Source organism: Telopea speciosissima, chromosome 5 (assembly GCF_018873765.1).
Source record: "Telopea speciosissima isolate NSW1024214 ecotype Mountain lineage chromosome 5, Tspe_v1, whole genome shotgun sequence".
NCBI classification, from domain to species: domain Eukaryota; kingdom Viridiplantae; phylum Streptophyta; class Magnoliopsida; order Proteales; family Proteaceae; genus Telopea; species Telopea speciosissima.
Genome location: NC_057920.1, coordinates 1483360 through 1547673, shown reverse-complemented (window position 1 = coordinate 1547673; position 64314 = coordinate 1483360). Strand labels below are relative to the sequence as shown.

At 38.4% G+C, this 64314-nt stretch overlaps 7 protein-coding genes across 8 annotated transcripts in view; 4 read left to right on the top strand and 3 right to left on the bottom strand.

The window, feature by feature from the left end:
• LOC122662402 (GTPase ERA-like, chloroplastic) overlaps positions 1 to 9791 on the top strand; it is an 11753-nt gene extending 1962 nt beyond the window's left edge. The window contains exons 3-9 of the mRNA XM_043858025.1: positions 847 to 987; positions 1059 to 1172; positions 1666 to 1791; positions 3391 to 3489; positions 3623 to 3724; positions 4961 to 5041; positions 9641 to 9791. Of these exons, the coding sequence (XP_043713960.1) occupies positions 847 to 987; positions 1059 to 1172; positions 1666 to 1791; positions 3391 to 3489; positions 3623 to 3724; positions 4961 to 5041; positions 9641 to 9736 (759 nt within the window). The 3' untranslated portion in view covers positions 9737 to 9791. The remainder of the gene's footprint in view (positions 1 to 846; positions 988 to 1058; positions 1173 to 1665; positions 1792 to 3390; positions 3490 to 3622; positions 3725 to 4960; positions 5042 to 9640) is intronic.
• A 5252-nt stretch (positions 9792 to 15043) lies between these two features.
• LOC122662399 (mannan endo-1,4-beta-mannosidase 7) lies at positions 15044 to 17957 on the top strand. Its single transcript, XM_043858023.1, has 5 exons — positions 15044 to 15405; positions 15538 to 15732; positions 15861 to 15983; positions 16945 to 17147; positions 17379 to 17957. Exons 1-5 carry the CDS (start codon positions 15082 to 15084, stop codon positions 17833 to 17835), a joined length of 1302 nt encoding a protein of 433 aa, XP_043713958.1. The 5' UTR covers positions 15044 to 15081; the 3' UTR covers positions 17836 to 17957.
• Positions 17958 to 18907: 950 nt separating this feature from the next.
• LOC122662121 (glucose-1-phosphate adenylyltransferase large subunit 1-like) lies at positions 18908 to 24468 on the bottom strand. Of its 2 annotated transcripts, none has more exons than XM_043857684.1 (14): positions 24133 to 24468; positions 23817 to 23945; positions 23400 to 23573; positions 23019 to 23111; positions 22818 to 22901; positions 22688 to 22743; positions 22179 to 22272; positions 21548 to 21733; positions 21148 to 21228; positions 20864 to 20950; positions 20682 to 20786; positions 20245 to 20351; positions 19821 to 19881; positions 18908 to 19148 (listed from the first exon to the last, which is right to left on the bottom strand). In XM_043857684.1, exons 1-14 carry the CDS (start codon positions 24364 to 24366, stop codon positions 19047 to 19049), a joined length of 1593 nt encoding a protein of 530 aa, XP_043713619.1. In that variant the 5' UTR covers positions 24367 to 24468; the 3' UTR covers positions 18908 to 19046. The 2 variants fall into 2 exon arrangements, with proteins under 2 accessions (XP_043713619.1, XP_043713620.1); XM_043857685.1 differs by having other exon boundaries at positions 23817 to 23939; positions 24133 to 24467.
• A 9014-nt stretch (positions 24469 to 33482) lies between these two features.
• Positions 33483 to 36606, bottom strand: LOC122661092 (40S ribosomal protein S25-2). The gene is made up of 4 exons (XM_043856408.1): positions 36548 to 36606; positions 36366 to 36440; positions 35963 to 36097; positions 33483 to 33611 (listed from the first exon to the last, which is right to left on the bottom strand). Exons 1-4 carry the CDS (start codon positions 36548 to 36550, stop codon positions 33498 to 33500), a joined length of 327 nt encoding a protein of 108 aa, XP_043712343.1. The 5' UTR covers positions 36551 to 36606; the 3' UTR covers positions 33483 to 33497.
• Positions 36607 to 43285: 6679 nt separating this feature from the next.
• LOC122662170 (probable methyltransferase TCM_000336) lies at positions 43286 to 47064 on the top strand. The gene is made up of 4 exons (XM_043857739.1): positions 43286 to 43459; positions 43635 to 44084; positions 45851 to 46123; positions 46670 to 47064. Exons 1-4 carry the CDS (start codon positions 43385 to 43387, stop codon positions 47021 to 47023), a joined length of 1152 nt encoding a protein of 383 aa, XP_043713674.1. The 5' UTR covers positions 43286 to 43384; the 3' UTR covers positions 47024 to 47064.
• A 3536-nt stretch (positions 47065 to 50600) lies between these two features.
• Positions 50601 to 56115, top strand: LOC122661731 (abscisic acid 8'-hydroxylase 2). The gene is made up of 10 exons (XM_043857229.1): positions 50601 to 50814; positions 50915 to 51245; positions 52974 to 53123; positions 53391 to 53574; positions 53670 to 53749; positions 54072 to 54158; positions 54448 to 54526; positions 54640 to 54746; positions 54870 to 54988; positions 56010 to 56115. Exons 1-10 carry the CDS (start codon positions 50624 to 50626, stop codon positions 56113 to 56115), a joined length of 1434 nt encoding a protein of 477 aa, XP_043713164.1. The 5' UTR covers positions 50601 to 50623.
• A 6194-nt stretch (positions 56116 to 62309) lies between these two features.
• LOC122661730 lies at positions 62310 to 63131 on the bottom strand. Its single transcript, XM_043857228.1, has one exon. It carries the CDS (start codon positions 63129 to 63131, stop codon positions 62310 to 62312), a length of 822 nt encoding a protein of 273 aa, XP_043713163.1.
• Positions 63132 to 64314: the final 1183 nt, after the last annotated feature.

Genomic DNA, 64314 nt, shown 5'->3' with positions numbered 1-64314 from the left:
TTCACTTGTATAATTGTGAACTAGGTAAGATGCACATACCATATACCCATGAAAGGAAGAGGAAAAACAAAGTAGAAGGGGAATAGAATCCATGTGTATATATTATTGGCTTGTTATGATAAATAAAAGAAAGTTAAGAGTGACTTGGTGACTGGTAGACTGTACAGGCCTAGAGACAGAAGATGGCACTGAAACTATACAATAAAGCTCAGAACAAACAGTGACTTGGTGACTATGGGACTGTATTAGTTCACTTGGGCCACCTGGAAACAGGACTTGAAATACATTTCAGATGGTATTGTTCCTTTCCTGCCAAATGCTCAAGGTTGCGGCCACTAAAATCTTAAGAATCTTCAATCCCCTTCTTACCACCTTTCAAACAGCTTGGTATGTCAATTAGCACTAGTTTCACTGGCAATACTGTGAGGAGGAAGAGTGGGGGGGGGGGGGAGGGGGGAGGTGGCTAGCGTGACTTGTCTTTGACAAAATCTTGTTTTACCATTTTGAGAACAATTGTAAGTGCTAAAGCTGGTAATTTGTATGTGGAAAATCATGGAATGAATGTCTTATTCCAACTATGTGGTGTCAAGTGTATAGATTCTGTTCTATTTCTAAAATTATATGAATGTCATGTGTAATTTGCTAAATTTTAATATATTACAAAGAAGAATCTCTTGTGCTGTAATTTTAATTTTTATCATATCAATGATTCTAATTCATTCCTGTATTAGAAGTTCTTTTACTAGGAACCAGTGCTTCTGTTTCATGAAACTATGTTAAGCGAACCTCTGGCTGTAGTGGGGTTTGTAAAATTTTTATTCATCTGAGTTATGGGTTAGCTTGCAGATGATACTCTACGACACACCCGGTGTTCTAGAAAAGAAGATGCACAAGTTGGACAATCTGATGATGAGCAATGTTCGCAGTGCAGCTATTAATGCAGACTGTGTACTTGTTGTCGTTGATGCATGTAAAATGCCTCAAAAGGTATGCATCTTGGGTTGAGTTATTTTTGGAACTCTATTTGCCTTTTCTAAATTGTTCTCATTAATTTCTAGATTGACGAGGTATTGGAAGAAGGGGTTGGAAGTATCCAAGATAAGGTACCTACTTTGTTGGTGTTGAATAAAAAGGACCTAATTAAGCCAGGTGAGATTGCAAAGAAACTAGAGGTTAGTACCTGATGAAAATATTCTCATTATTTTGACACTGGGAGTGGGACCCTCATACGTTTTCTAGAATGCAAACAGAGTTGAAGATTTTTTTTTGCATTCTTCTTGTTTTTTTTTTAATCAAGAACTTTAAGGTATGCATCTCTATATCCACAACAGAGCAGTCAATTTGACACCCAAATGCAGGTGAGAACCATCAAAATTGGGTCATCCTAGATGTCTTCTTCACCAAATAGTTGATCATCATCTATAACAATCTGAAAAATGAAATTTACTTGGACAGGCATTAAAAATGTTTATGTTTTAGATTGTTAAAGTTACGGATTGGGTGAAGTCAGCTTTTGGTGAAGGGCTTTTGAGGAACCATTGGCTGGTGGGTTCTGAGCCTATACATGTATCCCACTGTTGCTAAACGGCTGCAAGAATCAGCCTAGTTGTTAAATTTCATCTTTTGCTTACAAGAAATGGAAAAATAGTAACACAATGACTACAGTGGTATGAGAAATCCACCAATGTTGATGAGGTCATACCTGTGAGCGCCAAATATGGTCACGGTGTGGATGATGTAAAGGAATGGATACTATCAAAACTCCCTGCTGGGCCAGCTTACTATCCAAAGGTATGTTTAAGGCTACTCTTCTTGTTTGTGTGCAAAGCCATGTGTAATTTGTCTACGTTCTCTTAAAATTTTTGTCCTCATGGGATGTTTAAGCATGGAAGTATAATTACAAGATCTTATTCATAAACTCAAACAAGAATGAGGGCACTTAAAAGAGTGGTGTGTCAATATTGAAGGCCAATAATCAATATCCTCTATTGATTGCTTGTGTGGCTACTTGAACACCACAAATTTAGATGCAGGCATTGAAGGAAATGGGCCAAATTTAATTGCAATTCAATTAACGTGTAATAATAAGAAAATTCTGTGGAAAATGTCTGCAATATATGTGCATAATATATGCAATAAGATCTCTTTCTTTATTCGTCCTAATCTTTTCCTTTTACTATAAAGGAAATGGGCCAAGTTTAATTGCAATTCAATTATTGGAACAAAGAGTAATTACCAGATTTCAAAGTACCCAAGGCGCACAGAGTCATATCTATAACAAGGTTTGGCAAGTATGCGGGGAGGGCTGTGGGTGGGGTTTCCATTGTGGAGGTCGAATATTGATAGTTGCTCAACCCATAAGAGTCTAAGTTGGAGTCTTTTTGTGAGATCTATCTCATAGGGTTTGAAGCCACAAAGTGGATGGTTGAAAATTACTCTTTCCCCTCCATTCCATTCCATTGAATACATTTTTTTTTCCATTGCCTAAATCCTTCTAAAACCCTGGTTTCATTTTTCCCTATTTGAATGTAAAATATAATCCCAATCGTACAATAAACCCAAGATTGGAGATCCAACAATAGGGCATACCCAGTGCATGAGGCTCCCGCCACTGCGGGGTCTAGGGACGGTCATAATGTACGCAGCCTTACTCCGCTTCGCAGAGAGACTGTTTCCTGACTCGAACCAACGACCACTAGGTCGCAATGGAGCAACCTTACCGTGGCATCGAGGCCCGCCCTCATTGGAGATCCAACAATATCCTCAATTAATCTCACCAAAAAGATAAACTGTAACCCTTTTCCACCACCCATTTTTAGTAGTTTAACCAGATAGTAAAATTGTGATTTACTAATACTGTTAACCACAATTTAAAATAAAAAAGGGAAGAAAAGTGACAGAAATATCAAAATCAACATAAATATCTAGACATCCTAAAAGAAATACCAATTTACAGCCAATAAGGTAAAATACCTAACTTAAATCTTGAATTAGAAGGTTTGGGATTATGTGGACTCTTAACAATGAGTAAGACTCATATAAAAAATAACCCTAGTTTAATAGAAGTGATGGACTGATATAGTTGAGCTACTCATTCTGAATCTGAAATGATGAATGGCTAAGATCTGAATAACACATGCTTTACCTTGGTTATTAAAGTATGACACAAACATATTTTACCTTTGTTCTTAACTGGAGTTGATTTCTTTAGTTTATCTTCTAATCCTCTGTATCTTGGTTTTTTTATGAACGAACTATTTTTCTTCCTTGCATCTATGACATTTTGCCTTTATTTGAATTGTCGGGTTAACATGCTTCCCGCTTGAACTAATAGTTTATTTCTGAACAGTTTGTAGGAACACTTATCCTGTTGTTCCATTGAGTTTACAGGACATTGCAAGTGAGCACCCAGAAAGATTCTTCTTAGCTGAAATTGTTAGAGAGAAAATATTTATGCAATATCATAAAGAAGTTCCATATGCCTGCCAGGTATATTCAATCTGACTAGAAGCCGTGATTTATTTGCAATATACTTTTACTATCCTTAGACTGCCTTTTCAATTAGCTGCTTCCACAGCTAGATATGCTTATAAATTGGGTCTGTGTTTATTGCATTCTACAGGTCAATGTAGTAAACTACAAAACTAGACCAACTTCAAAAGACTTTATTCAAGTTGAGATAGTAGTTGAGAAGAACTCCCAAAAGATCATTCTCATTGGGAAAGTAAGTGTCCAGGTCATAGTATATCTGTGGTACCTGGCTCATTCTCATGAGATCTGTTCATTATTTTGGCTGGACTTATCATTGTTCACAGTTTTACTTTTCTTTCTTTTCCCCTTTTTTTTTTTTAATTTATTTTTAAAATCATCTGGTTCCTTGTCATCAAAATCTTCTTCTGTGCTTTCTTTTCTCCCATTTTCTTAAAACTATTTATTAGATTTCAAATGGGTTATGCACACATATATATGTTTTTGCATGCTGTCCTCATGTGGGAAAATCAGTGTAAAATAAAGTAATAAAGAAAGAATTTTTTTTTTTTGTTATTGATTTGAAAATGCAAGATGAATTCTCTCTTCCTTTGATTGCAAAAGGGTTGGACCCTTTGGTAGGTTTTTCTAGATGCTCTTTGAGCCACTGACCATCAAATTAAAATTTTATGAACATTAAATCTAAATAATTCCCAAGATGAATAACTTCTTCAGGCTAGATTTCTCTTTTATTTATGTCATAGTTTAATTTTTGAATTCTTTCTTTTTTCTCCCCTTATCTTTGCCCCATCCATTTGTATTCATGGTCATGCATGATCTATGTCTGTCAAGTTTTACATAGGTCATGCAGTTTTATTTGGTTCATTGCAATGCATGGAACATGATTTTGTATTACTCCTTATTGTGCTTCTTTTAGCAATGATTAAATGAAGATTGAACTGCATGACACTTATCTGGTGCATTAGGATGTAGTTGAGCTTGATTAAATGTTATCGTTGAGGGTGTATGTCTTGTATTCTGTGGACTGGGTTGTGGGCTGCCTCCGAAGAGCTGAAAATTTTTAGGGTTTACATGGAAGTAATTATGAAAATTTGTATCCCTTTGTTTCCTTATAAATTGTTGCAATGGGGGTTATTAGTTACGGGGAATTCTTTGTAAACACAGAGGGTGCGTGGGGAAGAGAGTGTAAAACCTTTTCTCCATTTTTAGTGAAAACTGCTCTCATCACTCCCTGAAATAGGCATCTTGCCAAACCACGTAAATCCTTGCATTGTGGTTGTTTCTTCTTTCTGTTTTCGTTTTGCTTTCTGAATCATGTATCAGATTTCAGTTCTACTGTCCCATTTTTGTCTGCTTACCTATGATATCATCAATGCACTTAGATATATTTGACTGCATAAGCCACCCAATGTATCACATAACTGATTGGATATGGTTTTCTGTTGCCTCTTTTCCCCCCATACGAATGCAGGAAGGGAGTGCTCTAAAAGTATTAGCTACATCTGCCAGGCTAGATATTGAAGATTTCTTGCAGAAGAAAGTGTACCTAGAGGTGTGCAATTTAATAAAGTTCCCTTATCAGAATTCATCGAAAGATCTACTATATGAAGAGATGCTGGTTTTTTTTACTTTTGGTTCAAATCTGCCCCTTCCCTTTGGGTTTATTTTAGGGGGTTGACATGCACTTTGGTGAAGCTTTTTGATGCAGCTCCAAGAAGGAAGAAGAAGAAGAAAAAACCCTGAAGGAAGAAGAAAAGCAGCCTTGACTAGGCTGAATTTTGTTGGAGCCTTTTAGAGTTTTTTTAGTTTTTTTAGGAAGGGCAAAACAGTCTTTTTATTATGTTTTATTTCTCTTAGTTCCCCTCCACGATTTTAGAGGGATAGGTATTTTAATTGTTTGTTGTTTTAACTTATGCTCCCATTCAGAGTATAAGTCTATTTCTGTTTTATGCTTTATTATTAGGACTCAGATTAGGACTGCCCACTCCTAGTCTGACTAGGACTTGCTTTAGATTGATTATTTGTAAGGCCTTTGGCCCCCCTTTATTATTATAAATAGTAGAATCGTGGGAGGCTCCCCGACAACAGATTTGAATTTAAAAAAAGAGATTTTCGTGGCTGCTTGCTGCTCCTTGCTCTCTAAGAGTGTGTGCATCCTTGTGGGCTTATCAAGGTGGAAGGGTGGGTGGAATCCTGCGACTCCTTACGCCGTGACGGCTGGGAGGCTCTTTGTGAAGGTGGTTCTATCCGTCAATGCTAGATTTACTGCCGTGGATATCTGTTGTAAGTCTACCTATTAATTTCTGTTTTATCCTTCTTTCCCCTTCCCCATTCGATCCTCTTTTTATTTCTATTTGTATTTCATAAACCCTAGCCAGTCTTAACTCTGCCCAGACCTGTTCCCTCATTAGATTACCATCAAAATCAGGCTACAGCCCCCTTCCTATGTCCCCTCCACTCGATCCCGCTTTGGATCCCATCCATCCATCACAAACTCTAAATTCTTCTTCCCCATTAAAACCCTAATTGGCCTAAATTTTGTCTAGACTTTCTCAGCCGACATATTACCTTCATAATTGGATCGAACCTTCCCCCAAGTCCCCCTGACACTCGACCTAAACCCCAGCCCCTGAATCCTACTGTTAACCCTAGTTCTAGTTGTTTTTCTTGATTACAAAACCCTTACCCTTACCCTAATTTCTGCAGGAAATTAAAACTGATCCAAATTCAGATATTTTTATACCATAATGACCCTCTAAACCTGCAGATTAAAACCCTATAAACCCCATTCCCATCCTAAACCCTAATTTTTCCCTAAAACAGCCCCTAATCAGCCCTAAACAGCAGGCTTAACCAGAGCTTGATTCTACCTGGTTCCTAGTAGGATTATTTCCTATTCTAGGACTACATTAACTTGGTATCAGAGCCATGGATGAACATGGCAATCCGGTGCTGCCACAACCAGCCGACCCTATGGCAGCCATGCTAGAGATGTTCAGAAAATTTACTGCAGACCAGAAGACCTTGTTTGAAGACCTTAGGGTTGAACAGAGAGCTATGGCTGAAAGGCTGCAAGTAATTAAACATAGGTACCTTACAGCTAATGGGGACAGCAATGTACCCATAGAAGAGGACAGGTACCAACCCCATTCAGTGGTACAGAGACTGCCTAATAGAGATGGGAGCCCTAGAGATGACTACAGGGGTTATAGAGATGGACATATAGTCACAGGGACAGATTCAGGACTGATCGAGATGACAGAGATGATAGAGATTATTATAGAGATCGTCGGGACAGACCTCGATATGCCCGTGAACCTTCTCGGGAACACAGAGATCACCATCGGGACAGAGACAAAGGTCGGCAGCCTACGTTTGAAGAGTATATGAGGTCCTACTTCACTGGAGACCAAGGTACTAATCGACGACATACAGGCAACCAAAAGGTGAAGCTTGAGCTGAAAGAATTCGATGGTAACCCTGACCCCCAGGTATTTTATGATTGGCTTGCTGCAATAGAAGACTATTTCGATTGGTATGATCTCTCTGAAGAAGGGAAAATGAAGTTAATCTGTGCTAAGCTTGTCGGAGCTGCACGTGAGTGGTGGAGAACTGCTGAAAGAGAGATGGACTTCAATGGTACTGCACCCCGCACTTGGGAAGACATGAAATATGACCTGAGCAAGCAATACTTACCAAGGCACTTCAGGTCTCAGATGTAGGATAAATTCAACTCCCTTCGCCAAGGAACCATGACTGTAACTGAGTACATGAGGCAATTCAATGCTCTTTCTTCTCGCATTGGCATTAGGGAGGAGGGCATCCAAATGCTTTCCAGGTTCAGATTGGGACTATCAAGTGAGATCAACAGGACAATTGGAGTGGTTGATGTTGTAGATGTTCCAGATTGTTTTGAGAAGGCCTTGAAAGCAGAGGAGCTATTAACTTCATGTAAACAGCCGGGTTCTACTTCCAAGCCGGCCTACATCAACACTAGCACCTCAAAACAAGGTTCCTCTATAGGCAACACTTCTCGTCCTGCTGTTCCCCCACATGTGGATGACAAGGGCAAGACTCCTATGGGCCAAAATGACCCCTTTACTTGCTATTACTGTCAAGACAAGGGACATATTGCTAGGGACTGCTCACATAAGAAGAAGCCTCTCAACGTGGCTGAAAAAGAAGAAGTTCAAGGTGAAGATGAAGACCAAGGCGGCATTCACATTCATGTACTTCCCCCTGACGATGATGAACATTATTTTGATGATGAAGATTTACAAGGTGTTCATGTAATTCGTCAAGAGGCTGCTGTCCAGCCAGCACTGCACTCTTCTTCATCCTCCAAAGAGCCACTGTCCGCATACAACATTGCACCATCCGCTGAAGATGAACTCAAGCAACTTGACCCTGATTTGGAAGACCATTCTGTGATCTCCAACCATTCATTGGGGATGAATGCTTTCAAGACGGTGAGAGTTGATGCAGCTCCAAGAAGGAAGAAGAAGAAGAAGAAACCCTGAATGAAGAAGAGCAGCCTTGACTAGGCTGAATTTCGTAGGAGCCTTTTATAGTTTTTTTAGTTTTTTTAGGAAGGGCAAAACAGTCTTTTTATTATTTTTTATTTCTCTTAGTTCCCCTTCACGATTTTAGAGGGATAGGTATTTTAATTGTTTGTTGTTTTTACTTATACTCCCATTCAGAGTATAAGTCTATTTCTGTTTTATGCTTTATTATTAGGACTCAGATTAGGACTGCCTACTCCTAGTCTGACTAGGACTTGCTTTAGATTGATTATTTGTAAGGCCTTTGGCCCCCCTTTATTATTATAAATAGTAGAATCGTGGGAGGCTCCCCGACAACAGATTTGAATTTAAAAAAAGAGATTTTTGTGGCTGCTTGCTGCTTCTTGCTCTCCAAGAGTGTGTGCATCCTTGTGGGCTTATCAAGGTGGAAGGGTGGGTGGAATCCTGTGACTCCTTACGCCGTGACGGCTGGGAGACTCTTTGTAAAGGTGGTTCTATCCTTCAATGCTAGATTTACTGCCGTGGATATCTGCTGTAGGTCTACCTATTAATTTCTGTTTTATCCTTCTTTCCCCTTCCCCATTCGATCCTCTTTTTATTTCTATTTGTATTCCATAAACCCTAGCCAGTCTTAACTCTGCCCAGACCTGTTCCCTCATTAGATTACCATCAAAATCAGGCTACAGCCCCCTTCCTATGTCCCCTCCACTCGATCCCGCTTTGGATCCCATCCATCCATCACAAACCCTAAATTCTTCTTCCCCATTAAAACCCTAATTGGCCCAAATTCTGTCTAGACTGTCTCAGCCGACAGATTACCTTCATAATTGGATCGAACCTTCCCCCAAGTCCCCCTAACACTCGACCTAAACCCCAGCCCCTGAATCCTACTGTTAACCCTAGTTCTAGTTGTTTTTCTTGATTACAAAACCCGAAACCCTAACCCTAATTTCTGCAAGAAATTAAAACTGATCCAAATTCGGATATTTTTATACCATAATGACCCTCTAAACCTGCAGATTAAAACCCTATAAACCCCATTCCCAAATTCCCATCCTAAACCCTGATTTTGCCCTAAAACAGCCCCTAATCAGCCCTAAACAGCAAGCTTAACCAGAGCTTGATTCTACCTGGCTCCTAGTAGGATTATTTCCTATTCTAGGACTACATTACTTTTTTTCCCCCCTTTTTCTTTAATTCTATTCTTTAAGATTTTAGGATATGTTACTTCTACAATTATCCTTTAGATTGTTGAATAGAATACCTCCACTTTTAATGCTTTTCTTCTTTCTTCTTCTCCCCCCCTCCCCCTCTTCCCCCTTTTCTTTAAGATGAGAAATATCTTCACTTTGCTTACAATATATCTTCACTTTGGCTTCTTTCACAATATAGCTTCACTTTAGTTGGATATGTTACTTTTTACTTTGATTTTTTGGCATGGCAAGAAGGGGCTAGAAGAAGGGGGAGAGAGAATCCTTTAATTCATTCATTCCACTAATCTTTTGTTTTCTGGTTGATTAGTTAAAATGCGTTTTGAGATCTGCATTATCAGTACGAACACTAGCTTGATGCCTGTGTATATTGACTTATGCAATTGAATAACATGGATGAGTCTTCTAATTGAACAGGTTGAAGTGAAGGTGAAAGAGAACTGGAGGCAAGATGAAAGCCTGCTGAAGTATTATGGCTACGGGGGCCAAATTCGAGTTTTACAATCCGACTGAAATTGCCAAATCAAATGCATTATATCAATCTCCTAACTATGCCAAGGCCCAAGTCTCTTGTGTTTTTTTTTGGTAAGGAGGAATTACAGATGTCTGCTATAGGTGCGAAGAAATGATACTGTTCCTCATCTTCTAACTATCAATTTTTTTTCAAGAGATTACTAAAAACTACGAAAAGAGATTAGAGTTATAATTGTCAGCAAACCTCCCCTTGAGCTTTCCTGTTCTTGCTTTCATAGTCAGATGATGGGCTACTAACACTACCATCTGCCTTTTTTAAGTAATATTACATACCTAATAGTGTTAATTAAACCATTCACATCATACATAATGAAAGTAACTCCCATGGTCATCCAGATTCTGGTGGAGCCAATCAGCTAACTCTTTGTAATCTATTCACCCCTCTAATTCTTTCTATCCTACCTCAAATACACCTTGCTTTCTTTGTTGCAACCCCTTGATTTCTTCTTTCTGAGCACATCTTGTAATACCATAACTGAAGCCCACCCTGCCATCACTAAAGAAATAGAATTATACCAATAACATAAACTTTGGTAATCCTTTTAGAGAAAGCAATTTGGGGTTGGAAATCTCATGTAAAAATGCAGTAGGCTTAAGTCGATCATAGATATATTTTTAAAAGAAACTGTGCATAAACTAATAGGATAAAATCAGAGACATACCTAGCATAATCTGATTTTTTTTTTTTTTTTTTTGGAATTAAAAACAGTTATAAGTGTAATTACAACCAAACTATCAAGTCTTTTTTTTTGAATGACCGTTCTAACTATCAAGTTTTTCTTCATGGGACCTGTAACTCTGATTTTAGTTTGATTGTGAAATGTGAATTATGAAAAGTGAATTTTTTTTGGATCACAGTGAAGAGATTCTCTCATAATCGAGTTTTATAATTATGTCCCTTATAGTATGAAGTCTGAAATGCTCTTAACTTGTCCAAGACTTTCATGCAATTGCAATAAAAGTAATGGGTGAGGAGATTCTCGGTTCACCTTGGGATCGAAAAAATCGATCCTTTTTTGAACAGGGTAAGTCAAAATTTTCAATGGATTTTTTTTTTTTTTTTCTGGTTTAGAAGTTACCGAATTCTGTAGATGAAAATGTCATTTTCAGGTGGAACCATTGTTGGTTACAAACCAAAGCTACCACATGCAAGTGTCCCCCTCTTTCCTTAATCATATATTTTTACATGGATTGCAGCCCAGACTAGTAAATCTCAATGCTCAATCTAAGGTATACATGCATTAAGTCTAACAAGTAACCAATTTCTTGCCTTCCATGATTGGGGGGAGGCTAGACCTGTTAGAGGGAATGTGTGACCGACTCAAAGTTCCAGTTGGTCCATAATATAAGAAGAATATCAGCCACCTGCCTAATTGGGCTGCAAATTTTGGGAAGCAGCTGGTTGAGACACTTTTCTAAACCACAAAAAAAAAAGAAAAGAAAAGAAAAGGAGTTATCTGCTCAGCTAATCCTTTTTCCTCTCTTCATAAGTCGGTCTCTTCACCTTGGATGATGGAAACCTTAATCCTTGTAGGATATAAAATAAAAGAAACTTTCACTATGAAAGTAGGTAGTAAGTAGGTTGGGCCATAATGGCGTGGAGGAAGCCCAAGTCTTCTCCCAAATTGATGGGAGTGGGGAGTCCTAATTTTCCTCTTCCTCTTAACTTCCGTTCCATGTTTATGGGTTTGCTGGCAGGGCCTTGGCATCACAATTTCACATGGGCAAGTGTCTCATGAAGGTAAGACACAATGAGTCAATGAATTATGAATGGTGTGAGCCGAGAGGACACATGAGGCCATGAATTATGACTACGAGTGAGCTGAGGGCCCACCATTGACATTGACCATACTACCTACCATTCCATGTGAAGATTGGTTAATTAGGGCTGCTTGTCTTAGATTTAACATGAGAAGCAAATATATATATATATATATATATCTGGAGAGAAGCAGAAAGAGATAAAATTGCGGAAAATCCCAATCACTCCCGCACTCAACGGTCTCATAAAGTCCTACACTGAACATGTTCCCACTCCCTACCTAGTCCTTAGGTATAAATCACTCACCAATCAACACAGTGCCAAGGTTTTCGCATAAATCACGGAGATATATTTCTTAAATCCTTCCCTCCCTGGTCACTGGTCAGTGGTCAGTGGTCAGTGGTCACCCTCCTCTTCCCTTCCCTTTTTAATGTTTTAAAGTTGGAAGGTTTTACTTTGCTCCAATTAATTAACATGGTCTCTATTGCTTTTAGAAAGGAAAAACCCATGTATCGGGGGTTGCCACAATTGCCGCCCAGTTCATGGAGACTCGACTCAAAATTTCCCTCTCAAGTTTCAATTTATGATAATTTCTTGTGGTAATAGATAGTCTAAAACTCGCTCTCTCTCTCTCTCTCTCTCTCTCTCTCGTTATTCTCTGCGCTTTCTTTCTTGATGTTTTCAGACCTCAATCCATCATCCTGATTCCTTCCTAGATCCTGTAAACATAAAAAGCTAAAAAAGAAACATGACTGGCACAGTGGCACCTGCACAGGCTTCTACTTACATTTTTCGCACTCTCTCTCTCTCTCTCTGTCTCTCATTCTGTTCCAAAGTGTTACCAATTGCTGAGAAGTAAACATCCACATTATGTAAATATCCCACTCTATCCCATGGTAGAAGTCAGAAGAAGCTTGCCCAAAAGAAAAAACAAAAAGTCAGAAGAAGGTGGCCTCTTTTAACCTTACTTAGTAAGTTCGCGCGTATTACATGCGTATCCGAACGTTTAATTAAAAAAAAACATATTTTACCTTATATTTTCATATATATGATAAAATACTCATTTTTTAAGTGCACTCGTATTATACACGTATTAAACATGAATTAAATGTATTTAATACTTGTTATTTAAGTTTAGTTTTGTTAAAAAAAAAAATTCAAAACTTAAAGATAAAAACACAAAACGCAAAACAAAACCCTCGCATAATACGATTTTGGTCTTCTTCTCTTTGCACCCTAGCCGTCGACTATCCTCATTTCATTCATCTTCTTCATCTCAGTTCTCATTTCAGTTCAAATGGCCGGTTAATTGTAGCTAGGTAAATTGGTGATTGCTGAGGCAAATAAACTACCATTGGTGATGTTAGTTCATCTTAGAGATGAGTTCATTGATGTGAGCTTATCTTAGAGATGAGCTCGAGAACACATTATGTCTTTGTTTTTTTTTCTTATGTCGGATGAGATATTTTTATTGATATTTTGATTTGTTAAATGATAATCTTATGAGATATAATAGGGGATATTATATTGTGTTTATTTTAGTTGTGAGGTTTTTTTTTGATAAAATCATTGTCTATATGTTATTATTTTGTTTATTAGGTGGTGCATGTCTATTACATAGTGAATATATACTTGTATTTTTACTTATAGAGCGGCCATATTAAATACCTATCATATTAATACCGTATGCATTTTATTGCATCGGATTTTTGAAAATTATTATTATCGTCTAGTCCATTTAATTGTCGAACGTATCCATTCCCGTTCAATTGCCGTTCCGAATTTACTAACTAAGCTTTTAACCATCACCCCAAACAAAAACAAAAACTAAAAAAAAGGTCAAGATGGTGTCGGTGGAGACTAAAGATGGTGATGAACAACAATGAAAGTTTAGATTACAATTGAGAAAGGACAGTTCACGTGTATCTCTTCTGTTTGTTACTTAATTGGGCCATTAATGATATGACACAAAAGTAAGAAAACAATGGGCCCCAACAAGGAATTTTTCTCCTCTCAGGTTTTTGTACGATCAGGTTTGTAGGTTCCTCTCACTCATAGGGAGGCGGAAATGAAGACCTCATCTCACCCGGGTAATTTGTTCAGACAAGGGGTGAGGTCGTCATTTCCGATCCCCTATGAGAGGAACTTACGAATCTGATTGGGCAGTCAGGAACATGAGAGGAGTTAAGTCCCCCAACAAGAGGGAAAGTAAAAGATGTGGAGACGGGGGAGGAGGGATGGTGGGGTTGGGGTTCTATAACACCCTCACTCACATCCAAACCTTCCCCCTCGTCTTGTTCCTGTGGGTAAGTGGAAGGACAAGGGCTAATTTTAGTACGCGACGTGTGACTGTGCATGTGCGGAGCACAGACAGAAGCACGAGAAATGGTGACCGCGACTGCGCGACACCACCACCATCCTTCTCCTCCTCATTTGCAATTCACATGCCTAGTTTGATGGGCTCTTCAAGCACTACCACCACTCTTTAGTGAGAGTCACGTGTTTGGGTAGCTGATGATGGGATGGCTTTAGTGTTCCACTTTTATTGCTTCTTCTTTCCAATTGAATTAACACCACCCGTTACCCGTATGTATATTGCCAATTACAACTACCATCAGCAGTGCCAACGCTACTAACCAACCCCGCAAATGCCCATTATGAATGGATCAATACCACCCGTATCTCAGCTCACTTCTTTTATCAGTATCTTTTCTCTTTGATAAGTAGAATGAAGCAGAATTTTCTAAACACAATTCACACCCAAATCCCAGTTTTATCTTATCCGAGGAGAGAAAGAAAGTTTGGATAGGAAGGAAGTTAAATTAACTTGTTATTCAAATTTAAGGGCAAAAAGATCCAATCTTAATTTAACTTCATTTCCAAATTTAAGGACAAAATGATCCAACCTTGTCCGATATATGATCCATCATTCTCAATATACCATGATTTAAATCCCTGCCGACGACCCAACAAATATATTTACTAATATCAGGTCTGAAGTGAGTTTACCCTCTACAATATATATTGCCCATCTTGATTTCTTTACCTTTTTTTCGTTTTGTTTGGTACCCAGCCATCTTGATTTCACCCTCTCGTAAGAAATAAGAAAGATAAGAGAGGGAACATACCAAAAAGTTGTGGGGAACAAAGAAAAAGACAGAATTTCAAGATTTGGAATTTGATCATTCCCCCACATTGAGTAAGCTAAGTATCTTTCATTAATTAACCTTACCTGTATGCGTCTCCTTTCTTCTCCCTCTCTAATGTATATCTTTATCTTTGTCTGATTCTTTCTTTACTTTTTGGAAAAATGTTACAAGTTTCAGATTTCAGTTGGAATGGTCCCAGTGTTCGTTTCCAAGTCCATAGACCTCAACTGAAAGCCACTACTTTGGGATCTTTTATAGTGGGAACTGATAGAATTACCTATAATACATTGCATAACCACCTAATCCTTTAAACCAAGGAAACAAGGCGAGGCAGTCACCACTTTTTATCTTTATCTCTTCTTCTCTGAGGCTTCATTGCGTTAGTGTGCGTGAGCAGAGAGCAAGAGAGAGATATGAAGCATTGGGGTGTGGTTTTCTTGGTTGTGCTGTTGATCCATCAACAGGGTACCCTTCTCCAAGTTAAAGCAGGGGATGGTTTCATCAGAACCAGAGGAGTGAATTTTGTACTGAATGGGAGTCCTTACTATGCTAATGGCTTCAATGCTTACTGGTTGATGTATATGGCCTCCGATCCATCACAGAGAAGCAAAGTCTCCTCAGCCTTTCAGCAAGCTTCAGCTCATGGCCTTTCTGTTGCAAGAACCTGGGCTTTCAGTGATGGTGGTTACAAACCTCTGCAATACTCTCCTGGATACTACGATGAGCAAATGTTCAAAGTCTCTGTTTCCTATAATGCTCCTTCTCTCCCCTGTTCTTTTTCTTTTCTGTGAACCTTTTTTATGGACTGTTTTTAAACCCGTTTTACTATTCAGTTTTTCCTAACCCCCTCTCTACCATTTCTGTTGCAGGGATTGGATTTTGTTATCTCCGAGGCTAGAAGATACGGCATTAAGCTTATAGTGAGCTTCGTGAATAACTATGAAAACTTAGGAGGAAAGAAACAGTATGTAGACTGGGCTAGAAGTCAGGGTCAGTACTTGACATCCGATGATGATTTCTTCAGAAACCCTGTAGTCAAAGGGTACTACAAGAATCATGTCAAGGTAAGGGATAATGTTTTCATTTTTTTTTTTCCTTTTTTCTGTCTGATCCCAGATGAACTTATTTCTTTTTCTTATTCTTCATTCCCTCTCTGTGTTAACATTTTTTTGTTTCTTTTTCTGTGTAATAGACTGTTCTTACAAGACATAACAGCATTACTGGACTTGCTTACAAGGATGATCCCACAATCATGGCCTGGGAGCTTATGAATGAACCTAGATGCACATCAGATTTGTCAGGAAGAACCATTCAGGTAAAGAGATCTCCTTTTGTGGTTTCATTGTTAATTGTCTTCTAAAATTTTGCGTATGTATTTTTCATTTGGTTATGACATACCTTGAACTAGTATGAACCTGCAGACCTCATCATCCTAGTTCTCCTATATATTATTTTCCTATCTACTTTTTCTGCCATTTATTCCCCAGTTATATTCCTCCCCCACCCCCCAAAAAAATTCACCAAATCTTAAAATGGAGCATAAGGGTCCTATACACCTTGCTCTGCAATTTCCCCAGAGTAAGTACGAAAATATATGGTTGCCTTAGTTCTTAGCTTGATGAAAATACATACCTAGTCATTATAAATGCTTAATTTTCAATTTGTTTTTTTAATAGTATAGTGTAAAAAACTGTATTTGTCTTTGAAGTTGAGGAACTTCATGTCTTCAAGGCATGATAGTAAAACAACATACTAATGAGCACTAAAACCAGTGTTTTAAAAATTGGATTTGGATTGGGCGAATCGGCCTTTCCGGAGCAGCTAATCCACACTGGCCTTCTGGGGTTCAGGTGGAATCTGCCTGATACCTGCCTATTCTGATTCTGGATTATCCAAAACGGAGGAATCAGATTGGAGTCGGCTGGACCCAATTCAAATACCGATTCCTTGTTTTTTAACCCTGACTAAAACCCTTTGCCTCCTGAAGATTTGTGCTTCTAGGTTGATTCAACATGATGTCGACCCCATTTGGTTGGGATTTGGTTGAGTTGAGTTGATTTGAGTCAACATGTTAAAATTTTGTCTTTCTACTATAGAATTCCGGCTTCCTCTTCTTCTTTAGTTTTTTAAAATTTTTATTTTGTCTCCATTTTATGGATGACTTGTAGCATGCATGTATTCTGAAGCTTGAGAGAATTCAAATCTAATACAATCTTTTTCCAAAATTCCCATAAATTCTTTTGACCTGCTTATCTGATTGGCTGCTTGTCTAATAGGCTTGGATTACAGAGATGGCTTCTTTCGTGAAATCAATTGATAGAAATCATTTATTGGAAGCTGGTCTGGAAGGATTTTACGGAGAAACATCACCTCAGCAGAAGCAATTCAATCCTGGTTTTCAAGTTGGTACAGATTTCATCGCAAATAACCAGATCTTCGGCATTGATTTTGCTACTGTTCACTCATATCCTGATCAATGGTGAGTATCTGCAAATTCAGGGGGGGGGGGGGGGGAAATGAAATTGTTGATTTCTTGAAGATATGAGAACCTTATTCAGTCTGGTCTTATCTGAATTACTGATTGGTTGAAAACACACAAGGAAGATCCCTCCATAAATATTATCGGCTCCTTGGCCGAGGCTGAAATTTGAGACTAAATATGTAAGAACCTTATTCTTCCATCTTTCTTATGGTGTTAATCCATGCGCAGGTTATCCAGCTCAAGTGATCAAACGCAACTTCTCTTCTTGAACAACTGGCTCACTACCCACATCCAAGATGCCCAAAATGTTCTTCGAAAGCCATTACTTCTCACTGAATTTGGAAAATCGATGAAAGATCCTGGTTTCAATACCTACCAGAGAGACCAGTTTTTCAACACAGTATACTACAGGATCTATTCATCAGCTAGAAGTGGAGGTGCAACTGCAGGTGGCCTCTTTTGGCAGCTTCTTACAGATGGAATGGACTCTTTCCGAGATGGGTATGAGATAGTTTTGAACGAGAGCCCCTCAACAGCTAGTTTGATTGCTGAACAATCATACAAGCTTTATCAAATACGGAAAATGTATGTTAGAATGAGGGATGTTGAGAAGTGGAAGAGGGCAAAAGCCATTAGAAGGGCTCAATGGTTGGCTAGAAATAGGGGGCATAATATTGGAAATTGAGGAATAGAGTCCTGCCATAAACTGGAGAAGCTGGTAGTAAGAAATGTATGCACAGTAATTTGATACATGTTAATGTAGTTAAGTGAAGTCTCAAGGAATCCGTTCTCTCTTAGAGATGAACATTGTTCATCCAGGAGAAGCTGACCCCATTTAGTTGGGATGGCTGAGTTGAGTTCTGTTTATCCAGGAGAGTAAGACTGATAAATTTGATGTTGACTTTAATATATTTATTTGGTGATATGAACTGCAAGTTTATAATACCAGGTTTTCAGTTACTAGGCAAAAATATTGAGGCAAGAACCAACTTTACCAGTGTTTCCAATTTAGCTTTCCTTTATTTGTTGTTAAAATCGACAAATGGTTTCCTATTACAGTTTCAAAAATCAGATTATACTCTAGGTCATGTTAAGATCCTAAAGAAGATTTGTAGTTTCGTATCCAGTGATAAGCAAAAATCTTCTAATGATTTCAGCCCAGCTGGTGATAAATAGGGTTAGAACAGGTCATCCAATCAGGTCAGACTAATACTGGCATAAAATAGAAAGAAGTGTTAAAAGGACAATTAAGTGATACACAAAACCTAAACTCTTTTTTTTCTTTTAGTGGCCCTCTGGCCTTGGTGCAGCAGTAAGGTTGTTCCATTGTGACCAAGTGGTCATGGGTTTGAATCTGGAAATAGTCTCTTTGTGAAAGCAGGGGTAAGACTGCGTACATTATGATCCTTCCCAGACCCCACAGTGGCAGGAGCCTCATGCACTGGGTATGCCCCTTTTTTAAGCATTGTTAACAAGTTCGCTTCAGCAGTTCAATTCAGTGGCTGAATGGTTCAATTAGGTTGATGCATATTGACCTGTTTTCATCATTTGAGTCATTTAAGATCATCAAAGATAAAGATGGCTATAGATAATCATAAGCTTGTCACTACAAATTAACGATTACGGGCCACCAAAGGCTTCATCACTATATAACAGAAGACTGTACAAAGAAAGAAAGCAGGCCGCCCTTACATTTATTCAGGGAAGTAACCTATCTAGTAAGCTCATGGTAGGCTCTTCTAGCAAAAAGGGAACTCATTATATACACGAGTGGTGCAGCATCCATCTTATTCCAAAGTGTCATAAAGCTGATAACCTCCTATCTTCCTCCAGCAGCTCCATTCTTCCACTCCAAGCTCATCTTCAATGAGAAAATGCACGTGGATGTTGAAGACTTTAAATGATTGTGCCATTTGCAATGGTTGCATTCTTCACTATAACAGTGATACCAGACCTAATGTAGAATCCTTCATTTGGCCTATCTGCTTCTTGAACACCCTAAGAAATAGCATTGAGATGGACATACATTATCAAGATATGAGTGATACGTACTTAACGACATCAATTATTTGTTCCTTGAGGCTCCAAAAATTAATGGAAACTTAACTATTATCTGTAAATTCTTTTTTATATTTCTTTGATATTTTTTTTTCCATTAACTGTATACAAGGAAACATAGTTGGTCATGGCTGAGTGAGGGGGAGAACCCAACTATATGATAGGGGTGGGGTGATAATTATTTCACTAACCAAGATGCCATCAATCTTTTTCTTTGGAAAACAACATCCAGAAAATAAAATTGGAAGTTATTTTTTAATTTTTTGTATTGCATTTCAGTAAAATAATTAATAATTGTTTTAGAGCTATTTCCTTTTGCTTTCAAGAAAATTCTCGTAAAATTATTTTAGTTGAATCAACCAGAGCCTAAGGATGTTTTGATCTTATAAAAAAAAAAGGGAAAAAGAACTCTGGCAGGCAGCATGACCGCTGTGCTCAGGCAGAGGGGGGCGAAATGACCGCCCTGCTCCCCATGAAGGTCGGTATGACCGCCCTGTTGATGCCGCCACGCGCTCCCATTGGTCCCCATGCCTACACAGGGGTCATGCTGCCTTTTGGAGAACCCTCTCCCGAAAGAGAAAAAAAAATACACGTTGAGATAGCAATACTTACATCTTTGTTCGCAATAACGACATCTCTTCCTATCTTGGCATTCTTATCGATTATGCAGTTCCTTAAGAAAATCATGGAACACATTGTTAGAAATTAGAAAATCGAAAACCTTGCGCATTAGGATATGAGTGTTGACAAATCTTGAACCTGAAGTCGAATATAAATCTACGCTCAATTCCCCTGCATTTTTTTTTTCTGGAGTTGTGTCGCAATTACAAACAATCAAAAAATTGCCATAAATTGGATTATGGGATTGTCAAACACTTCACATGTTTGTCCATAGAATCTGTAATGCAGGGTCCACAAATCCATAGTGCAGATATGACACCAAAAGTTTCATGTAACAGTCCCTAAATGAGTAGTTTGATTTGACTCTTATGTATATGTATATGCATATGCAGGTGTAGTTAAATTCAGTCCTCACCGGATCTTGGTATTCTGTCCAACACCAATTGGAACCTTTCCCTCTGCCAGCATAGATGCAATTTCAGATTCAGTTTGGTAATAGTCTGCACCCATCATCATAGTTTCCTGAAAATGAAACAATGCATTTCCAAGGGAAAAAAATCAGATTGTTAAAAATTCTCCCCCTATTGGAAATGGTTTAAGCTATCCAGCAGTATCATCTATACATCAACATATAGCAGAGGCACTAATTGTCTCCTTATACATATTTTTTGTTTCCAAGTGGGACTATCCCTGCACAGGTAAAAGGAAACCTGTTTATTGTTTGATTCTGCCTCTCGTTTGAACAGAATTAAAGTAGCTTTACACCTATTTTTCACTTGGCTTTGACAGGCAGAGAAAAGAATGTTGTAATGGCAGCGAGGAAAAAACATTGCCTGAATTATGATAGCTTACCTGAAGTTCAACTCCATGCTCTAAACGTGAGCGCACCCCTACTATAGAGTTTTGCACGCTGCATTCCCTCAAGAAGCACCCATGAGAAATTATTGCATTCAAAATCTGCATACGCCGAGCGAACCATGAGTAGCATGAAATAAAGCTGTAGCCTCAAACAAATCCAACATACATCACCATACCCGGCATTTGTCAACTTTGGTAGGTGGCAAGAACCGAGGTGATGTGAAGAAAGGTGTCTTTGGGTCATAGAACTCAAACTTCGGCGGCTGGATCAAAGATAAAGTACAAGTTTATAGATGTCAACCGTGCAACCATATAGGAAAGACCAAAAATAGTGAACATCTATAAAGTGCAAGTTTATAAATGTCATACTTCCAATATAATACAATGCCCTTTTTTTGGTAGCTTAACTATCTCCCAGAAAAATTTTGAATTGATTTATTTCCTCAACAGTGGGACCAACCTGTTCTGTGAGGGCCAAGTTAGCATCAAAGAACGATTTGATTGTTCCAATGTCCTCCCAATAGTCATTGAATAAATATGTCTGTCAAGATAAGGCATTCAAAGACCCATCAATTTCATTCCCTATACACAGCACACATCTGGTAGATATGTATACACAAGGAGTTAGGAGTGGGGGGGGGGGGGGGGGGGGGGATGTTTAAGGGGCATGAAAAGACCCAAACATAATTAAGCCCATTGATCAACCAAATGGTACCTGGAACTGAAATCACTCAGGCATTACTAGTGTATACTTCCCTATCTAGTAGAATTGGTGGGAGAAAAATATAGAGAAATAAAAGAGGGCTCAAGCTTTGCTGACTTAAGCTTGCCCACCTAATAGCATTGGGAGAAGAACTCACTTGGACATTGTGCTCCTTCACAGCTGATGGAATGATTTCAGATCCAAAGTCATTGCACATGGGATATTTCCATGTCAAAAGCTTAAGTAGAACCTCTGTTCTGAATACATAGACGCCCATTGATGCAATGTAAGGAGATTCCATGGCTTCTTGTTGAGTCAACCCAAGGATAGTGGTGTCAACTTGCTGCAGTGCACCAAAAAAGATTATTAGTTAGATAAAGACCATTTAATGTCAACTGGATAATGATAAGCATGGTTCAAATAATGGTGGTTGAGCTGGTGTTTAGTTTCATAAGTTTAACTTCTAAGATCTAATAGCAGCATAGTTGCAGAGAAATGCATTTCTTGGTTGAATTGGTGCTTCCTAGGAAATGTTCAAAGAAAAATTGTGCAGAGATTTTCCTACAATTATTTTCTAATACTTGATATAATTTGTGCCTTGATTATAGATAAAGATAAATATTTTAGCTATATATATTTAGGAAAAAGTGGTTTAAAGTCTAGCTGTCTATGTAGGATATAATACAGATGTTGTTCAAGTAGGCTTCTCAGAGGCCTCTCAATTCTCTCATTACACTAATAAACTAACTGATTTTCACAAAAGGAAAAGAGGAGGTAGAGAAATCTACCATTGCTTTTAGGTCAAAACCCTTAGGTTTCTCGGCAAATTGGATAATCCGTCCAGACTTATCGATCTTCATCAACCCATAATCTGATGCACGGCTGCAACATGATAGAACAACATGAGATGAACTCCCGGAAAACAAAAAGAATACAAGCATTTACACAATTGACATTCTATACATAAATGGAGGGTTCAACCTAAGCTGAACAACTAAAATTGGTGAACCCTTTTGCATCTTTTAATATAAAGTAGGATTAAGCCTTCAAAGTATAAACTATCTATAAACAAGCTTTCTCTACTTGAATAGTATTTATTTGTAGGAACAATCCCAAACCAACATAATATCTCTCCACACGCACACAAAAATAAAGAACCTACAATATCTTGGGTTTTCAAGCAATTGGGACCCCACATGATAAGGGAATATAACCAGACTGATCATTAGCATTTAAAAAAAAAAAAGGAGAATACTTTGAGCTTTATAGTGAATGGTAAAGAGTACAGGAGTTTTACCTGTCATTCATGGGAATACATGAAACTGTAATATCAGCATTTGTGTCAATATGCTTCTGCAAATTTCGCAAACATGTTTAAAATATCGGATATGTATTTAACAAGCAATGAAATGAAATGAAATGGATACCTGCACAAAGTCCATATAATCCATCCTATACAGATGGTCACCAGACAATATCAAAATATTCTCAACATTCTTGGTTTTGGCATCCTACAGGAGGCAATCACTGCATCAGGACTACTTGCTTGAAATAGACTTTTTTTTTTTTTTTAAAATAAAGTTTTCTTCTAGAAGATATGGTTAATTATCAAAATTCCAGGTACCAACCTCAAAGACCCATGTAAATTGCCTTACAGCATCAGCTGTTCCTTGAAACCACTTCTTTCCTGTTTCTCCTGGTGTTTGAGTGGCAGCAAGAACCTACTCTCAGAAAGAAAAAATATATATATATAATTCATCAGGAGACAGAAACAAGAATGCAAAATGAAATTATTACGTTTAAATTCCTTTTGCCTAAACTATTTAATAACATTTCCTGAGAGAACTTTTATAGGGAATAAGCATCAAGGTAAATGGCCTTCTCAAGACAAATTTCAGCTTTACCTTTCCCTTTAGATCGAGGCAACATATCTTTCATCAAAATTAAAAATTAAAAGCTAGATCCCTTTCGGCTTTTTCAAAATTGATGATAGAGCAATGAATCAATACCTCAACAAAACCATCCCCGAAGTTCACGCCATTCCCAAAATTATATGTGCGAGCAATGTGACGATTGAGGGAGGCAGAGTTAAATTGGGTCATGATGAAAATCTTGTTGATGCCACTGTTTATGCAATTGCTCATAGGGACATCGATAAGCCTGTAACATCCTCCAATAGGAACCTACAAAATGAAACGAAATCATCTAAGATTTAGAAATTCTTCAGAAATTACGATCTCTTGGCAAAACCTGCAACTTGGGTAGTGCAGGCCGTCCGTCAGGTTTATACTATCTCACTCACCCAAAGATACCGATACCTATTACAAATATCAGAGCCATAGATCGTTTATCTAGAAGATTGAAATAATCAAACTCAAGGGATCTAAATATTTCAAGGACAGAATCATCTAGAGGTATTTTCTTACAGCTGGCTTCGCTCTTGTGCTTGTAAGAGGAAAGAGACGAGTCCCGGCCCCTCCACCCAATATAATCGAAGCTACGTTCTTGGGTTCTGCCTTCGGCTTCCCAAATATCGGTGCTTGAAAGGTCTGACATTAAAAAAAAAAACAGGGAATGAGGACCCAAGAGTATCAGAAGATTATCTCATCAAAATGGAAAACCATATATTCAGTGAAACGTTGTAAACTCGACTAAATGGTTATCTATTAGAGACAATTGATGGATTACAGAAATATATGCTCTCATTGGATTACTGTAAGAAGGGAGAATGGGATCAATTACCATAGCCTCCTTGTTGACATCGGTTGTAAGAACAGAGTAAGCAACACCAGCTTCGATCTTTCTACCCCCATTTGCAGTCCTCAAACTCTTCGTAAGATTGAAATCCCAAACCCCGTTCTTAAAACTCCCCCTAATCCTCTCTCCCCAGAAACCATGACGTCCATCACTGAAACCTCTTTTGCCAGCTTGCACCACAGGAGCATTGGCCTTGAAGGTTGCAGAACATGAATCCATTATCACAGTAGCAGCTTCACTGTTACAACAATCCTGAAAAACAAAAAGCCTGGAGGAAGGAATCTATAGAAGGCAAGATAAGAAGCCTTCAATCCCAACCCAGTAAAGTAGGATAGCACAGGCCACAGAGAAGCTTCAAAATGGAGAACCAGAGTACAAGGTATCACTTGTAAATTGAAAAATTGTGTAGAAAAATCAGAGAAGAAGTGGGGAATCACCAAAACTTCAGGAGAGGGGAATGAGTATGTATGTATGTATGTATGTGAGGAACGTGATCGATCAGAGGAGGAGTGCTGCCTTCACTTTACGGCAAAGTACAGAGAGAATAAGAGAGTCCAAATGCGTGAATGTGAATTGTGGAGGCCGGTGGTTTGTTTTATGGGCTTGTGAACCGTCACGAGAAATCCTGTAATATTCTAACCGAGTTTTAAGAAGAAATCTCTCTCTCTCTCTCTCTCTCTCTCCCTCTCTCCGAGTTTCATTGTTTGCTGGTGAGAGAAGGAAGGTCTTTTGTATAGCCCAGTCTGAGTTCCACAGACTTCGATGGGCACTTGGCCACTTGGGGAAGGAGAACCCATTAGAAGAAAACACCTGTCCATTTTCGCGCCATAAAATAGTTAAATAAATGTAATATTTTTTTGTTTAATTTTGTCTTTGTTCGTTTATGGTTTGATTAAATCAGAGGTTAGAAAGGGTCTCTAGCCAAACTCTACGTAACTAAAGATTAATTAATTAATTAATCCTTATTAGTACTTAGTTGTTGTTAGTTCTCCTTCGGGTAGGGGGCCCGGGGAGAGTGGAGAAATCTGAAATCTGACCGTTGTGGCACCTTCAAAGTTCCAAGCTGTTTCCTCTCGCGTTTAAAGGTTTGGCTTTTGCACATTTCCCGCCACCAAACGTGATGACTCTCTCTCTCTCTCTCTTTGAAAAATCGGATCGGATCGGGTCGGTCTATCCCAAGATCCCAATTCCGGCTGATTCGGTTGAGACCAATCCTGTATGAAAGTTAGGGTTTTTGGGGTTTTATCTTTTACGTCGATTGTCCAATCCTGTATGAAAGCTAAGGTTTTTATCAATTTTCATCTATCCGATTTGAAATTGAAACCCTCTCTCTCTCTTTGAAAAACAAGGACAAATCCAAAGCCTCAATCAATCGTGGCATCGATTGTAAGTTGTTAGGAGAGAGTGGTTTTTTGAGGTGCCAAGGTGAGGAGTCAGCCAATGGGAGGGTGTGAGATGATTTATCAATAAAAAATATAAAGATGAAAGCGTGTCAGAAAAAGAGAAAATATTGGCACAGCCTACATTGCTAGTTTTGAGAACCGTAATGCATTCTTCTCAGTGACAATCTCTTTTCAATGCATTCTTTTTATGTGCACCAATTGGCTTGGCATGGGAGATTCTAATATACATCGACAGTGTGTTGATCCCTCTCCTAAGAAATATTGTTGTTTATTATAGATTAATATTAATTGCCTGTTACAAAAAATGACAATCAAACTTAATTAGAGAATGAACTTATCTGCCTTTATAAGTGTTTCTCTTGAACATGTAGGAGAATGTTTAATTGAATTTTGCAAATGTCACAAGGGGTATCTATACACAACTCTAGATGTATGTAGGTTGGGGCGTACCACTTGATATTCCTAAAAACTGTATTATTTGCCCCCTATAGTGCAACTGGGTAAATACAAAACGGCCTCCAAGATATAACAATACCCCTTCCCCTTCAAGTTTGTCCCTTCTCTTCAATATAAGACTAGGCCATTGGAAAAGAAAAGCACTAGCACACCCGTGCCCTGCCTTGCCTCGCTACGTCACAATAGAACACAACAACATATTGACGGAAATCAAACAAAATAAAAATAGGTATTTTGAATCTTTGCTTTTGTATTCATTTTAAAACCAAAACATTGGCAAGCATATAAGCAATGCTAATAAACCATAGATTTTGGGTCATAGGCATAGAAGTGGTAGAAGTTTTCAACGATTGTGCTATAGGAATATTTGAAGCAAAGAACTAAAGCGGCCTCAAGCCACCACCTGCCCATGTTGCAACCAGGGCTTGTGTTCCATACAAATGGAAAAATATGGAGTTTTAATTTATACATTGATTGAGATTAGAGATAAGTTGTCATCTGTTTAGGATTCAGTAATGAAGGTAATTAAAAAGCTTCTGAAGTTTTAATATATGATCAATGAGTGGTTAGCTGCAAGTAGTGAAAGGATGGCAACTCAATATTAAACATCTATATCAGGCTCTCTTCTAATTAGTAATCTATAGATAGCTAAGCCGCCTCTCTTATATATGTGTTGGTTCTCCTCAATCCATTTTGTTATTAAATTTTAATGGAAAAAGAACGTACTCTATCCAGCAGTGTGGCTTACGCCAGCACTCCCATGAGTGTATCTCTCTTCTCCCCATATAAAAAGATAGTTTTGCCCCTTGTTTTAAAGAAGAGAGAGAAATAGACACATGGGAGTATGTGTTGGCGCAGGCCACACACCCAGACAGAAAACTGCTTCCCAAATTTTAAATAGTTTTTGTGGTACAATATTACCACCCAATATTAAAGCTCATTTCCTTGTCAACTGTGATGGTATTAAATGGTTTTATTTTTTGCTTCCCATATCACTGGAAGTGAATTCATTTTCATTCATTATCAGAATTTTTCTATATATATATATATATATATATTATTCTTGTTCAACCAATTTTCTACAATTTTTGTGATATTCATATAATTGCATTTGCTTACAATTTAGACCGTAACAATGGCCATGATTCCACCACGTGTGTGTTTCAGATGGGGCTAATTAAGAGATCATAGGCATTGAGATCCCAAGCAAGGTCTCCTCCTATTCACATCTCAAGTTTCAGGCCAATCGATCAGAGTTTCTCACATGGTAAATTAGAATTCTAAGACTTTGGAAGGATGCAAAAGGACTATAATGAGGTGCATGAATATACACACAGGAGAGGAGAGTATGACATTAAATGTAGGATAAGTGATTTAATTTAGTGGTTAATTATTCATCCTCCGAGGCACACTAACTCCATGGTTTTAGTGCACAGTATCGGATTGGGTATCGATCACCTACAAAATCAGTATGATACCGATATGATATCAATACGGATATATCGACTGTATTAGACAACTTTAGCCCTGATTTTTCTTAAAAGATGAATTGTTTAACTATATATCCCTTGTTCGTATTGTTTCACATATTCGATCATCTTTAAAACCATACATTATCAATCGTATCAGACAATCCAATACCGATACCTCAAACCATGATTGACTTCTAATACAAACTTGATTTTGATATCACTTAATTAGAGATTTAGGTAGAACTCATCCTCGACAGTGCCTACCTAGTATATATAAATCTTCGATCACATGCATCGAAGTATGGAGGTAGGATTATTATTTAATTTCCACATTCTTCCTTCCATGTAGAAGATATTTTGAGAGAAGGAAAGAATAGTTGGGAGTTTGATGCCAAGTTGGTGATGCATAGCTACTACGCACACAACAACGGCCAACGAGGAGCGCGGCGGTCGCTATCAAAAAAATGAAGAAGATAGATAGGTGAAGTTGGATCCTTGCGAGAGGAGTTTGGTGCAATGCAACTCTTCCAAATGGACGGTTGTGGTTGTTGTTTCTCAGGGATTTGCTAATAAATAAAAAGAGTGAGTGGAGTCGGGGTGGTAAGTATCATAGTTGTGCCTCTCCATTATTACCCAAATTATATATTGATTTCTTTGTTCTCTGTCTCTCTCAATCCGTCCTTCACTCAGACTCTCAGTAGTTACTTTCAAAGCTCTCTTCGCTCGCTCTGTTGTTTTTTTTCCAATCTCTCTCTTTCTCTCTCTTTCTCTCTCTTTCAAAGTCATATTAATTATAAGAATTCAGAGATATATATAAATGAATCAGTAGCTGATAGACGATGGAAAGAGCCCAAAATTCAAGACAGCAAATTTTGGAGGTTTCTTGATGGCATCTTTCTGATAAATTATTTTATTAAGTAAAGAGTGAGTCACTCATCATTTGTGATTTGATTAATATTTTATCACACTCCTCCAATTCAACCAACCAGAATCCAGATGGTCTGGTAGATCTCAATCTCAGATTCTCAGATTCTCAGATTCTCAAGGTAGTAGTAGTATAATTATAGTCAATTCCCAACTTCCCCCTTCACTTGAATTGTTTGTCCGAAACAATAAGTAATTGGGGGTGGGGTAGTCTCTCTCAGTCTCACCAATAATTCAAACTACAAACCTCCCTATAATAATTCCTACTTTCCGCGGTGCTGCTGCTGCCTGCGTTCATTAATCTCCAATCTCTTCAAGATAGAGATGTCATCAATTGGAGAGGAGCACGTACATTGTAAACCTTGTTGCTGGGTTCCTGCTGCCTTCACATAGACTATAGATATTACGATGAACCTCACCCACTTTTCTACTACATCACTGTTTTCTTCTCCTAGTCTTACCAATAGATCAAGTATCGTGTCTTTATCGGTTGATACGTATTGGTATCGGTGGTAGTAGGGCTACAAGTTTGCCCTTGATGGCCTGGGTTGAGATACTCTGACCCTAAGTGCGGGTCAAGATTGAAAATTTTTTGCCTTGAGTTAGGATCGGACCGGGCAAATTCTCTTTTCGTTCTTCTTCTTTTTCCTTCCTTCATTCCATCCTTCCATCCCTCTTCTTCTTCTTCTACCTAACCTGGCCAGCCCAACTTCTCCCTTCCTTGTCCCATGATTAGGGGTAATCAGGGTCAGCTTGGCCTGGCCCTGAGGATGGGACAGGGTTGCATTTTTCTGGCCTTAAGTCAAGGTTGGGTCAGGCCTAGACCCAGCTAAGAGGACTCAAGGTTGGACTACGATTTTAAAAATCTCGGCCCAACCCAACCCTATTGCAGTCCTAGTTGGTAGTTTGTACTAATACAATATCGATATGAATCGGAAGTATCAACCAAAAAGTGTTTTGTTTTTAAATTTACATTTGAGACAAGTCGATATGGTCTCATCTTTATCATATGGGTATCAACAGTGACTGATAAAATCCATCGATACCAATACTTATAAACTTAGTTATAGGTGTCAAATGGTCAGTTCAGTCCGATTTTGGAGGGGAAGGCAAAGTTTCAGTTCGAATTGGTGTTGGTGTATTTTGGTTTCGCTCTTATCGGACTTTTATCAATTCGATATTGGACTTGGTTCGATTGGTTTCAGTTTACCACAGATATATTTAAAGTGCAAGAGGTCGTTGCTTGGTCGTGTAGCCCCTACATTAGCGAGGGCCAATGAGAGCATGCAAAAGGGAATCAATATGGATGTGGGTTTTTATTTTAGGAGGGACTAAGCGGTAATTTCATGTGCTCTTGTGTTTAATCGAATGAGTCATAAGACCAAGTAGTGTTCTTGTTCCTATATTTAAAAAATGAGAAAGAGAACATTGCCCCTGCACAGACATAGGGGTGGGTGAAATGACCATCAAACCCCCCAAAATTTCCACTTTTTCATGGGATGCAATGGTCATTTTGCCCGTCCCTAGCTTAGGGATAGGGTAGCACATCGCACGCGCCCAAGTAACTTTCTTTCTCCCTTAAAAATTTATGGAAAAAGCATATGTTTTTCAAATTTGTATCTGTTTTTATTGAATTTATACCGATTTCCTTTCGATCCAATTTTCAGTTTCGATCCGATTTGATTATTTTTTCATTACCGGTGTCATAATACCAAACCAGAGCTGGCTGATATAGAATCGTTTTTGGGTTTTGTTCTTCCAATTTCGTTCAATCATTTCACATGGGCGCAAAGATTCCAATCCAAAGGTAAGCGACAACAACCACAACCGCAATGCTGGTGCCAGGTGCCCTCTTTTAAAAGATTCTAGAATAGATTTCTAGGCATTTCACTTCCAAGCATGCCCCCTCCAAATATATTTGATTGAGGTGCCGTCAAATTTGATTGACATGGATGGCTGTTGCGTTTGTGGCCGAAAACGTGGCTTTCATAATACAGTCGGATGGTCACCTTTGTCTCTGTATTATGTGGTCCTAACTCCTAAACCCCACATGCGCACACACAAAATACTCATTTTCAAATCTACCCAAACAAAAAACAAAAAACCATTTTCAATCAACAAAAATCATTATCAAAATTTGATAAACCGAACCATTTTCAAAGGTATGATCGATCTAAAATATTCTTAAACGCCCAAAATTAATACTGATCTTGATACCATTTTTTAAAATCGTGTTCACATAATTCCATCTTAATGCAGTGACAGATTGAAGAGATTTTTTCTTTGCCATGCATACTGTTTTTCACAATGATTTTAGGTAAACGATTTCATTTTAAATAAGGGATAACATGTATTTTCAATTGTCTTCAGATACGTTCTTTTAATTACCTATTTGTCTTATTTCCAAAAGATTTAAAGATAGAATAATAAAGGTTTCCAAAATTAAGTTGAAATGGATTATTATCAAATTGTATTATTGTCATGCATATTTTCGAATACATATGCGAAATGTCTCTATTACCTTCATTGAAAAACAATGTATATCATATAAAGGAAAGAAAAAAAATAAGATTATAAATTATTTGATATCTTGAGAGGTGTAAATAAGAAAATCACTTATAGGAATACGAATCCAGCTCCTCTCCAATACACTCCCGAGCTAGACATCATCTGGCCCAAAAGTAGATGTCGTTTGAACGACGAGGACAGATGAAGCACATCTGAGCGTGGTACACATGCAATGGAGAGAAGGATTTCTTAATTTTGACATCCACATTTTCAACTTGGGGGTGCTGTTTGATTATACTTAAATCCACGTGACAATATCTACTACTGTGCAGAACGATATCCAGCTCGGGGTGCACTGGAGAGGAGCCGAATCCTAGGAATACCAAATCAAACAAAGATGCTTAATAATAATAGCGAGGGAAATATTTGAATGCTAGCTAAATCATCCAACTATGGGATTTTGATTTCATTATTCGTAGTGGAGAACTAGAGACAAGTGTCAATGGCTAATTCATTTTAAGGTCATTGGAAGTCATCTCAAATTAGAATTTTAGGAGTGAAGTTAATTTCTATTTTTTTTCTTTTTAGGGAAACTGTTGTTGAAATTACTTTTAAAAAAAAAATCAAAACAATATTCGAGGAAACTATCTCCATTGCAACTCCGAAGCACCTAGTCAGAGCACCTCCATGCGTCTCCTGCCAGGTGTGTCAATGGGTCGGGCTGGAATGAGTTCTTTGAAACCCCAGCCCAACCCTAAGTTTTCCTTAGCTCAATCCAAACCCATCCCAGTCCAAGGTCGTTGGACTGGGATGTCTCAGCCCAGCCCCAGTCCTATCAACCTCAGTCCAACCCGCCTCGGCCTTGATTGACCCTGATTGGGTTGGGATGGGCTGGGTTGACTTTGATTGACCTTCATTCCTTAAAGTGTTGCCTTTAGCTGGCTCTGATTGACCCTAGCTGCCATGTATTTTTTTCCATTAGCGTTCCTATGTGCACTAAAAAAAAAAGGGAGAAAAAAGGAAGATCTTTAGTATGGCTTGGTTTCTTCCTTCCTAAGAAAGAGGTAAAAAAACCAGAAAAAAGGAATGAATCAATGAAAGGACGGTGGTGTATATATATACCTTCCATATAACTACTCATTCATAATTTATCTACATACATAATGCAATAGTGTCCCTGGCCCAGCCCAGCATCACGCCTGAAAATCTCAGCTCAGGTCCGCCCTGCGGGCTGAAAGCTCAGCATAGGCCCTATTTGGGCTTAAGCCGGGCTCGGATTGGCTGGGCCAAATTGACACTCTTTGCTCCTGCTCTGTCTGTGTCCAAACTCCTTTCTTTCAAACAAATCCAACCCAAGTGCCTTTCTTCTTCTGAGGCAACTCAAAAGAAGAAAGCCATATACATATGAAGGTTCAACTATACATGCTATGGCCACCCAATAAAAAGGCTTACCCAATACACAAGGCTACCACCATTGCGGGTCTGGAGAGGATCATAATGTACTCAGCCTTAACCCTCGCTTCTGTTTCCCAACACTCCTTAACCCTCAATGCTCACCTATTTCGTTTCTCCAAAACCCAATTCTCAATACCCAACATCCAATACCACCTTTCCCATATTGAATTCTATTTACACCTGTCTCATCCATGTATGTAAATCCAAGAGAACTGAAACACCATACCCATGACACCAGGTGTGAGAATATTTGAGAGAGAGAGATGAGGAAGAATAGGAGAGTAGATTTGGAAGCAATTGACTAGGTATATATAATGTGGTATCTTGTAAATTTTGACTAAATTTCCATTGATCAATAGAGGGGTTCACCCACCATCCTAGAGTTCACAAACCCCTACAGGATTTTAGAACCTTCCCAAAATATACCCTTTCCCCGCCTTCTCCAGCCCAACGGGGGAAGGGATCCCATTCATCATGGGTGCAGAAAAACTCAGTCCATAAGATTTTGCAGGATTGGTTTGGGAGCTGTCTGGGCAGTAAATATATTTTTGAAACCTGTTGTTATGGGTGGAAAAAGGTTCCTCCAGCTGAATGGTTAGGCGTTGTTGGATTCTAAATAATTTATTTATTTATTTATTTTGGGGGGGGGGGGGGGGTGAAGAATTGGTTTTCATACGGACTAGACAATTATCTTTTGCTTCATTTTAACAAGAACCATTCATCAAAGACTATTGGGCATAGGCCCTCAGATAACAATTGCTACATATTATAGCTTCCATCAGTAGTGACATATCCAATTCATTGATGATCCCACCACTGGTGGTTCGTGAAGCCAGAGAGCTAAAGCTAATAAGCAATCAATCTAGAAAGAACCACGGGAACTAAAAACTAAAACAAGATCTCATCAAAGCACCTTGAAAGAGGCCAAGACATTGGAAACAGAATTACCAACAAGCATGTAAGTGAACAAAACCTCACTAGAAATCATTTCCCATAAACACAACATGATCCTTAGGAGGTACCATTTCCAGCAAGTGTATTCAACATTTAGCCAATGAAGAAAAGAAGAGGAAACTAAAACTTTAAAACTACGGAAAATTTGAGGTCCAAGGAGGCACAACAAAGAGAACGCCTAAGTATTGGTTGCTCTAGTGTAGATCTGCTGACTCGAATGAGCAGATACCATTCTAATTAAACCTCTCGCCATCAGATCCCTGATCGCCCTCCGGGCAAGAGACCCATTAATCTGGCAAACACAACAACCGAGCAAACACAATCAATTTGCTGCTGCAAATTTAATGCCAATAAAAGAATATCAAAGAAAATGGGATCCAAGCATGAAAGTTTTCAACCAGTAGAAGGAACTCCTTGGTCTATTATACATGGATGCACAGGAATAGGGGGTATTTTCATTCATTGTCCACCCTTTCTGTTGCAGTGTTTTTCAGTACCACAACACAGCAATTAAGAACAGAAAATCTATGTGAAAGAATGACCCAACTGTTGGAATAAAGCTATCGATTGTTATTTGTTTTGATATATTGCAGTCGGTAACGTAAAGTGAATTGGGTGAAAGTGCATAAAGAGAGGGATTCGAACCCTCGGTAAACAAAAGCCTACATAGCAGTTCCAATGCTATGCCTTGAACCACTCGACCATCTATCCTACATAATAATTATGACCTAGAAACCGAGTAAAAGCACCCCTTATTAACCAACCTCATAAAAAACTGATACGGCAAATCTAACAATTGGATAACTAGGGAATGGTTTTAATTGATCATGAATCAAATTTCAGCTGCAAATTCAATCATATGTTCTCCCGTAAATGATAATGCATGCTCTCCAATAGATGCCAATTCAACCCCCCTCTCTAGTCCCATGCAGCGTCTTGGTAGTCCCCAATTTTTTGACTGTTTGTTTTGCCGAGTGGCTAACTCAGTCTGGGCAGAAACTTTTGACAAATGAATCCTACCAGTCCACAAAGTTTTAGTCCCAACTAATTTGTGGAACATGATAGAACTAGGTGACCATTAACAACATCAAACACAGTTTTTTTTTTATGAAAGAAAAAGAGAGATTAAAATACGAAAGATATATCTACATCATTTCCCTGGTAAACAAAAGACTGCCTTTCCCTAACAGAGCATACTGTGCCACCTTTGTGGCCATAGAGATAATAGAAAACTCATGTGGAACAAAAAAATTAAAATTCATCAGATAAGCCAGTGATCTTAAAAAAAAAAGCGGTATAAGAGGCCATGGCCATGCTATATGGATTGAAGCAGGAAGAACCACTTGATTAGGAAAAACCAGGTCCAACAAATCATGGAAATAAGTACACATTTATAAATTCACATAAAAAACCCATATTCATTTGGAATGTCTAGCAAATGTGAAGCTCTTCCATTGCATAATTATGGCCCCCTACTCCTCAAGGCATATCAACAATCATACTGTTAAAAGGTTTAAGCCCACCACATGGTTAATATCAAAATATACCATTGGAGCATAAAGCAGTGACATAAAGAAAAAGAAAATAAGAACAAACTAAAAGTTGAAACATTAAAGCCTAATCCCAAACCCATGTGATAATGCTCAATACAGCAAACTATATAGTTGGGCAAAAAATATAAATGCAGATCAACGTACAAACTAACATATTTAAACATGTTTTTTTTTCACTGTAATTTTAGCTTTACTTTTAATACCATGGTCATTTAAAGAGCTTGGGAATAAGTCACAAGTACAAATGAAAACAGATTAATCTTTGCAAAAGATTTTGAACATCATCAGCAAACAAGAGATGACATGCTTCCACTCCTCTTCATGCCAAAGCTAAAAATAATTGTTAGCTCTTCATGTTTTGTGATGGACATCCTAAGATGTCTAATCTTTAGAAACCTATAAAGCCAATGGAGCATGAAGGATCCCTGTTCTTCCAGAAGATAAATTACAAAAACCGAACAGTTTCATCTCATCATTATGCAGAAACATTTCCCCAGGCACATCTATTTACTATGGAAACATTTCCATTGTGAAATCAGCATCTAGAAACACTTGCCCAAGTCTTCTTAGTCTAGTCAGCTTAAATAAAGGAGCAATGAAGAAAATAAGAATACACACTATTAAACTATAGACCAATCAACCGTTTAATCCAGTACATTGGAAACGATACATAGAACTTATCAGAATGAATAGCCCCCCTTTAACAGTCATTGAAGTATTGTTCCACCCAAGGAGCCTCTAAATAATAACTTGGCCAAGTGGGTGAAAACATAGTGGGTAAAACCATTCAGATACATACATCATTAATACAACCAACCAGGTATTGCAAAGATCACCAAAGTTGTGCTTCACTAATCTATCAACTTCAACAACTTCAATATTACTCACACTACAGCTGCATATTTATTAATCTATATGTCACACTAATTACCCATCAGCAATGTGGACATCATCTAATCATTATGATTGTAGCATTTAACGGTTAACAGCCAGCGTTTTAATCCAACAACATATCACTCAATTTCACCGGATCTAGGAAACAAGACATTATAGATATTAAGCCAATTATATGAAAGACAAACAGACTTACCCTTAATCTGTCGGACAGAATGGAAGGAGTGATGAGTTTGTATTTAGGTGCTTCCGAGAGGAGCTTATCATAGGTACCCTGGTCAAACAACACCATATTGTTCACCTTCTCCTTTTGCTTTCCCTTGCTCCACTTCTGCATATTAGATGTAAAACATAAAAGCATTAAGAACAAGGAAACAAAATAAATGGCTTATATGTTCAATTTAGTTAAGAAACCAAGCGAACTAAGAAGAAGCCGGAAGAGGAAAACATTGGCAAAAGAAAGGCATTAGAACATAAATGGAGTTCAAACTAAAATTGATAATGCAATCAAACGAGGGAACAGACACCAACTTCACACTGAGAAACAAAGTGAAAGAAATAATGGGGGGGAGAGGAAGGACAGAAAGTCTTCTTTTAACCTTCTTCTTTTGTTTACCACCGCCAGATTTGGCGGGCTTGGAAGACGGAGGAGGAGCCTTATCTTTCTTTGGTGCCTGAGAACAATACACAACAATGTTCGTTTGAGTCAATCTATTGATCGTTTAAACCAAGCAGAACGGCAAAATTAGCTAAACCAGGAGAAAAAGGGACTATTGTTCACCATCTGATTGAAGTAGTGCAAACTGTAAAGTCTCCGACGAAGAGTATAAGGAGAAGAGAGCAAAGATGCGCAGTCGCTGAAAGAAACCCTAGGCGGTCGTCGTTTGGAGCATTTTATAGCGACAACTCTACGGTTGCACATTGGACGGGCTGGTCCGGACCAGGTCATCTCAGCCGGACTGTTCTTAGCAGGCCTGGGCTGGACCAAAATGAGCCTGGTGAAGCCCAGATTCAATCCAGAGATGTCAAAATTATGAGCGAACCGAAATGACCCAGCCCGAACCACACCGAACTCTTAGTGGGCAGATTTTAGATTGTGGTATTATGTCTCGAAAACTGAGCCGAACCATACTGGATACCGAAAGAACCTGACACCAAACCAAAATCGACTCAAAACCCATACTGAAATCGAAACCAAACCAATCTACTCCGATAACAAACTGATAAGACCTTGAAACCCATTAAAAAGCAAGCAACAAGGGATAAGCGAGTAAGCTAATGCTAGCCCTTTGATTGCTCCAACGCGCATCAGTACTCAATTCAGGGAAGGAGATCGACCAAACAAGAGAGAGAGCGGACAAGCGGACAACTTAGACCAATGATAAAGACAAGGGAAGGAGATGTGCTACAGACAGGGATAACGATTGTTGACGAGATGACGACTAATATGAATTCTTGAGCTTTGCTTACGGCGGGACACTACTATATGAAAACTACGAAAAAAGGATTGGGTTTCTCAGAGAAGAATGAGACAATAGGTTTCATTTAGTAGTATGAATGCTACGTTAGGCGATTGGAAGTGATGGCTCTCGAGGCAGTACAGTACACTGAACACCAACCCAATCTCGATTTCCTAGATATGCTCCTAGACTAAAGACGAAGCTCCTTATTCTCTTTCACTACACCGACTGGACACGGATTGGAGTCACAACGACTAAAGGGAGGCGAAACAAGATCATTTTTTTTTGCATATTTTTATATAAATGTGTATGTTAAACCAAACCCAGACCAGATCGAAACCGAAGCCAACCATATAACAAACCAATACAAGAAACCGATGCAAAACCAAAACCGGCTCAAACCGACCGATTGACACCCCTATTCAATAGTAATGGTAACAGGTCAAACTTGGTCGGCTTGCTCTATCATACTCATAAATGATAGCACATTCCGCGCCAAGGTATTAGCTTTTTTTTTCTCTCTTTTTTTTTTGATAGGTAGGGGGAGATGTAGGATATGAACCAGGAGGCTTAAACTCAAGATCTCCAGTAGCCATGGGCCTTTACGCACCACAAGCTACCAAGTGCACTAGGCACTTGACCACATCTAATTTGTTGATAGTCCTTGAAATGTAGTTGTAAGAGACATTGGTGTAAAAAAAAAAACAAAAAAGAGCTTAAAAATCTGATGTCTTGGAGTATTGTTGCAATTGTGAGGGGGGGAGCAGCAAAATTTGCAGATAAAGAATGCTACTCGGTCGTGCATCTTGCATGGTTCTCGGGCCTTGGGCTTGGAAATTACCGTCTTGCCCCCATCTAAAGGTGGAAATCCAAGTCACCCAAGGATCTTTGTGTATCTAGGAATGGGAACCACGCAAGGCGCATGACTTGGTTGCGTTCTATTACCCTAATATATATTTTTGGTAAACAGGGATTTTACTGAAGAGGGGAGTGTGTACAACCAATAGATTCATTCACACAGAGATCATGAAGCCATCGAATGGAGTTCGACAAATCTGTCACACACACAAGAGACAAGGCTTTCCTAGCCAGGGCATCTGAGATAACATTCGTAGCCCTTTGGAACAAAAGAAAATAAAACTGAGGAGAAAGACTGTATAAGCCTGTGAACATCCGCTATCAGATCCTCCACCTCCATCACAGGTGTTTTTCGACCTTCAATAAACAACATTGCATCCCTATTATCGGTCTCAACAAGGATATTCTCAAAGCCTAACTCCAAAGCTGAAATCAGAGCACTGCGAATAGCTAGAACCTCCCCTTGAATAATAGACCCAAAGCACTGTGAGGAATGGACAATGCCTTGCGCTGAGCATCAGTATGATCTCGAAAAATCAAGCCCAAGCCACCCGTTGCTTTATCTTTTGGTACAGCCGCATCACAGTTTATCTTGATCATTCCCACAGGTGGGGGCTCCCAGTGGTGACAAGTCTGGGGAGTGCCATCAACATCATTTGGAATTTGCATACCCAGCTTCAGTGTTGCTGTTACGAATTCCAAGTAAATCTTCTCTACTACTAATAACCTCACTAGGCGTCCAAGCCTTACCATTGAAAGCCAACTCATTTCGTGCTCGCCAAAGATACCAGCAAATAAAAGAGACTTTTGAGAGTGAGTCACGAGCTTTTCTCTTACCCTAATATTTACATCATATTTTATCTCCTACTAACAAACATAGGAAATTTTTCCATGTAATAAGGCTCATGTTCTTTGTGCCGCAGCGTAGGCTACACCCAGACACATGGGCGTGCCACTCAGGGGGTAGGATGGTCATTGCACCCACCCCCATGTGTCTGGGCGCAGCCTGCGCCCCGACACAAAGAACATTCTCCCAATTTTCCATGTAAAATTTTTCAAGTGAAAGTACTATATTTAAAATTTTGCATGGAAACAAATGAATCCTTAAGGGTGTAATCATCAAAAGGGGGCGCCACATGTAAACTTTTGGACCAACTAAAAGAGTTTAGCTTCACTTTGAAAAAGGCTGAACAAGTAACCTTTTACATTTAATTTAAGGGAAAAGAAACTGGCAGCATGACGCTAGACATGAATGGAGGCAAAATGACCATCCTGCCCCTTTGAATTAAAAAAATTCTACATTCCTACACCTGTTGATGCTCCCATGAACACTTTAACGATGAGCATCTATTTGAATCGATCATTTTCAAGATCTATCAACTAGTCTCTTCAATGTTCGATTCCACTCTATGTAAGAATAACATTTTTGTGAATGCAACTCCGATCATTTTAATATGATTTTTTTAAAAATACATTATAGATTTTGAATGCATTTCAAACACAACCTTAGGTAAGATAAGAATTTGAAACAGTTGGATTGCATTCATCACTGTGAACAGTAGTCATGCATTAATGCTTCCACTACTCACTGTACTGCCATTATTTAAGGCCTCAAAAACTTAAAAGCAGCTTTTGGCAGAAACTTCAAAGGCACATCATATCAGAGTTGGGCAGAATCAGCACCAACCTTGCATGCGAGACTTGACTATATGAAGCCACTATCTCAATGGAGTCATTTCAGTCTGTCTTTCTATCTATCTATATCTTCCAATGGGCTCTGCTAAGTGGAACCCTAAATAATACCATGTGCTAAGCTATACTGAACTGAAAGAAATGAATTGCTACCGTTCAATCATGCTAAGTAACAGTAGTGTGTGTGCTGCCATCAATAAAGCTTTGAACCCTAGATTTCTGGAACACCAGCCATGATGCCCATGACCCCAACAACTAGGCAACAAATTTTACAATTATTGTCAAACGCATTATTTTGTACATGACAGGAAGAGAGAAGAAGCCCAAATGAAACAAACAAATGAAAAAATAAAAAAGGTCAAAAGTTAAAAAAAGAAATAAAAAATAAATTTGAAGAACACTCCAAAGCATGGTTTGGGATGTGCTCCTCTTTCGGTGGTGTAAATGGACTTGAGTCATCCACATCAATTTATAAGAATAAATAATAAAAAAATAGAAAATTTTCATTTCTTTCTTCCAATTTTGGTTTTTGACAAGACTTAAAGTGTCCAATGCTTGATTCAAAAGATTCTCTCCTTATTATTTCCAATGCGTGGATGAAAGTTTGCCACGGAGGAGTTGCCAATGGAATCTATGGATTGCACGCTTAAGGTCCGTTTGGTAATGTTTTTATTTAAAAAAATTATTTCTGAATCAGAAAATTAAAAAAAAAAAAAAAAAAAAAAAACACTTCAATTCATTTGGAGTATTTATGTAGAAAATAACATATTTGGTAACATTGAGTAAAAAGTTTTTCAGAATCTAAAAATGATATTTATAATAAACCCCATCTTTTATTGATCTTTTCCTTTGGGATTTTCAGCTATCTATACTTTTCAACTAATTACTTTAATTACCACTTGATCAACTATTTTTTACTGGAATTTGACACAATCCACAAAACTATAGCCCCATTTAACCTTATCATGTGGCCAATATTTGTGTTGTCCACTGATTTCAAAGTAGGCATTCATGTCTGGGATCTCCCTTGCTTAACCATAAGAATTGTACTTTCCTCCTCCCCATAGAGGGGTATCCTACCTTTCCTTCATTTGTTTTTTTGTGTGCTGGTGGGGGTTGTTTAAATCCTACCTTCACATTGATCACTCATCTTGTTCTCCTTTAAACTATGCCTTTTTTTTCTTTTGCTTTTTTAAGTCTTACTGATGGAATATGTGAGTGATCCCTAACCCAAACTAGGGGCTTTCTTATGCACTCATGTCCACCAATGATGATAGAGATGGTAAATGCATGAACCCTCTTCTTTTGTGTCCCTTTTCCTGATCTCTCGATCTCTCTCTCTCTTGGGTTCTCTTCTCTATTTTTATTCCTTCTCCCACATGCAAGTTGTATCTAATCCTGAACGTTTTGTCCATGCCTTACAAGTAGGGATGTAAATGAAGCAAGTTGGACACATGAGTATTTAGAGTCAAATAAGTTTTGTATATTCCAAATTCCAGTCAATATTTGAGATCTGAATTAGAATATACCAAGAATTGAGATATTTGAATTCCAATATATTCTTAACATTGGATGATTTGATATAAAACATTTTCTATTATATGAAACGAAAATTAAACACATTTCCATAATCTTAAGGCTCCGTTTGGTTGCAAGAGGAATTAAAGAGAAGAGAAGTGAAATTTTCATACTTAAAAAAGAAACTTTTTTAATCATTACTCCATGTGACATCATGTGATAATATATCTAACTCCAAATCATTCCATATTTGGTTATTAAATTTCACTTTACTTTGCATCTATTTCCCTTTGGTTTAAAATGTAAAATAAATATTACATGTAAAATGTATCTTTACTAGATATGATAAGAAATTTAAGTAGTTTATACAATTACATGGGGTAATGATTACAAAAGTTTCTTTTTTAGGTTTGAAAAATTTTCCTTCCCTTCCCTTTAATTCCCCTTGCAACCAAACGGAGCCTAAAGGATTAATTAAGAAGGGTTTGTTACATCAATATTTGTTTGTGACTGAGATTTTATAGACATGTTGTTTATAATCTATTAATTCTTAGTCTTATCAATTCAAAACTTAAAAGTATTAAGTGGAGAGAGCACCTCAAGTGTACAACGACACTATGGACTAGAACAAACCTATGTTGTAGAATAACTTCCAACGTCATAACATGTCCAATCCAATGTCTAATGCTTTAAAATATTTTGAAGTTTGATTATAGGGAGAAAGATCACTAATTAGGTACGTGAAATCACCACCGCACCCCCATGGAAAGGCATAATTTTTCAAGGGCATGACAGTCATTAATTCCGTGTATCCTTGTGTCTGGATGCAGGGGCAGCGTATCGCACGCGCCCATGTAGCATTCTCTTTCCCTTAATTATATTTGAAGACATGGGTCGTTTGAAAAAACAAGGTAAAATCCCCATAGATACCATAAGCTATATGATTGAGATTGGTAGTACTACACAAAATGACATCCACCACATCACTAATCTTCATAAAATGGCGGTGATTCAATATTACTGGAGGTTAAGCCAATCTTGGATGATATTATTTATTTATCGTCCCTTCAATCTTATTTCATGTATTTTCTCTTATGTTTTAAGGGAGCAAAATAGATTTGTTGATTCCTTGAGGGCTCTGTCAGTAAAATGTACAATAGTTTGACCTAATTCCAGTCCATAGATTGTGAAGTTTGTTGCTCCTCCACCTATGTGTACTACACATTGATTAAATAAAATTGTTGTTTCTATACCTCCTAAAAAAAATTTAGTATCGTAATTTTCGAAATACATATTCTTGAGGTCGATTCTGATTCTTCCTATTTTGGAATGGCCAATTCACTTTCCATTTATAAGATTCAAACAGAATCTAACCAATTCTGGTCTGATCCAGGTCGGAATCTGATATGCTTATAACCTTGATGTAAGTACCTATAATATTTTTTCGGTGGGGGGAAGGGGGAACACAGAGAAATGGGGGAACTATAAACGATCAAGTCAGACACTGCACGCTTACCATATGCAAAGCCTTGTTGCACCATAATGGTCCCGATGACGAATCTAACTATTTATCTCTCTTTGGTTCTATAAAACTATAATGGATGCAAATTCATGGCTTGCACTTGTGAACTAAATTTGAGAGAGAGAGAGAGAGAAAGTTCTATATGGGAAGTGGGAACTAGGGTTTAGAAGGTTTTTTTTTGTGCCGATTTCCACTGAATTCTGGTCGATTCCAATCTGACGGACTGATCCAGATCCCAATTCCCGTTTTTTGGACCCCTGATTGGGATCGCATATTCCCCAATCTGTTTAGTAGTCCTTTCTCTATAAAAGCAGGAAAAAAGCAGGAAAAGAACACTAGTGTACTTGAGAAAGACATCTGTTAAACTGAAGTTTCCAGTTTTGGTAGGTTCCCACTTCCAACTTTTCCGTATCTATCCCTTCTGTATTCAATTACAATTACAAACCTCTCTCTCGCTCTCTCAAGCTATAAAACCTGATCATAACTTAGTTGAAACCAAAACAAAGCATTGGAGAAGAAGAATTCTTCCAAAAACATATATTTCTAATTTTAGGGTTACTAGGCTAGCATGGATATTGAGAAAGTGTTCCACATGGTAGGAGGAAATGGAGAGACAAGTTATGCCGCAAATTCATCACTCCAGGTCTCTCTCTCTCTCTGATCTCTTTCTCTTTCTGATCATCATGACTCTCTTAATTTTGAATCTTAATTCGTTCTTATCCTTAACAATAGTCAGAGCTCGATTGATCGGCCAGTGTATGTTGTTTGAATAAAATGGATTTTTTTTTTTGTTTTTTGAAAATTGATTTTGAATCCAGAAAAGGGCTTTGGATATGGTGAAGCACATAGCAACAGAATCCATTGTGGACCTTTATCTCGCAACAACTCCACAAAAAATGGCAATAGCAGACCTCGGTTGCTCCTCGGGACCCAATACATTATCGGTGATCGGTGATATCATTGATGCCATCGACAGAGCACGTCGTCGTAATTTCATGGTTACAACAACCAACAGGACCACAGAAATCCAAGTGTTCCTCAACGATCTTCCGTCCAACGATTTCAATTCCATCTTCTTGGCATGGCCAGATTTCTGCAAGGAGAAGCTCATCAGTAGTGGTAGTAGTAAATGTAATGGACGAAACGATAGATCCCACCCGCCATTTGTTAGCATAGCAGGAGTTCCCGGTTCTTTCTACGGCAGACTTTTTCCCAGCGATACCTTGCATTTCATTCATTCCTCCTTCAGTTTGCATTGGCTCTCTAGGGTAAACTCCTTTACCCTTACCTTTCTTTTTAGTTCTTTCACAATTGCCCAAGCTTAGGTTGCTTGCTCAACCAAATCACATTAGGATGGAGAAAGGTGTAAGTGTTTGCGGTCATCTATTTAAAATGGGAAAAGGTTCTTTGATGATACACTAGGACAGTAGCACCTCTATTTCTATCCCTCCCCGGCCTTCAATGTTCTCTGTGCCGGATACATGGAGGTGGGCAAAATGACCACCCTACCCCTTGAATGGCAGGCCCATGTGTCTGGGCGCACACTGAGTGAAAAGGCCGGGGAGGGATAGAAATAGAGGTGCTAGTGTATCATCAAAGAACCTTGAATGGCAGGCCCATGTGTCTGGACAAAATGACCACCCTACCCCTTGAATGGCAGGCCCATGTGTCTGGGTGCACACTGAGAACATCAGCCCATTAAATATAAGACCTAGTTATTTTACTCATGGCGAAGGAGGAATTCTTTCATCATTATCCTCAGTTCATCTGATTGGACTAAGGAGAATGTTCGACCCAACAGGGGTGAGAGTTAATGATGATATGAAGCCAAATCACCAATGATGAATGGTAAAAGAATTCCTTATACTCCATGGGTGAAGTATATCCTAAGGTTTCAAAATTGGCTTGGTTTCAAGATGTAGAATCAATGTTGAATCACCACTTAACGGGGTTACTAGGATTGGGCCTCATTCTTGGGTATGTGGGACACCAAGTACATGTATCTTTACTAATTTTTATCCTATGCTGTAACTGCACGGTGTTGTACTGCATCGTGCGGCACTGTAGAGGCCATGTGCGCCATGTGGGGCCAGCTATGCCACATGGCCTTTGTAGCGCCGCACGATGCAGTACAGCACCGTGTTGTAATAGCAGAGGATAATGATTCGTATCTCCACTGATCAACCAATTTCTAGACGATGGAGCAGATCCTAAAGAAATCCCACTTCCTCATGAATTTATCTTGAATCAGGATCTTTTGGCTCAACTTCATCCCAATTTTGCTGAGGGAGCAACCCCATTTTTCACCTTAAATTGGTCATTTTCATTAAGTACAACGAAAGATACAACTTTTGTCCATGCATCAAGTTGACAGCATGTACTTTAAAAAGCCCGGCTTTTTCTTCACCTGTGGTGAAGAGGGAATTTCTTCACCCAACTCCCCTTATTGTTGTCAATGAGACTCTTGACAGGGAATCCCTTCACCGTGGGTCCAAATGAAGCCTATGGTTGGCATTAAAATCCATTGGCTTTCACGGGGTTACCACACAAGCCCTCAACCACAGGTGGTCTTAATTAGTGGGCAGGGCTTTGTTGCCCATTGCAACCCCTACTCCTTGCTTGCTCTGCAAACACAAGCTCCCTCCTGCAGAAGGGTTTTAGTAATCGATATCGGTATCAGTTTCCGTCAATATCGATCTGGATCAATCCGTATCGATCAAGTTTATCTCTATTTTCTTCAAAAAATTAGATTTTTATTTACAATTTTTTCCCTTGTCAGTATCGATCCACCGATACAAGATCAACTAGAAATTACTATTGGGCTACACCGATATCGATACGAATCGACCGATCCGAAGCATGAACGATGGAGTGATGGACCAATTTACTATTTAAAACTAATCATGAGCTTCTTCTTTTTTTTTGATAAGTATCATGAGCTTTTTTTCCTTTGTTTAAAGAAAAAAATATTGAAGCCTTAATAAAAGAGTGAGTACTAATCATCAATTCATTGAACAACGATGGGTTTAATTAGGTCCCTCCAGCAATTTACGACCAAGAAGGCAAGTCTATTAATAAAGGCAAAATATACATATCGGAAGCCAGCCCTCCATTGGTATCAGAAGCCTACTTGATGCAATTTCAGGAGGACTTCTCTTTGTTCCTCCGATCAAGATCTCTGGAGCTCAAATCTGGAGGACGCATGGTGTTGACCTTGTTGGGAAGGACTGGCCCACATCATACTCATAGTGCTAATTCTTTGCTCTGGGAGCTTCTCTCCCGTTCCTTTGCCATCTTAGTTTCTCAGGTACTTACTTAGTTATAATTAAGTTTGAATTATAGTTTAACTATGCATGGCCGATAATGGTGTCAATTGGGATGATTCCTTACCGGTTCTGATCCTAATTAAGGGGATCAATCCCAAACCCGTTCCATTTACTAAATGGTTCAAGAAAAAAAGGGTCCAATTAGGATGGTCCGATTCCAATTCTAATTGGTTCCTTGTTGGGCTTTCGGTTCTAGACCAGCAGAAAAATCCATCTCGGAACCGTTCCATCCAATTTAATAAATGGTCCCAAATTAAGCTTCTACAACCATTTCATTTAATAATAGGATGGATTTGTTCCTGGAGAAGGTGGACCTTGGTGCAACGGTTAGGTTGTTCCATTGAGACAAAGTGATCATGGGTTCAATTCTCTGGAAACAACCTCCTTGCAAAGCAAAGGTAAAACTGCATATATATCATGATCTTCTCTAGCAGTGGTGGGTGCTCTGTGCATTAGGTATGCCCTTTTATTATGGATAGAATTAATAAAGTTGATTATGATGATGCGTGTGCTTATTGCTTAATTAGGGTGACATCGATGAGGAAAAACTAAACTCCTATGAGATACACTTCTATGCGCCTTCCAAAGAAGAGATAGATGATGAAGTGAGGAAAGAGGGTTCCTTTGCAATTGATCGATTGGAGCTGTTCGAAATAGAAAGCAACATGAACAAGAGCAAGAGTAATGGGTCAACAGCAACTTATGGAACCACAGTGGCAACGAGTGTCAGAGCTATTCAGGAATCATTGATCCGCCACCACTTCGGAGAACATATCGTCGATGATTTGTTTGGAATCTATGGGAAATTAATTGACGAGGAAACAGCAAAAGGAGAGATCAGGCCCATCTCGTTTATTGTAGCTTTGAGAAAGAAGGTTTGAGAATATTGATAGATGAAGAATTTAACTGAGCTATGACTTACGAGTGGATATAAAAGGCTCTGTCGCTTTGCCGCTGTGGTGAGGGACACTGGGTCCAGCTTGGCAGCATACCACTTGGCTGGACTGGACCTACTACCATGTCCTGAGCTAGCTAGCCGCCTTTGGGCCAAATTGCAAGCCCACTGTTTCTTTTTGTACCTTTTTAAGTATTGTTGTACTCCAAACCACTAAATGTGCGTAGTTCTATATCTAAATTCATGGTGTGCTTGTTATTGTAATTTGATGGGAACCAAAAAATAAAGGGAAATTTACACATACCACTCCTGAGGTTTGACGAAAGGATATTTTCACCCCCAGTTTTAGAAAATTCTGCGTACCCCCTGAGGTTTGCAAACGGTAACAAATAAGTTGATTCCGTCAGTTTATGACTAACACTGTTAAAAATTAGATTTGAATTGACGGAATTGCCCTTCTAAGAAGAATCCAAAAAAAAAAAAGAGATGAATGGACTAAATTACCCTTACAAAGGAAAAAAAAAAAAAAAAAAACCTGCAACTCATCTTCCCCAATTCGATTGGGGAAGATGAGTTGTAGGTTTCAAAACCATAAGGATTTTTCTTTTGTTTCTGTAATTATGATTAAGAGAAATAAAAGGAGTGGGTTTTAAACTGGAAAACCCTAGGCAATTGGGTTTCAAAACACTTTTCAACCATTTAGAAATTTAGGGTTTGAAATTGAGGGAAAATCCCAAATCCCCTTTCGCACTTGTAACTCGTCTTCATCCCCATGACTCTGTTGTTCCATCAATACTTGTGGATATCTCGTCCTCCACTACCAACTGGGGAGGGGCAAGCGTGAGATCCAAATAGGATTAACATATTTATGGTCATGGATGATGGGTTGCAAGTGCAAAACAGAGATTGTTGAGAATGGTGGATTGAGATTGGTTCTGGATATTCTAAGCAGAGGTTTGAAGATGGATTGTCGCCAAATCGCAACTGCTACTTTGTTTTATCATTCTTCAGTGGAAGAGTACAGGATTTTGATAGGAGAAATACCAGATGCAGTCCCCTCTTTGGTGAACTTGATAAGAGATCCGATTGCTACGGTACCGATTTCTGGTCCACCTTTTGGGCGCCAGTTAGGGCTGGCTGGCACGGCATGAACCCTCTTCTAGCACTGCAAGAACTAGCAGGCGAAGCCCATGTTTGAGTTTGTGATCCCGCAAGGATTCTTCACAAACTGGAACGCATCCTCAAAGCTCTGGCTATGGTTGAGAATTCCTCTCTCTCTCTCTCTCTCTCTCTCTCTCTCTCTCTCTCTCACATACTCTCTGCCATTAATGGGTCATAATAGTGATGGTGATGCTGAAGATAATATTAGCTATGGTGATGGTGATTGTAAATTGCCAATAAGATTCTAGGTGTTGTAAGTGCAAAACAGACTTCCATGCCATTAATGGGTCATAATAGTGATGGTGATGTTAAGATAATATTAATGCTATGGTGATATGATTGTAAATTGCCAATAAGATTCTAGGTGTTGTAAGTGCAAAGAATAAAGAGACTTCCGCAATGTGTTGTCGCCATGAAATTCAATATAGCCAACTTAATTGCATTATATACGAGAGAGAAAGAAAAGAGAGAAATTAAATGGATAGTGGGGAATCAATTCAAAGAGATAGAAGAGAGAGATGGGTTTTGTTGTCAAACCTCGGTGATTAAAAATAAGGAGGGTTGAAAACTCATCTTCCCAATCAATTTTGGGGAAGATAAAGAGTTTTGCTATGGTTTTTTTTTAATCTTTTTGGGTTCTTCTTAGAAGGGCAATTGTGTTGAAGTCTAATTTTTAACGCATGTAGTCATAAGACACGGGTGGTGAAATGACCGCTTCACCTCTTGTGAATTGAAAAATCCCCTATTTTTTTATGAGTAGTTATTCATAAATTACAAATATAATTTTTTTTCAAAAAACAAATTACAAATATCGATATAAAAAGGGGGTATTTGATTGAATTGGGATCCAACATTGGACACATGGATAATCTAGACCATGTCCTCAATCAAATGGTTGGAATGGACAAAATTATAGATCTATATGATACTAACAATTCGGCTTACCTTTTTTTTTTTTTTTTGGGTATAGTTTTGCAATTTTGGCAAAAAATTGTGAGAGAAAGAAAGAAGGGAAATTATCATCACTATTCTTAAACCAAATAAGGAACCGTATAAAATATATTCTTTTTAAAATTTTTTATTCAAATGTGGATGATAAATTCTTTTCAATTTTAGTGTTTGGGAAAAGTTTGGTGGACTATGATCCTAACAAATAAGGGTTTTTAATTTGTTGAAGATGTAAAAAAATTGGTCCAAACATTTAAAATAAGACCTAAACCAAATAACAACAACAACAAACTCAATCTTATCCCAACTTAATGGGGTCGGCTTCAAGGATCTAAACAAAACAAAGTAAGGGAAATGAGGTCGAATAAGGAAATGAAGAGATGGGAAAAGGGGGTTGAGAATGACATTTTAAATGGAAAATGGAAAATGATAAATGAAAGACGAACACAAAAGAAAAAGAAAGAGAGTTGACTGTGATAGGAAGGAGGTACAACCGAACAAGTCATGAGATTTTTAGCTAAATGGGGTCCGCTACATGGATCCTTGCCCTCTAATGGGTTTTATTCGAGGTCATACTTGGTATAAGACCTAGACTATGCATGTCTTTCCTCACAACTTCTTGTATGGTCATTTTAGGCTTTTCCCTAACTCTTTTAACTCTTTCAATCGGAATAATATCGCTCCTCCTTAGTAGGGTGTTCGTAAGCCTTTGTCGAACATGACCATACAATCTCAAACAATTCTCTTAGACCTTGTCATTGATTGGGGTATCTCCCAAGTCAGCTTTAAAACAATCATTCCTTACCTTATCTTTTCTAAACTAAATATATAACCAAATTAAAACCTACTAAGAAGCTAAATGTAAAACCGAATAGAAATCAAACTAAACCAAATCGATTCGGTTTTCATTTTGAAAATGTAATCCTATTCTGAGTTTTGTTTGGTTTGGTTTGGTATGGGTGGGGGGAGCTAGTAGAGTTGTAGAGGAACTCAACTCAAGGACAGACGAAGGGAGAGAGGGCAAGTGAGCAAGCGCTTACTTCATAGTTGGTTTAGTGGGAAAAAGAGAAAAGAAAATAAAACAGGAACGTAAAACTCTTGAGGGGTGTTGCCGGCCGAAACACCAACATAGCTTAGTAGCTTAGTGCTTGCACATAGAGACATGGTGGAGACATCCCTCCTGTGCGATGGGAATATCTGATTAGACTGATGAGTGATACTGATACCCCATATGTATATTCTCTATGCCGTGTTTCGATCCCCCTACGTCACCATCTTAATATGCACTCCACTTTACTTTATATAGACTCGTTAGATTTCGTTGCCTTCACCTGTTCACCACCATCATATCCAGAGTAAATTAAACCTTGGAAGGAGAAGAAAAGAAATGGTGATTTGGGAGGTTGCAGATGTCGTGGGTTGGGATAGAGGCCCTAATTACATTGCCATTGCCATCGCCATCGCCATTGCCATTGGCATGTGGTTGGTAGTGACGAAGGTGTTCATGAGGAGGATGTCATGGCATCATCATCATCATCATCGGAAATCGACGCAAGGGATCCCACCTGGTAGCCTTGGGTTCCCTCTGATCGGAGAAACTCTGGATTTCTTGGCCGCCAACCGGAGCAACAAAGGACTCTACGATTTCGTACATACTCGCCGTCTCCGGTAACAACTTCAATTCCACCGGTGGGGGGGTGTTGTAGTTAATTTCCTCTACTCTTTTTTTCTAACCCTAATAATTAATTAGATAGATCAATATATACAGGTACGGGAGTAGTTGCTTCAAGACCAATATATACAGAAGGACTCATATATTCTTGTCGAGCATAAAATCAGCAAAGACAATACTGATGAGCAAAGATGAAGTAAATTTCAGTAAGAGATACATGAGATCGATTGCAGAGCTGGTGGGAAAGGAGAGTCTGCTCTGTGCTTCTCCTCAGGGACACCACCGATTACTCCGAGGTCGTCTCTCTGCTTTGTTCACCACCAATGTCGTCTCCCTCTTCGTCCAACGCTTTGACCATCTCGTTCTCACCACTCTTTCTCAATGGGAACACACCCCAACAGTCGTCGTGCTCCACGATGCACTCTCGGTTCGTATCCATTTCCATATTTACTACTATCCATTTTCTTCTTTGCTTGGTAAATTAATAATGGCAAATTTACTTGGGTTTGGGTCACGTTCTATACGGATCTTTATCCCTTATAATTTCCTGCCCATCCATTGTCTGCAATTCCTCTCATAGGGTTGGAAATGATTACCCTACCCCTATCCGAACACACTGCCCAGCTGGGGTACAGCCCCCCTATTAATTAGAGGGATTTGATGAAATGGATCGAATAGATAATTGCAGGAGATAATTTTCTCATTCTACACCGCCCAAATCGAGTCTGGATCCCCTACCCATACGTGTGGGTTTCATTTACGTGATGACTTATGTGTTTTTACTTCAAAAAATGCATCTTCATACAAGAAGTCTACCCATACTGGTAGGTGATCCGCCACTCCACCATATTAACCCCTTGGTTTCCTTGCCTCGTCTTCCTTTTAGAAGTGTTTCTTGAATTTTAGCATGTGGGAAGATGATGTGGTGATTTCTTACCTGTCCCTGAGTAATTTTTCATGCACGACCGAATGGAGAGGGGACAGATTATGACGTATCAAATGAGGGGGCGATGAGGGTTATGTCATTTTTGACGAGTGCAGGGAATGTCCATGTACGTGAACAACTCAGTCGTTCAGATGGAATCTATTCTATGGAAATGTTCCATTTGAATGGCTGCGAGTTGTTCACGTACGTGAACATTCAGCCCCTTATTTTTGACTGCCTATTGTGAGAGGGGGGACACTTGGACAGGACCACGCATGGTTCATGGCTCTTCACAGAACCTTATGCCTAAAACTTAATATGTAAAAGTGATATTTTCCAAGAAACTTGATCTGCCATTTTGGCAATTTGCGAGCCCAAATGGAAAGAAAAAAGCCCATAAACTTAAAAGTGTCTTATTTTTTATTTCTTTTTAATTTTTATAGTAAAAAAAAGTAGACGATTTAACTTTAACCACGATAAAGGGAGAATTACTTGATTGAGAGTCGAGATGTTCGAATGGTGTTGTGAAGTTATCGACTTTGTACCATAGGAGAGGAGACACTAATAACCCTAGATGAATGTACTTTTATTGTATCTTAAGTGTATGAAAACTTTCTCCATAAAAAAGAGAGGTGTTTTACAAGGGGAGGAATTCCCTAGTTTGACAAACCTTAGGATATAAAAATGATAGCAATCATCATTATCAAGGTATTTTGGACATTTGTCTTATAAACGAATGGTTAATTTCATTTTTCATAGAGTCTAGACTAGACCACGATATCCCATCTCTGCTCCACTTACTAGAAAAGTTTTTCATTTATTTTTCCGTTTTAAATTTTATGTAAAGTGTACTGGACCAGCCGACTGACCATAAAGGGCCAGATGGGTTTTGCTATCTCATAGTTGTGATTTACAAAATGATGTACACACAACTGATAGTTGGGCCCAGCCCATCAAGCAATTGCTGAAAATTAAATGAACCCCCCCCCAGATCCAGACTGCAAATGTGTCCCTACTCAGACTGGTCCAAGCAAATCAACTAAAATCAAGGGCCCAGATAATCGTCCTTCGGCCCAACTCCTCCGAACTTTATATTTCTGTACTCCCCAATTGAATCCTATACTTCATTAAAAATAAAAAGAAAAAGAAAAAAATAATCTTTTTGAAATTCTATGTTAATATAACTTACTGATCTTGTTATGTAAAAAATGGAATGGGTATTGGTTACAGATGACCTTTAAGGCTATGTGTAAGATGTTGATGAATTTGGAAGATCCAGGTGAGGTTGAAACACTTCAGAAGGATGTCGCTCAAGTTTGTGAGGCAATGGTTGCAATCCCCTTGAAGCTTCCTTATACCAGATTCTACAAAGGACTCAAGGTAAAAATTAATTACTTACACTTTATATATTTAATTTAATTTAATTTAATTTGTCTGTATTAGAGTTTATTTTTTAAATTAAGAATAAATTAAATTCTATTCAAGTTTAATTGATCCAGCTTGTTTTGGGATACTACTATATATATACGTAGGTTCACTGAAGAATTAATTAAATACTTGATTAGACTTTGTGGATCAATTACTACTTAATTCTTTACTGTAATTAATTTACAAAATTGATAATGGCAATTAATTATATTAACCCAGGCACGAAGAAGAATAATGGAGAGATTGAGGAAGATGATTGAACAGAGAAGGAAAGGTTTGGAAGAACATGAAGATTTCATACAAGCCCTATTAGTGGGTGGGGAAGAATCAACCTCATCAGATAATGCATCACCACTCACAGATACACAAATCCAAGACAATATCTTGACAATGATAATTGCAGGTTAATTAATTAGGTTATAATTAATAAGGTCTCAAAATATAACAATACCTACTTGAAGCTTTGCTTGAAATAAATGATGAAAACTGCATTCACAGGTCAGGATACCACAGCGAGTGCAATGGCTTGGATGGTCAAGTACTTGGATGAGAACCAGGACGTTCAAGACAAACTCAGGGTATGTATAAGAGAAACAATGACCGGCCCGTCCAGACACAGTTGGGGTAAAATGATCGGTCCGGCAGCCACCCTAAAAGGCGGAAATCCCACCCTCAAATGTCACAGTATGCTCTCATTGGCTACTGTGCGTGCATAGCCCCTGCTCTCCCCCCATTTTTTAATACAAACCCAACAAGTATGCATAAATGAAATATATATTTGGTGGGATTTGGTAGCCTGAGAAAAGATTTTGATGATGAGTACCTTTGTTTAATCTTATTGTTTCCTTTGTGTGTACCAAAACTGTTAATTACATTGATGATGCTACTTTGCTTAATTAGGCTGAGCAACTCCAGTTAACTAGCAAAGCTACATCCGGGTCTCTTCTTACATTGGAAGATTTGAATGAAATGCCATATGCATCCAAGGTACAAGAATATATCACTCAATTAAATTTCCCTCATTTAAAGCATGGTTTTAGATATTAATCCGGATCGCCCCATATGGATCTTGATCGGACAGATTTACCCATATTTCATTTTAAAAAATGGGTATTTTTACATTTTTTCTTTGCATTTTGTCCATACCGATCTATCGATATGAAATCGATCAGGAATCAGAATTGGGGACCGCCAATACCGATCTGGATTGGGCGATTCTGCCTATCCACTACCAATCCCTAAACTTTTCCCAAGAATTTTTAATTTCTATGCACAGGTTGTGAAAGAATCATTAAGGATGGCATCGGTGGTATCATGGTTCCCAAGAGTGGCACTCAATGACTGCGAAGTTGAAGGTTTGGTTACGAATTATTAAATCTTTAATTCCAATTTCATCATCAACTTAGTAGTTGTTTAAAGTTTAAACGTGAATATATGAGCTGATCATAAATTGGAAGACTTCACACAGGATTTAAGATCAAGAAGGGTTGGATTGTTAACATTGATGCAAAATCCATACACTTAGATCCAACGGTGTATCATGACCCAAACAAATTCTATCCTTCTAGATTCGATGTAAGTTTACTAATAAAAAACCGGCATCACATGATCACTTTGAGTTATGATCTTATGATATGATATGATACAGAAGAGTTGATGATGATGAGAGGTTTTGTTTTGGGCTTCACATAACTGCAGGATGAATCTAAACCATACAGTTTTCTAGCTTTCGGAATAGGGGGAAGGACATGCCTGGGAACCAACCTTGCCAAAGCAATGATGCTTGTCTTCCTTCATCGTCTTGTCACAACGTACAGGTAAAAGTGTCTCTAAACTCTTTATACCAATTTTTTTTTTTATTTTATAAGTCTAAAAGAGGAATGATTCAGTGAATGCACTCTATGGCCAGGAATAAAAGGAAAATGTAATCCCATTGTTGGGATGGTGTACAATAGTTTCACTTATGACCTTAAGAAAAGTCTCCCCACCTTAAAGTTCATGTTTGCTGAGAAAGTTAATGCAGTGAATGCGCTACACCCCCAAGAATGAAGAGGGATTACGAATTAATCTTGGTTGAGTCTGTTAGTGCAGACTTAAAAATGTTACCCCTAGACCTGCTACTATGAGAGGCGCATACCATTCTCCTAGCATCTTTTAGGGTTGGGGCCTGTGCTTTGGCACAGCAGACCATTGGCTTTTGAAGATCAGCAAAAGTCCAAGGGTGGTTGTTCAAAATTCAAACCCCACCACACCTGGACAATTATCTGCTTCATTTCTTGCCCGGTCAATTTCCCCAAGTCCCTCTAATAGAGGGGGATGGACCCACCCGAGCAGTGTGTTCGGGCAGGGGGTAAGATGGTTATTTCCGTTCCCCTATTAGAGGAACTTGGGGAAATGGACCAGGCAAGGAAATGGAGCAGGCAGATAATGATCCCCCCCCCCCCTATACTCCATCCTTCTATATAGTAAGGGAAAAAGTTCTCTGTCCGGGAGTGTGGCCTACGCCAGCACTCCCATGAGTCTATCTCTCTTCTCCTCATGTGAAAAGACATCTCTTGCCCCACTTTGTTTTAAGGAGGAGAGAGATAGACAGATGGGAGTGCTGGCGTAGGCCACACTCCCATACAGAAAACTGCTTCCCATATAGTAATTACACTAATTACTGATAGTAGTAGTAGTAGTTTATAAATAAGTGGGCCTATTGGGCCTCTTGTTGGCCCCCTTGTGTGGGTCTTGTACCCTGTTGCAGAATTAATTAATTAATTAATTAATGATTAAGCGGCTGCCAATAACAATTATATATGATGGCATGGTAATATAATTAATGATTTGTATCAGGTGGAAGGTGATAGATCCGGACCCAAGTCTAGAGAAGTGGTCACTTTTTGCAAAACTCAGAAGTGGGTGCTCCGTGAGTGTGATGCCGATCGATTGCATCACCTGATAAGGATTAGGATTTGAATTAAACCTCGATCATTTTCAAGTAGCTAGCTCCCATCTCCAGGTTAATTGATGATCAGTGCAGCTTTAATTACCAGGAAGATCGATCGATGACAATCAAAGAAGCTTATTATTCATATCCCTTTAATTTCTTGTGAATGTATTTTTATCATTTCCATAAACAAATTATCAAAATACGTACTGAGGTTTGAATTAGCTAGCTAATCCAGGTTTGCTAAACTTCTTCTCTGCTTGCATTACATGTTATAAACAACAACAACAACAATAATCCATCGGCATAACCTCTCTATTTCCTCTCTAGAAAGTAATTTCTTCCTTGTTTAATAAAATCTCTCTTGGTAGTTGGAGAAATGCCAAAATTGACTTGCTCAAACTCTCTCTTAATAAAACCATGGTCTATAGTTTAATTATACTTTAGGTTTAGTCAATTAGGTATAGGATACAATAATGGATTATTAAAATACTATTTATACTGGATATCATTAGGACTGGGTGAGCTTCTCCACAAACCCATTTCCATAAATGCTTATATAATGTGATTATTAATGTTGGATAATCTGCCATAAACCAAACACTTAGGCTATAAGCGGTTACGAGGTCTTTGATGTGCCAAAATTCTTAAAAAAAACATAAGATTAGATAGCCCAACTCTGTTACTTCATTCACCAACAAACAGTAAGACCTATAGGGGTTTCAGGGAGCAACTTAATTAGTTAAGTGTGAAAGAAACCAAAAATTAGCAACAGAAATCTCATAATTAAAGTCATAAAACACTCCATATCAGTATTGGCAGGGGCAGAAGAAATGAGAAATTAGTGGAACTGTTGATTAGAGGCTATAAGAAGGCCCCTATTTATTTATTTGAAACAAATTTGAATTAGGGATTGGGTGAGAGTCCTCAATGCTCTAGTATTAAAATCAATTTTTGAACAGCTATGAACATTAGATAAAATCAAGATAACTATATTTATACTTTGTTTTATGATCCAAAATGAGGAGTACTTCTGGGAAGTTTCATCTGTTTCTTCTTCTTCTTCTTCTTTAATCGTGGGGGTGATCAGACCATAAAAGAAATCAAATTTCAGCCCATTATCTGCAATTCTTTCCCATTTCCTGTTTGGGTAGAATTCCAGAATTCTAAGTTGTAACCAACCCCTTCTCTCTCTATTACTTTTTCTGGTTTTTAATTATAGAATCATTGGAAACAAATGGGCTCATAATTGGATTCCCTTACTATTTATTTCTTTCCTTGTTTATCCCTTATCTTCATTGTCCTCTGTTTTCATGGCAAGGTGCCTCTAGTTATTTGTTTAACACTTGCGCTTCCAAACTAGAGAGAAAAAACAAAACCCTAGATTTATGGGCATTTTAATCTCTTCTGCTTTTGCAACCAACATTGACAACCAAATTTTAAGGTTGTGGGGTCAGATCACAAATGGCTTAGGTATAGATATACCTAAGGTGGGATGGTTTTTAAGTCTGTGAGCCACAAAACTATATTTTTTGCTCAGGTTGGAACTTGTCCTTTAGTCCTTAGAACCCACACACGAGTTCATGACTCCTTTTTGTTTTTGTTTTCTTGTCCTTTTAAATCACCAATAAAAGCTGCAATTTTTCAGATAAATTGGATGAAATGAGCCAGCGAGGGGGAATTAAGGAACATCAACTTCCAATTATTGCCACTGCATATTTCTTTTTGACTACTCTTTCTTTTGTAAAGAGAAAGGAAAGAAAGATGACTTGAATGAAAACATAATTTGTTTGTGTGTCACACCCTGTAAGTGGTATGGTATTCCTTTCAATATTGTATCCTTGAAACCAAAAAAAAAAAAAAAAAAAAAAACCAAAAATACACAAAAAAGGAAAAAAGAAAAGGGTTTCGGGTGTGTCCAATTTCAAATGCAAAGCTTATATTCACCCACACTCATTCCGGAATTGGAAAGATGTACCCAACCTGTTAGAGATGTTTTTGCTGGTGGATCATGGGAATAATGTAGAAAACAAGAACCTAAAACGATGCAGAAAAGAATAGATGAAATCATAAACAAACAATCACACAAAATTCTAAGATTGGAACCATGTCGAGACAAGGTCTAAGATGTCTCTTTCCATTGTGATCAATCAACTCCCTTGATTCCATGAAGGAATTCAAAAAAGGAAAGGTTCATATTAAGGTATGCCATTAGAGCTTCTTACAAAAAGGGAAAGGATCATATTAAGGTATATATGACATATATTACCTTGTATACAACAACTTTATGAAAGCATATGAATCCCCTTCTAACACTATTCCACCAAGAGTAGAGATCTAGAAATTCATGAAATTTAAGACTTCTTCATGGAATAAGCATTCAGAAGGATCTGGTAACCTACTTAAATTCAACCATTTACCTTCTTTTAATTAACGATTCCAAGATCTCCCATTAATGTGATCTACCCCTGAATCAGCTAATTTAGTTGTTGGTACTTCATGAGCAACTGATGAGAAGCAAACATAATCAGAACCACACAAAAAATTCATTTACCTCACTTGCTTGACTACTGAAGCTTGCTAGACTGCAAGTGTTGACATCAGACATGCAGTGGGTTTCAAAAAAACCTACCTTCCCACTTGAAATTGAAAACCAAAAATAAAAAGAATAATGGAGATATTTTAGTCTATTAGTGTACTTGGGTAGGTCTCAATCAAGGACCAATTATGGGGCTATGTGTATGAAAAAATATGCTTATAAGTAGTAGCAAAAGGTAAGTGTCTCTTCAGTGTGGATGATAAATGTTGACTTTAACTCTTTAAAGAGAATCAATATTGCCACCCAAAAGGGCGAGAGGGGTTTTCTTTTTCTTTTTTTTTTTTTTTTTTTTTTTTTTTTTCTTTTTTTCCTTCTCACAAACTCACTAAAATATGGGCTCTTTGAGACCAATGATTTCTACATCAGTTTGGTTGTGTTGGGCTTGCTGGGCAAAGAATCCAAGGTTCAAATATAGACTTGTGTCAACTCCTCAACCCCACATAATATAATAATAATTAAACTTTACTACCATCTATGCAAAAGAAATGTTTATTTTTACCCCCACAAAAAATAAAAATTTTATTCTAAAGTTTAATTTTATTATTATTATTATTTTTTAATAAAAGTGGAGTTGGGGTCCTCAAATATGGCCATGACAGCTAGTAAGCAGTGTATGAAAATGAGAAAACAATCCCCCTAGAGGCAAGAGACAAATATATTACTGCTGGGGAAAAGAGACAAATTATTTCTATGGATATTAGCTTGAAAGACTATTTTGATGGGAAGTTTAGCTTTAGAGTTGAGATGATATGATAAGGTTGGTAATGAAAAACAGTGAATTTCAAACTCAGCTAAGAGTTCTCTTTTTAATAATTGTAAAGCGTCCTCTTATTTTTCCTTCAGTTCTTTTATTTATGCATGGATACTATTTGCCTTTCCCATTGAAATACAATGGCTATGTTGTTATCAGTGAAGTCTGATCTCAGTCCAAAAAGTGATGTGTTGATTCTTCGGCTAGCTGTTAATATTTCGTCATTGAAACACGTTAGAATGGCCAAAAAATATATACGTCAGCACCCTGCGCACTAACTCCTGTAGAGCTTGTCAAGATCTTCAATTTTATATTTATTTTGTTCAATGTTGGTTCAGGTCCGAACCAAACCAGGTGGGTTTCTAGGATCAATTTTGAACTTTCTAGGTTAGGGTTTTCTTATATATTATAGTTATCTCTTTGAGAGATATGAGTGTGAGGGTTATTATTTTACTTCACAGAAATAGTGGATTCGTTATATCGTTCGATCGTGGATATAGCCTTTCTTCTTGAGGACGAATCACATAAATCTTGTCTTGTATGTATGTTTGATTTCCCTTTCTCTTTGCATTTCTTCTATAAAATCGTCTGCTCTATTGTTTTTCTAACATATGTGATGGGGGAACTCTCTCTCTCTATCCCAAATTGCTCTAACTAATGGATAAGGTTGAGTACGAAATATAAATTGTACAAAAGGAATTGTCTGTTGTTCTCTATTGGCACCCACCACTAAACAGCGCATTAGAACATGCCAAAGCTATTTCCGGATTCATAAATATTTAATGGGTCCCTCAACCCCTTTCACAGATAAGAGAAACCTGAAAAAAGGGCGAAAAAGAAGAGAAAAAGAAGGGAAGAGGAAAGAAAGGGAAAGGTGACATGTCTCATGAAGGAATATTATTATTGAACATATCATACCATGAGAAAGAATCAAATTTTCCTTAACCACCCCATAATCGTTCTAGAGTGGATTTAATGATGAGAATCTTAGTAAAAGTTAAGCATTAATACTTTATATTACTGCACTGAGAATCAAAATAATCCATAATAAATAAAAGGCACCTTTTCTTTTTTTCTTTCTTTCTTTCTTTCTTTCTTCCTTTCTTTTCCCCCTCCTCCTTAAATGCTATGGCCCTATCTATGGTGGTGTGGGGTGAGTCATGACTTGGTGCAAGTGATGATCAAACTCTTTACAGGGGTAACAGAGATGCAATGAAGATAACATTGTCTTCAACTTGCAAGTTTTTTTCAATTAAATCCTTTTCACATGAACCAATTGTAGATTCTTTGGCTTTAAAGGATCATTCTTTTGATATGAGATCTTTGATTTTGTGAGCTCACTATGTTCTATTAGTCAAAGAAAGTAGAATTTTTTAGAGGTAAAATATTTGTCATGCCTGAAAAAAAGTTATAGATGAATTTCCCTACAAAAGTTATTAATGAATTATCTACCAAAAATGTCTTGGGTTCTAAAGTACTAAAGGGCGTATTCAGTGTACGAGGCTCCCGTCATTGAGAAGTCTGAGGAGGGTCATACTGTACACAGCCTTACCCATGCTTTACAGAGAGACTGTTTCTAGATACTCAAACCCGTGACCACTTGGTCATAATGGAACAACCTAACCATTGCACCTAGGTCCATCGTTGGATTTTAAAGTACTACACTACTATTATGCCTATAATCTCTCTCTCTCTCTCTCTCTCTCTCTCTCCAGGAACTCTCTAGGAGTGAATATTCCCCATGCCCTGGACTATCTAAGCTGCTTTAGGCTCTCTCTCTCTCTCTCTCTCTCTCAGGAACTCTCTAGGAGTGAATATTCCCCATGCCCTGGACTATCTAAGCTGCTTTAGGCTCTCTCTCTCTCTCTCTCTCTCTCTCTGGTGTGGGTGTGGGGGATATGAGTAGAGTACATCTCCTTTCCTTCAGCTGGGTTCTTCCAAAGCAAGCTTAAGAATCTGATTTTGTAGTGATTCCTTATATATTCTTTGGTGGAATTCTTCCCAGTTTTCCCTTCTTCTTTATTTGTGTCGCCTGAAACATTCTTTAATAATCTGAGAGACATCAAAATCAAGAAATAGCAGTAAAATTTAAGCACCCACCACATTAATGGATCCAGCTATTATTAGCATCAAGAGGAGAAAAGAGAAGAGCAGAATCCCATAATATATGCTAGCTCGCTCATCTGTGTCCCTTTCAATGTCTTTGGATGCACCCATTAATGGAGACCTGAAAGCATTATCCACTACCCAACAACATTTTAGAATAAGTGCCCTTTCATGTCTCATCTTCCCCCATTGGATTCTTATTTCCATGTCATGTCGCCATTACAAGAATATCTGTTGCTCCAAAAGTCCAAATCCATCGATCATCCATTTTTTACTTTGAATGACAAAAGCTTCCTTCACCCTTCCTTCACTCCCCCGAATCCTAGAATCTTTCATCGAATAATCTTATGACTTTCAAATTTAAAAGTGAAAGATTAAATGGCGCACATTGGGGGTATCTGATTCAAGTTGAATAGAATATTATCATTCCTGAAAATGGGAAAATAATTTATGAAAAAATAAAATTGAAATCAAAAGACAAAAATTGATAAAAAATACAAAAACCCTTTCCTTTTTTTACGATATTAACACTGTACAAGTGTACATCCATCCATGGCGTCACGAAGAAACCATAAAATAAAGAAAGGGACACAGGAGGAAATATATAATAGAAGGGTTTGCTGATTGGTGGGAGGATTTTGAATGTTCTTCTTCTCCGGCAGCAGTCAGAACATGGTAAGTAAGGATTTTTTTGTTCATAACAATTTTTGGTTTATTTGTAAATCTTTTTGGTTTTTTTTTTTTTTGAATTCAGATATTGTTCTGTAGAACCATGGCCAAGGATTCCTCTCTCTGAAACTTTTGCTGCCTCTCAATGAATGCCTCTATGGTGCGCCGGAACTCTTCATCCTCCACGTTCGAGTACGGCACCGGCGCCGGCGCCACGGCCACCGCCGACGATGCTTTTTCTGTGTCGCTTCCGACAATCCTACATTTCTCCGTTTCCGATCGCCTGAGCTCTCTACGCGGCTTCTCGTCGGCCTCGTTCTTCAACTTAAGCTTCAAGTTCTCCGATTGACTCCTCCGAAAGATTATTTTGGATTCCGACGAAGCCACCACCACCACCTCCTCCTCCTCCTCCTGTCGGTACGCATTGGTGATCATGTTCACTTTCTCTTCTTCTTGGTGAACCATCTCTTTGTCCTCGAATACAAACTCCTTTGGCGCTGGTGCTGGAGCTGGAGCTGGATTGTCATCGACTAGGGGCTTCTGGCGAGATTGATTATCAGTATTGTTCTTGACGAACTCGTCGTAGATATCATCGGTGCCGGAAGTGTTGGTGCTGAGGCCTAGGGCGGAGAACTGGCCGGATTTGGCGAAGAGAGTGAGTATGATGGCGTTGCCAGCCAGGAAGACGAAGCGAGGGCTGACCAGGATTAGACATAGCCCCCGGAAATACTCACCGGAGATCCTGACGGCAACGGGGAGACGAGTGGAAAACCAGGAGAGTAAGAGCAGAGCTATGCATACCTCGACGTACAGGAACAAGTTTGCCATCTTCCGAAGACGAAGGTACCTCTGCATCGCCTTCGCCTTCTCTGCTTTTACGTTATCAAAGTCGAAACAATCCATTGACAGTAGTACGTCACAGGGGGAAATGGAAAATTGAGTGAAACAGAAATACCAACTGACGGTTTCTGCTTTGTAATCTAAAGAGGACGAGCGTGTGGATGCAGCGAAGCCCAAAGACTAAACAGGCTTTGGAACGGTTGTCAAGGCATCGATCGCTGCGAGTGGGGTTAAGCTTTTGGGTTTTTTCGACACGAAAAAACGCAAATTCTTGGATCCTCTTCTTTCAGCCTGAGAAGGGTCTGAGGTGGGGGAGAAGAGAAATCAAACGAGAAAATTATACGGATTAAGTACAGAAAAGGAAAACGAAGAAGCAGATTTTTAAGTCTGCTTCAGCATCGATTCAGGGGAATCCACACAGATTTTTTTACTAAAAAGAAAGGAAAGGGAAACGTAAAGAAAAATCTAAAGAGCACTGCAATTCTTGAAATCTGAAAAAAAGAAGAGGGAAAAAAACAGAGAAGAATAGGAGGGAAGAGTAAGCCCTGTTTCTGTTTGTATGCTTTTGCCCTTTTGGTTTTGAATAATGTAAATTGAAAGATCCTAAGGAGAGTAGAGAATTGTTGGGAGTGGGGAGTGGGGAGTGGGGAGTGGGGAGTAGATAATGGAGACTAGGACTTTACTTTCATGGGAGAGGAGAGCTGAAGCCAACTGTGGGGAGCATGTCTACCCTTTTATAGCCCCAAAAACCGCCCATAATAATACTACGGACCATGGTTTTAGGTATCGTGATACCGGCTCCCAAATAAACGGTACAGACCAAAGATTATAAAAATTAGGGCAAGGGATCTGTTTTCCAAAAATTAGTTTTTAAGAAAAATAGGGGCAAAACCGTCTGATACCATCCCGATACATTGATTTGTATCTAATGCTGTATCGATTTCTGGGGCGATTGATTCTTAGATCAAGGTATCAGTAGATCAGTACCTACCAGCCGATATATATCAGTTTTGTCGGTATGCAATTGTGATACGATACTGGTACAAATTGGAAGTATCAACGGCAAAATAAATCATCTTTTAATCAATGAATGAGGCATTCAATCTATTATTTTTTTATTTATTTATTGGGAAATAGAATCTTGAAAGATATCCTACTATGCGCCCACATACAAAATGACTACCCCATCTCGATGAAAGTTAAAAATTTTGCTCCTATTGATGCTTAAATACACGTTTCCATTGAT

What these genes read in the sequence shown, in the direction of transcription:
- LOC122662399 (XM_043858023.1), top strand. Translation starts at nt 15,082, where the DNA reads ATGAAGCATTGGGGTGTGGTTTTCTTGGTTGTGCTGTTGATCCATCAA. An exon ending in ACGATGAGCAAATGTTCAAA is followed by an intron (nt 15,406 to 15,537) that starts GTCTCTGTTTCC and finishes TTTCTGTTGCAG; the next exon opens with GGATTGGATTTTGTTATCTC. An exon ending in ACTACAAGAATCATGTCAAG is followed by an intron (nt 15,733 to 15,860) that starts GTAAGGGATAAT and finishes TCTGTGTAATAG; the next exon opens with ACTGTTCTTACAAGACATAA.
- LOC122662121 (XM_043857684.1), bottom strand. Translation starts at nt 24,366, where the DNA reads ATGGATTCATGTTCTGCAACCTTCAAGGCCAATGCTCCTGTGGTGCAA. An exon ending in ATGTCAACAAGGAGGCTATG is followed by an intron (nt 23,946 to 24,132) that starts GTAATTGATCCC and finishes TTTTTTTTTTAA; the next exon opens with TGTCAGACCTTTCAAGCACC. An exon ending in TGAAGGAGCACAATGTCCAA is followed by an intron (nt 21,229 to 21,547) that starts GTGAGTTCTTCT and finishes TTATCTTGACAG; the next exon opens with ACATATTTATTCAATGACTA.
- LOC122661092 (XM_043856408.1), bottom strand. An exon ending in GTGGTAAACAAAAGAAGAAG is followed by an intron (nt 36,098 to 36,365) that starts GTTAAAAGAAGA and finishes TCTAATATGCAG; the next exon opens with AAGTGGAGCAAGGGAAAGCA. An exon ending in TTCTGTCCGACAGATTAAGG is followed by an intron (nt 33,612 to 35,962) that starts GTAAGTCTGTTT and finishes TGTGTTTGCCAG; the next exon opens with ATTAATGGGTCTCTTGCCCG.
- LOC122662170 (XM_043857739.1), top strand. Translation starts at nt 43,385, where the DNA reads ATGGATATTGAGAAAGTGTTCCACATGGTAGGAGGAAATGGAGAGACA. An exon ending in CCGCAAATTCATCACTCCAG is followed by an intron (nt 43,460 to 43,634) that starts GTCTCTCTCTCT and finishes TTTTGAATCCAG; the next exon opens with AAAAGGGCTTTGGATATGGT. An exon ending in GTTTGCATTGGCTCTCTAGG is followed by an intron (nt 44,085 to 45,850) that starts GTAAACTCCTTT and finishes GGGTTTAATTAG; the next exon opens with GTCCCTCCAGCAATTTACGA.
- LOC122661731 (XM_043857229.1), top strand. Translation starts at nt 50,624, where the DNA reads ATGTGGTTGGTAGTGACGAAGGTGTTCATGAGGAGGATGTCATGGCAT. An exon ending in GATTCTACAAAGGACTCAAG is followed by an intron (nt 53,124 to 53,390) that starts GTAAAAATTAAT and finishes ATATTAACCCAG; the next exon opens with GCACGAAGAAGAATAATGGA. An exon ending in CGTCTTGTCACAACGTACAG is followed by an intron (nt 54,989 to 56,009) that starts GTAAAAGTGTCT and finishes GATTTGTATCAG; the next exon opens with GTGGAAGGTGATAGATCCGG.
- LOC122661730 (XM_043857228.1), bottom strand. Translation starts at nt 63,131, where the DNA reads ATGGATTGTTTCGACTTTGATAACGTAAAAGCAGAGAAGGCGAAGGCG.